Source organism: Hyalella azteca, unplaced genomic scaffold, assembly GCF_000764305.2.
Source record: "Hyalella azteca isolate HAZT.00-mixed unplaced genomic scaffold, Hazt_2.0.2 contig16248, whole genome shotgun sequence".
Classification (NCBI taxonomy): domain Eukaryota; kingdom Metazoa; phylum Arthropoda; class Malacostraca; order Amphipoda; family Hyalellidae; genus Hyalella; species Hyalella azteca.
In genome coordinates, this window is record NW_025946074.1 from 525,554 (window position 1) to 597,642 (window position 72,089).

At 37.1% G+C, this 72,089-nt stretch overlaps 1 protein-coding gene across 1 annotated transcript; it reads left to right on the forward strand.

Moving 5' to 3' along the window:
- The first annotated feature begins 19,861 nt into the window (after positions 1-19,861).
- On the forward strand, positions 19,862-44,937 carry LOC108677752. The gene is made up of 12 exons (XM_018166023.2): positions 19,862-20,501; positions 27,467-27,641; positions 30,652-30,719; positions 31,080-31,255; positions 32,047-32,125; positions 32,606-32,845; positions 33,541-33,692; positions 34,722-35,059; positions 35,573-35,691; positions 36,047-36,283; positions 38,877-39,116; positions 39,804-44,937. Exons 1-12 carry the CDS (start codon positions 20,273-20,275, stop codon positions 40,088-40,090), a joined length of 2,340 nt encoding a protein of 779 aa, XP_018021512.1. The 5' UTR covers positions 19,862-20,272; the 3' UTR covers positions 40,091-44,937.
- Positions 44,938-72,089: the final 27,152 nt, after the last annotated feature.

Sequence of the window (72,089 nt, forward strand, 5' to 3'; positions counted from 1 at the left end):
GGAGTAAACAAATAAATTTTACTGTAATTAATTTAAATATTACACATGCCAGCGGTTCGTTGACGTCGTTATTGAAATTGCCCATTATCCAATTTATTTGTCTTGCGATGCTCGTAAAGCGTTTTTACTAGCTTAACTATAATTTTGTTTGTGATACTGCTGAATAAGTCGATTAATATCATAAAGTCGATAATAGAATCTTTTACCATGCTCCTCTCAATCACAGAGCCTCACTGCTTCAGCTTTTGCAGATTTTGAGCCAAGTTTTATAAAAAAAATTTTGGTTTTCTAGGAAAGGAATTTTTGTGAGTCGACTGAGTTTCCATACAAAATTTTTGGTTTCGAGTGATAAATCTGTGAGGAATTTGATGTTTGCAATACTGGCTTGCAGGCTCCGGCTTCTTTCAACTCGAGAACTGCTCCAAAGGCCCCGATAACACAAACGCTGAATTTCCATCACTGCCGAACCAGAGAATTTTCGCTATCAGCTTTTTGGGTGGGCACAGCTGTTGTTAAGCTTCGCCGGTCAGTTCTGAACTGCCGCAAAACCCTTGCTGGCTGCCGAGCCAAAATATTTTTGCATCGAAATTTCCGATATCTCAAGTCGAAGTTTCTTCTTCGCACTAGAATGGCTGCGCTCAAACCGCTTCTCAATTTAGGAAAGCTGTCTGCCGGCGAGAGTTGTTGTCAAAGAATATCTTTCAAGCATTGGCTGTCGCATAAGTCTAACTTTATATAGCTAGCTTTGAATGGCACAAATAAAATATCCTGTCATGTATGAGCTGTGTTGATCCGTAGACGCAAACGATTCAGATAATAAGATCTTAAGATAATTTTTAAGATTTATCTCTAATTTACATTTTCGGGATTTTTTGTTTGATAATTACTTAAATTAAACTTCTCCTGAATTGCTAGTTAAGGTTACTTCAAGCTTTAGATCTATTTTATATCAATAATTTAATTTGCGTATCTATTTACGAGAAATAAGGGTATTCCAAATAAAATATAATCGAACAATTGTTGGTTGTTGTTCACGTTTGTAGATTTAAGGATTGTTAACTTGCCTGGGCCGTTCCGTTTTTAATGCATTTCATTATACGAGAACAGGTTCAACGTTGAGAAGGAAAAAAAACTTGATTGATACTTGTATAAATACCATTACTTGGTATAAATACCATGAATTTTCCTCGGCCTAATTCACCAACTGAAAGTAAATAGATGATGTGAAAGGATAATCATTAGTCAAATCAGTGAATGATCTGTATTATATATATTTCAATGACTGAAAAATTGTTTATTATTCACATTCTATCACTGCTATTCATTCATGAATAAAGTTTACCATGAGAAGACGCATGGTTCCTACATTATATTAATGGACACGCCGCATCTTCGGCTAACTATCGTAATTCCGGTCGCTTTGTCTTGAGCTAACTTGTCTGGGGTGCTATATATATGACGTGCTGGTCAAATGGAGCTTTCATGTGGCTAATTTCATCTGTACATGTGTAGTGTCTCATATTCATCTTTATTCATCATCATATTCATCTTAACATGCGTGGTGTCTCTTATTCATCTTTATTCGTGATCATATTTATCTTATCACGTGTGGTGTCTCTATTCATCTTTATTCATGATCATATTCATCTTGACATGCGTGGTGTCCCATATTGAATGCCTGCGTTGTTTGTCTTAAGCAAGGCAAGGCTGCATGATGTCATGGCGTCCACTTAATGCTTAACAAAGTGCAATTGTCACACCATGGCTGCTTGCTCTGCTGGACTCTGCATGCTGCTTTTTGCTTTCTTGCGTGAATTTGTGTGCTTGTTTTGACGCTGTTCATACTCAAATTACAAGATAATTTTGAACTAGCTTATTTGGAAGCAGACAGCAAGCTTTTATGTTGAATTGTAGCATTTAAAATTATTAATTTAATGAATGAATGAATTTTTAATTAAATAATTATTATGTTAAATTGTAGCATTTTTATAAAATTGAGAGCATTTCATGTTTCCGGGATTATATCGGTACTTGGGAGTCACTATAATTACATCGAAATTTTCTTGATTCTCTTCAAGAATTAAATTGATTTGTTTCAGTAAGCTTTAAAAATCCACACCTGAGACACATGGTTCGATATTTCAAAGCAATTCATTATTTGCCATCAATGATGTTAATTTAAAGAAGCCTCTGACGAGGCTGTATCTGCAAGAGAATGTGATTTTTTATACCGGTTATTGTTCAATTAGTAATAATAAATTCCTTTTTGTGTCAACAAGAAACTGTTTTTCTTAACATTTCATTGATTTCTAATATTATTAAAATTAGTATACATCACTTGTGAGAGTTCTACTCTGTCGAAATGCGCAGTTTACTTTCAGTGAGCTAATCGGTTATCTGATATTAGTTTAATGTGCTAACCCCGAAAGCTAATTTTAAATAATGCATTCACGTCGAGGCCTGCTTGGCTACAGAAGCCGGCGTGTAGTGTGAGCTATGGACGACGTAGAGCGCATTGGGTTGCTTGATATGCATATTGATGAGCTTAATGCAAATGAGCGATCTTGTTTCCGGCGTGCTCTACCGTAGACTTTTGCGTGCGCTCGAAATTTAAAAATGAGCGGTCACTTACGTTCACGTGATGTGTCGTAATATCCCAGTCGTAAGTAGAATACAGCTGTGGAGTACGTGTGCTTGTCATTAATGATAAGCTCTTCTTACATGCACATAATTGGTCGTAAGATCCCAATTGAAAGTCGTAAGCAGAATACCGCTGGATTGTCGTGCTATTGTCATTAATGATAAGATTTTCTTACATGCACGTGCTTTGTCATAATATTCCAATTTAAATTTGCCGTCAGAATATCGTGGAATTCGCGTGCTTGTCATGAGTGATGAGCTTGAACTGTGCGTTGTATGTCGTAATATTCCAGTTAGTTTGCAGAATATAGCTGAACGTGCGAGTTCTTGTCATATGTGATTTGATTAGCAGCAATTTCTAAATGTGTCATGAAATGCAATTTCTGATTTGTAAATCATCGACTCAATCCCGATTCCGGCTCAATCCCGACAAATCGAGTGAAACCTTCGGCAGGACATTTTTGTCTTGATGATAATCATGTCATACGCGGTTATATTTTTGTACTAAGCTACGCCGTGTGTTCTCTTTCATCTCATTGGTCTTTGATATGCCATTGCAATTATAGTGGTGAGATGCCACTTGCGTGCCTTCAGTGTGTCTTTACACTAGTCCGACTATTTAGTCAGCACTAACAAGCAGATTCTCCAAGAATTCAAAAGCAAAATATCGCCAAGCAAGTTCATCATATCTCTAATGAAGCGTTTCGGAGACCAGCTTCATTATCAGCTGAAAAACTTGATAGAATACAAGTACAAAAACAAATTCTGTCTTTTTGTGCGGTAAAATTCGAAAGTTTGCCTTGCATCAAATGATAGAATACAAGTACAAAAACAAATTCAGTCTTTTTGTGCGGTAAAAGTCGAAATTTTGTCTTGTATATAATTAAAAAAAGCGTCTTTCCCTCGCGGATGTGAAATTTCTTTCTATAACGCAGCACTTGTGATTTAAGTGCCTCGGTTGTGTGGTGAGGGCATCAGTGCGACGCGGCTGAGCGCGCTGTGCTTGCCAGCCTTGGAATGCGATGGAACATTTATTTTAGTTAAGAATAATATAATTTTGATTTTCAAAAAATTAATTTAAAAATTGTGAATATTTTAATTTAAAAAAATTTACATGATATTTAAAAACAGGTTAAAATGTCCTGACTTTATGGCTGAAGTCTATCTTTGATATAGTTAAATGTGTGTATTTTCGATCATATAATATTTTATAAATAATGTATAAAATTTCTTAAAATCAAGCAGTTGAATTTATGTTATTTTATTCGAAGGAGTTCACGTCTCGTAAGATACTTTTTGATTGTGAAGGTTTCTTCTGAACAATTGAAATTCTCAAAGTATCACCGAATATAACATATATATCAGCTTCATCACCAAATTTTCCCTTCGCATCAATTTTGATATGTTTAGTCTCCCTTTTTAAATGCTGCAATCTATTAGAAGATATGGCTTGTTCCAATAAATTCTGTTCAATTAAGGATCACATATTCTGTCACTCGAATTTTCGTGTAAGAAAATAACTTGTAGCATTTGAATAATGAAATTATTTATATTACCGGTATTCTCATCTATTTCGCAAATATTCTAATTTCATTTTCAGTGCAAACCTGGTTCATTCCTATTTTCAGTGTCGATAAACTTGTGTACGGTATCCTTAATTAACATGATTTTTTTAGCTTCACATCTTGAATAGATACAAACTTTTGACAAGTTCTCGGATCATTTCCACATCAAACGGCTACTATGGTAAAAATATTATCACCATAAAAAAATTTCAACATTTTTAAAAAATTAGATTTTTGAAATTCTGTTTTTTTTTTCATGAAGTCGACTGCCGCTGCATCGCGCGCTTCATATTCATCGTTGTTGATGGACTGGCAAACGTGCCTAATTTTCTTCACAAAAATGTTGTCGCCGGAAACTTCTCCAGATTCACTGGTTTAATTTTCTTTAAGAAACCGTCGGATGTGATCTCATCAGGTCGAGGACATCGTTTCCGCTCCAGAGACTCGAGCTGGTTCGCACTCAGCTTCTTCAAGAGGAAATTCTCTTAGCGTTGAATTTAAACCTATAATGATTGATATCAACAGAAAAGCAAGGAATTTTAGTTGATTTTATGAACTTGTATGGTAAAAATATTCTATGAACGAAAAAGTTAATTTTCTTAGGTCATTAATTATATGTGGAAGATTCAATCAAGCACTGAAAATAAATGAGAAAAGTTACACATTAAACACACGAATAAAGTAAATATTCCGTTGTATGCGGGATAATGGGGTAAACCTCAAATATTATATGATTTTCGTGTGAGAACTGCAAGATATTCTAAAGTTTCCCGTCCCGAGACCCCGCATGTAAAGGTAAGCGTGTCATTCTGGTCGCGTATGGGGCCGCTCAAATGAGAGTCAGTCGAGCGTGTGATGAGCTAACACCCTAAGCATGGCCTCCATGTTATGCTCCAATACTTCCACTCAATAACACCCTCCGTGCTCACAGACCATCTTTCCCTCTTCAAACTGGGTTTATAGGCGTAGACCCTTGCCGTCGTTTGATGAAATTCGTCGGACAAATGCTCCGAGGTCTGTTTTTATCTCTTTTGAACCGCCTTCTTTTCCCGAAATTCTCTGATCAAATGCGTCCGGATATGATTTTATCACTGCCATTTTCTCATGAAACTGTGTGAACGAATGCTTCGTGATCTTATTTTATAGATTTACGATGACAAATTTTTAGGTGTATTCGGTGAAAACTCACGCCTTTACGAAGGGCTAAAGATTTTTTTATGTAGTATTGTCGCGGCCGCAAACACGACATTGGCCCATCGAGGTTCAGTTCATAGCGCACGCTCCAGCGGCCGCTTTGATGTCCATGCGCCAAGAAAACCAGGCTCTGTAATCCTCTTCGTAGAGTGTAAAATGGCTACACGCGAGACTCGAGTGTTCTACATTGAGTGTGAAATGGCTACACGCGAGACTCGAGTGTACTACATTGAGTGTGAAATGGCTACACGCGAGACTCGAGTGTTCTACATTGAGTGTAAAATGGCTACACGCGAGACTCGAGTGTTCACATTGAGTGTAAAATGGCTACACGCGAGACTCGAGTGTTCTACATTGAGTGTAAAATGACTACACGCGAGACTCGAGTGTTCTACATTGAGTATAAAATGGCTACACGCGAGACTCGAGTGTTCTACATTGAGTGTAAAATGGCTACACGGGAAATTTTTTTTTTCATGTGCTATAGTAATCCGAAAAATCCTGTTTTCCGCTGACAGATATCGTTCTCTTCAAGTGGGTGTAGAACGACTCGTTATCTGTAGGCAGATGTAGATGTAAAATAACTTAATTCGAGATAAGCGACCCACAAAGTGAAAAAATACGTTTAAAAAAATGCATTTCCTCTGTCCCGTTACTTCTACAGAGATTTCGAGTGGAACTTTTTTCATTTCATGTATGTACAACAAATGTTTTCGAAGGGCCTGATCAGCCGGAATCCCTTAACAATCGGGTAAACTTTATGGCTTTTAGAATTTGTTTGTTTCCTTTCGTGATGTCTTTATTTCGTTTGTTTACACTTTACTACCTAATTGGTAACCTTCTTCTGTCTCCTACGTTCCGCATTTTTACGCTCACATTCATTTGAATTAAATGCAAACAACAGTGAAAGCAGTCCGTTCCGTTGCCAGCCCTAACGGCGTTTCCATCCGCTCTGTTGTCGCGTTCGCCTATTCATGAATATTAATTTTCTTAGATTTGCTTCTCTGGGCTTTAATTAAATTTTGATCTTGCAATTTTTAAGTGACGCTTGAATTTTGGTAATCTCTACAGAATTCGCTCAACTAGTTGCTATAATTGAGTTTGTGTTCAGTATTTCTTTCATGACTGCAGTGAAACTTTTTGGAAAGCTCGTTACAAACTAATGAACATCTCGTGCAAAATTTATGTTATTATAGTCCCAAGCGAAAACGTCCACACGAAAGATCATTCATTTGTCTTGATTTCATGCGTTGTATTTTTTGTTCAATTGATAGATACTAAATAGATTTTTTTCTTGATTAGTTTAAAAAGTTATTTCTCAATGATAAAGGTTTAAATAAAAAATTCTGCTGTAATACAATCAGTACGGTTTAATGGAGTGGAAATTCACAATAAATAATGTAAAAGAAATATTAGAAGTAAATCCCCCAAATCTTCATTTCCCATGCCTTTTCTCGGCTTTTAAATTATCGTTTATTTACGACTCAATTACAAATTATATTAGTTACTGCCTAATGAGTACGAAAATAAAGTATTGAAGTACGGTAATTCGTGTTATAGCTTGTCGGTTAATATTTAACGAATTGCATAATTAAACCATTATTGTTCCCACCAGGCATGATTTTAATATATATAGGTACTATATATTATATTATAACCAGCACACTATAGGGTATATATTATTTCATATTGTAATACCCACGCACATTTCGCATATGTATGAATCGTTTCACAGCCCCGTTCCGAAATGAATTATAGGTCGAGATGTGACCCCGTTGATTTAGTAGCAGATTAATGTACATTTATTACCAGACAAATTGCCTATAATGTGTCCATTTTGGAGCGATTGTTTATCCAGAATGAAGATATGCGTCAAAATTAGCGGACCAAACTATTACAGGGTGCGGCGCGGGAACTTACTTATTTGAATTGCGCGCCACGTGGCGGCCATTAGTCCTAGGAAGGTGGCGCCATGCGCAATATGGTGCGCGGGCTAAGTCCAGCCAATACTACGTTCAAAAAAAAAAATTATTTCATAAAATTCGGGTTCCGTCACACATGTCATCTTGGCCGTGAGTCTGGCTGTCACTGCTTCAATATTGTGGCATGAATTATTTCTTGTCGCAACATCCGTGCAGAATATTATGCTTTCATGCCCGCTGGCGGCTCGTGGAGGAGTTTAAATGCGTTTGTACACGGCGGAAATTGCTTCGTCGATTTCCGGACTCGGTTTGTGTGCGAGCGACTCTACCTTGTGTGTGTGTTGGGGCTTTTGTTGGTGTCTTTAATGGCGCTGTGTTTGTGCAGGAGCAAATCTTGCAGTCAATTTTATGATGGACGCCTGCAATAGGCGCAATAGGCGTGCGTGCCGCGCTCATATTTCCACATTTGTTTGTTTTGAGAAACTGCGCGCCGCAGTCGCGTGGTGCCTTCCATTGAATTGCGATGCATGTCTCGCTTCAAAATCAAAGTCCGACTATCAGTGGCCGGTAAATGATTGCACATCAATGTCTCGTTGGTTAAAGTTAATTAAATGATAGTAGTTCTCCTTCTCTCTCTTCAACTGCGGCAGATATTTCTGAAAGTCGTGCGTTCTACGAAAATGTAAAAATATTTTATTAATTAACGTTTAGTTATTTTTGCATTAGAATATGTCGATTGATGTTGGATGTGTAATTATTTTAATCTTAATTGTTCACGATAATCCATATTTTAAGTGTTACCATGAAATTATATACAAAGTTATTCAGTTTCAAACTTTTTGCAGTAAAAGTATGTTAAGAAGAATGAATTTAATGAATGTAATCTACATTACGCGAAAATTCAACGCATATTTGCTTCACTACGCGCGTTGACCGCTTATTTATTGGCACGGTTAGTGTATGTTTTTGAAGAAAAAATAATAACGTTATTGAAAAAAATAAACATATGATTTCTAGACGTATTTCTGGCCTCAACACGGTTAAGCTATACGGCCACTATTCTGTAACAATAGAAACTTCCTTGCTAACTCAGAATTTTTCGTTCTGTCGCTCGGTGTCAAGCGTCAAGATCCCATTTTTTGTCTCCCTTTACCGTCAATCAATGCTTCGCAAATAACATGACTGTCATTTCCTTGTCTAAAGTTCTTGCATTAGTTCCTAAAGGTAGGCACTAAATTTCCAGTTTCGTTCTTCACTTCGCAATCTTGACACGAAAGCGCGAGCGCGACAAGCGCGACAAGCGCTTTTGTTTGCGAAAGTGACAGCTTCGGTCGACGGGCATATTGCGTTTCGGGCGCTTCTGAATTGGATTATGTGTAAACTTTTAGGTGGCATCTACAGCACTGCTGCTACGCCTGTCAGTTCACCTCACTCGGTAGGAACATAAATTTTTTCGCATCTGGTGACGGAAGATTTTTTTTTCCAAATGTGGGTAGTTTCGTTAAATTATATTATCAGTTGTACTTATTGTTTAAATTTTTTTCCACAGCATTAGCCTCTAAGACCTATAGAATTCAGCTAATTCATGTATATAAACGAATTACAGTGAGAAATAATTTTCAACTTTAGATAACGTGCAGGCCCAGAACCTATTTTTAAACATATTTAAAAATATACATATATTGAGTGAGTGATTTGTAAAATTAAATTTTGCGGTGCCTTTAGCACTTTTGACGACCTTGTATGCTACTCAGAGAAATTTGTGAGTGCAATGCACTTTTGAGAACTGCAATGCACTTTTTGTCCTTGGTGGGCCATTCTGACAAACTCTCGCAAGTCATAAGCCCGTGTCCGCGTTACGTGCAGAAAGTGTCACTATTTGCACAATATATCCCATTAATTTTTCTGAGTGATGGAAACAAGAGCCCCGAGCATTTGGAAGTGTCACCGCGGCTCTGCCAGAAGCCTGTCAAGATGCCACCAAAATGCCGGCAGCTTCTCGCAAGATTTCCGTTGAATGTGCATGCGTGGTGACGTTTTTATTGCTTCGCATAGCAAGGCAATTTACTGCTCGATTGTCGTGTGTGTTGTGGGGATACAGACGTGTTTTGTTCCAATACAATATTGGTTATAGATATTGAATATAGTTCGATAGAATATTTGTAACATTGCTGTGATTATGTAAAAAGTTTGCCGTTGCTTACTATGCTAATATTTTCGATTATGAACTTATGATTATTGAATTCGTGTATATCACTTGAACTGGAAAATTTGTAGTGGATTGGAAGTTGGGAGCTTGCGAAAGTGTGACAAATTTAGAACGAATATATGTTATTTATAATCTCAAACGTATTTAACTAAAGCCGATAACTAACTGCACTTAATTTCTGGATAATTCACTTGACAGAAACTCGAAACAAATCGTTTGACAATTTGAAGAGAAAATTTGTAATTTATTTTTTTTTTCTGCGATCGAATTCGGAAATTCCAATTAAATTTAAGTATGGAGACGCTTTCTAATTTTTAACGGTAGCTTCTGCCTTGCTTCCAGTCTAACTTAGAATTCAGAACATATTATCCTCACGATCAAGATATACTCAGAAAAGGTGGATGGGTTGTACTGTTCAAATTGTAACAAATTTTCTTTTTAGAGCACTGATGCGTCATTTTGCCGGAAAAACTTTGTCAGGATAACCCATACATGGACAAGAAGTGCATCGAAATTTGCACAAAGTCTCAATTTTTCCGAGTCTACCTTTAAACTCATCCCCACCCGGCCATGGGGTCTGGAGCGTCCCATTGTTCACCAAGTCCTTGTAATGAGAAATAGACCGAAAATTCAATTTTTTCACTATTCAAGTATTTATTTGGGTACCTTAATTTCAAATTAGACATTTCATTGTTATATGTTTATTTACTTCAGCTCTTTAGCATTAATATTGCGAAAGAAAAAATATCGAAAGTGCCGTAGAAAATGGTTTTCTTGATAGTTTATAACAAAGAAATAACAAGTGCTGCCGGAAATGTGTTATTCGAATCCAGCGTCCTCTCCCCCAGTGGGCACTTTATTCTTGACGTCTACACGCATCCCATGTAGCAGAAACACACAAAGAAATGAGTTGAACTTTGTCCAAATAGCGATGTACTTTTTGCCCTTGTGTCCGGTCCGCGGTCTCTTGTGAGTGTCCCGCGATATTAAGAATCGGCGACAGGCCTACGGCCTAATAAACGCCGTAACCGCTATTATTATTATTTTGATCATGAAATATTTTGTATATAAAAATTATCACTTTGCATATTTCGCCCTATTATTTTATTTATTTATCATTTATTTATTTAGTGTACATGCACTCTATGGAGTACAGCCCCCCATTACGGCTGGGCGTGCTCGCTCCCTGAGCTGTTATTGCGGGAGTTCCGGACTTATAAATAAATATTATTATCAAGTATTATTAATATTAATTAAGGAAAATTAGTTCCTTCAATTTCGCTTCTTGTCTCCAGACATTTAGTGAAAACGTCAATGCCTAAACTGGAAAATGAATCGTAAACTGAATGTTTTTAAATCTAAAAAAATGAACATTGCAAAGGTGTCAAAGGCTCGTTGTCTATTAAGTCTGCTGGTCTTCCCGAGACTAGTATTGTAAGTTTCTGTACTTGCAGTGACCGAAACTGTCTTTTCCCTGTTGATTAGCACACGTATTTGCGTTTAGGATATTGAATACTAACAAGTTTTTAACTTATGTTGGACAGGCTCAAAGACTCGAGTGCAGGATATTGTCATGCCCTGTCGTAAGCAGGATTCTTGAAAAGTATTTTTCCCACTCGTGATTCAATTCCAAGTAAAATAACCTTGAGTCGATCGTCCGAATAATTAATTGTCCTCTGCTCGGCTGCCAGTTTTTCTAATTTTAAGAAACATGCGAGAATTACGAATAATAAAATGCATAATTTTTTACAAAATTATGCAAAATGCATAATTTTTTACAAAATTATGCAAAATGCATAATTTTTTACGAAAGAATTAAGATGTTATTTGAATTTTTGCCCCCGATCCAGTATTTAAACAAAATGGCTGGAAGAAGGCTTCCTGTACTTTTTTTCTCTCTGGCATTTCAGTCAGGAATTATCTGCGGAAGTAAATATTGGAAACGCATTCGTTTTGAGTGCACGTAATATATAATATATTTTTTTGCAAGTTTTTTATATACGTCGAGCAATGGGTGCCCCGCTCTTGTGACTTTCCTGGATGTAATTTCCTTTTTCCTGTGTAGGCCGTTCATTTGTATTGTTCGAGTTTTTGGGGTTGAGCTTTTCAAATTCAAGTTTTTCATGACTTTTGTTTCTTAGTAAAAGAAGTCAATTGCTGGAGTTTATTTGAGGAAAGAATCGTGGCCGCTTTGCTCACTCAACCCGAATTTTTTTTGACCAGCGGCGCTATAATGCTACATTCGCTTTAACCTTCGCGTCTGGTGCTCGCTAATTGCTTGGTGCCGACTGGACTTCTGATGACTTTTGATTTGCCGCCTTTCAAAACTAACGAGAATTACTGTCTGCTTCAGCATGCGTGACGGGCTATAATTTGTCATCCGAAAAGTTCGTTTTTGTTCTCTCCTTTAGGAAACGGCCTCCCTTTCTCCAAATTCCTCTCCCGCGTTCACCCTTTTAATTTCCCGCCAGAATTGCTGGCGTTGTGAAGGTTTCCCCGCTATTTTTACTCACAACAACAAATTATCGAAAGGAGCAAGAAGGGTGACTGAGGACGACGAAAGTTTGTTCCTTCTTCCCTCGCCACCACTGTGAGGAACGCTCCTTAAATGCTTTAATTTAGAGATTTTTTTATTTAGAGATTTTTAATTTGAAAATTCTTTGATTTAGAGATTTTTCAATTTAAAAAATTTTTAATTTAGAGATTATTTAATCTGGGGATTTTTTAATATAGATATCTTAAATTTAAAGTTTTTTAACTTGGAGATTTTTCAATTTAGAGACTTGCGTGTGATCAGTGCAATGTCTTCAAATTTTCCAAGTTCTTTCACTTTTTTGTCTGATCTCGTTGTCAGACCCTTTAATTGGTAGGAGTAAAATTAACGACAGTTAACGTATCGGTAGCTAAAATAATAAACTATGATCTTCATGAAGTTTGTACGATTTTAATTAAAATAAGAACTGATTACATGAAGTAACGTTAGCGAAGTAGTTACAGAAACTTCTTTCTGTAAATGTATCAGGTTCCACGCGTGTAAAAGTTCATACATTTGCATCCAGAAGATTCACATTCATAATTAAATAAAATAAATTTGAACAAAAATTACTGGAGACCTTTCTCGGCAGTTTTATTTCGATTGCTTAATTTATTCCGGCATTCTGGGATTGAATTAATGTTTCTTTCATAATGAGTACGAATCGGAAGGTCTTCATTTAATTGGGAGAGTTTGCTCAGGGAGATTATCGTACAGAAACATCGTATCGCATTAATTGAATCCTGATTAGTGTTCGGTTATTTATGTGCTCTTCTTGATCTGATCATTTGTTGCCATCAGCGTTATTTCTTAATGATACATGTATTTATGTCTCTGATTTTTCATGTTAAGTTGATGCTCCAAACGAGTAATTTGGTGTCCAAAATTCTTAGCAATCAAGAGATGCAAGTATGTAAATTGCACTGTTTATTTTACACTGTATTCGCTTCATTGCTAGAAATCAGTTGGAGATTTTCATGATGCTTGAGGCCATCAAATGCAATCATAAACAATATTCACGGATGAATTGTATGAATGAAAGACTGAATTACGTTCAATAAGATATTGATAGCTAGTTTCCAATGTTAATTATTAAAAGTGTTGCGCCGAACTATTTCGTAACTCGTAGCGGCAATATTCTTCTGTTCATTTTTCCGTACGTTGTAACGTCAATACTTGTCAGTACGTTGTTCCGTGCGTTGTAGCGTCAATATTTGTCTTACATTGTTCCGTATGTTGTAGCGTCAATATTTGTCTTACATTGTTCCGTACGTTGTAGCGTCAATATTTGTCTTACATTGTTCCGTGCGTTGTAGCGTCAATATTTGTCTTACACTGTTCCGTACGTTGTAGCGTCAATACTTGTCAGTACATTGTTAAGTAATTTACACAGCTCTACAATTCTCATGAACTGCGACTTTCCTGTCTGATCTTCTAAATGTGTGAACTCTATTTCTGGGCATCACGAAGGACGATTTAGCTTTTCAAACATTTTGACGTCCAAAACTTCAGAAGCAACTGTATATAGTAGCTCAATGTGGTCTTCTGATGCTAACGTTCATTTTCTAATAATCACAATTTTATTCGCTAATTAAGTTCACAAACTTTGAACATTATACTTTATACTGCGTAGTACCGAAATTACTTTACATTCAGATTAAATTATTCAGTAATTTAATTAAGATATCCGCAGCTTTTTACAGCTGCGCAGGTAATCTTATTTAGTGAGAGCTATTTCAGTGTCGTGAAATAGAATAGATGATCGAGCTTTATATGCGGCGCCGTCATACTTTTCAAGAGCTCTCATTGTTCTCGTAGGTCGCTGGCCCTTATTTTGGACGCTCAAGTCGTGTTTTTGAAAAGCTTTCTTCATCATCGCTGCAAGCTTCTAATTACATTGACCCCGCGTCAGGGGAGTGAAATGTTGCCTCGTACGACCAAGCTGAGACGAGGAGACCGTGTTGTTAGATGCTCTCCATTTTTAAATTAATAAATTTAAAATTGTAAACTCTGTTTTACAATTATTTTAGGATTATTTTGGTGAGATCCCGTTCAACTCTAATTATAAATTTTGTCGTTTTTTATGTCTCACTCTATAGTTTAATGTGGACTGGGGAAAATAAAATTTAATAGATTTGTATTAATGTAATAATGCTATAGTTATTATGTATGTTCATTTGGATAAGTTTTTTTGAAGACCGAAAACTGGGTTTTATTTATAATTTTATTGATATAGTAAAGTATTTACCGAATTAACAAATATTTTATACGCACACCGAATATGAGAGTTTTACCAAGTATCTTTCCCATTTTAAAATTCTCATGAAATTTACCTTTCCCTTCCCTAGGAAAGTTAAAAGTTAGATTTTCTAATTTTAGGTTAGGTTATGCAGTTCGACTTAGTTAAAGAGAAATAGTTAAAAGTTAGAGAAATTTTAACATTATAACAACCTATTCATTTTTTTCATATCGGTTACACAGATTGCCTAAACGCTTCTTCTTAGCTTACCTTATTTGTATGGCACGTCACACGTCAAGTTCTCCCTTTTGGTTACTATATTTCGCTAAATATCTCCATTATCCTGTTTTATTGACGCGTTCAGAGCCGAGCATGTGTAGCACTCTTCACCTTAATTATCATCTTTTTGTTGTCTCTCCATTTTTGCTCCATCAATACTTTTTTATCTGAGCTTTCTCTCTACTCATTTACTCATTTAAACCCCGTTCCCTCATATTTCCATGTTCTTTGGCTTTCATCTCGTTTATACTCTCCCTATCTCAAATCCTTTTATTCGTTACTCTCATATCCCCATTTCCTACTCTTTGTTATTTCTCCATACCCTGCTCTTTTGCATTCCTCCTGCTCCGTTTTCTTGTAAACACTCTCCCTACATCTGCATTTTCTCGCACTCCTCTCTAGCATCCAGGCCCTGCGCACTCCCCCTCCCCAGTCTCCGCCACACAATGCAATTGTCGGTTCGATTATCGCCACAACAGAGTCTGGTTGAGTTGTTAAATTCTGAGCTGAGTTTTATTTCCTTGCTGGCCGACAAATTGAGCCGCCGCCGAAGTCATAATTTGGTCGGCCGACGTTATTTGATTGGCTGACTATTAGGTCATTTTCCTAATTGTGCTCCCGTTCGGTTGATATTTTCAATTGCTTTCTTGATTGGCGCATCCTAATGCCTTGCCCAAATATTGTGTTTAATGTTAGCAGTGTAATGAAGAGCGGTGTTTTACTGACAGGTCGAATTATATATAATGTTGTGAATATTGAGATTTGAGATTACATTGTGCAATCAGAGTCCTGTCATTATTGGTCGTATTGAAGCGTTTTAGATTATTCATGATACGGTAATTTGTCTAAATGTCGTAGCTTGGGCTAAGATTTGAATATATAATGCTAACGAGTCCTGAATTAAGTAAGAACAGGTTTAAATTACGTAGGTAGCTAAGGCCATGACTAGAAAATGAAGGCCTAAAGTAAATATTTCGAGCTCAAATTAAACATTAAAGCCTGAGTGAAAAAACTCGATCGCTGATCAACGAGCCTCAAATAACGCAATCTGCTCTCTGTTGATTTGATGCAATTCTATTAATTGTTTGTTTATATGTCAACAGTAACAGATTTCGTGTTAATTTACCTTTGAAACTTATGGATAAATCCCGCCATGACATTTTGATGAGGGTCACATTTGTTTGATAGAATGCATATAAGACATGATGTCTTTTTTGGGTAGTCCCGTTACTTTTCTGCACAGTTAACCGGAATTGAATTACCATAGTTTCAAGTAAAAATTACAACGCTTCTGAAAGAACTCGCATCTCAGTTAACTTTCTTTATTTTTGTAAAGCTCTTTCAACGTAACTTGCTCTTATAAAAAAATGCACCTATGCTGTATATATGTTTTAGTGCACAAAGTATTAATTGCTACTCAAATTTTCTATTTTAAAAAGATAACAACGTACGAGTTAGTCTTATTTCCAGTGCAGCAGTCCAGCTTTCCTTATAGTTTTTTAACGTAATTTTCACTTATGAAAAAATGTACGATATATTTCTGTTTTATTACACAAAGTATTGCTACTCAAATTTTCTATTTTAAAAAGGTAACTACGTACGAGTTAGTCTTATTTCCAGTTCAGCAGTCCAGCTTTCCTTAGAGAGCTTTGCTTTCTCCGGCGCTCTGGTGTGTGCACCCTCGTAGAAACCACCAAGGCAAACTGAACCAGACATCGCCATCTCTGAGGAGCAAAACTTTAAGATTACTTCCTCCAAGAATACCAGTATAAATACAATTTATTTGAGAAAACACTCCTCAGCTGGGAAAATGTGTACGAAGAAATGTTTGGCTTTCGAATTGTGAGTATCATAAATACCGTATGGCATTTGAGAACGACGTTTTTACTGAATAGTAACGATTAAAGAAAGATTTAACCCGATTCGTCATTGATAAGCATCAAAGATATTGTAATTTAAGTTTCAGGGTTATTTCAGTGTCACATTTATTCACGTTTGAGTCAGGCCACCTATTTAGACACGATCAAAGGCCTTCAGTAAATTGCATGTAGCCGAATAGTTTCACGCGTCGTTACTTTTTGTTGTTGCCAGGTAGGATCAATCACGAAATTAAGGAGTCAAGTAGTAGACGAGGGTTAAATAGGACTGGCGTATCCCACGAAGTTTATTTTTTGCTTCTTGGTAAAGCGAGCTGACTTTAGTCTGTAACACTCGGGTTGACGAACACGATTCTTTGATCTAGTGAAGTGTATACAGGATCTTGTTCGGCAACGCTTTCCTCAAATTTAGAACGGCCTAAAAGCGTAAATGCAAAGTTGCAGTAAATTTCAGTACATGATGTCATGTTGTTCTAAGCCTTATGCCGAGTTATTAATATTATATTATCAGACACGAACATTTTTGGAACATTAGAACATTTTTGAACAACCTGTATAAATTGAGGGGACTTTTCGCGGACTACTAAATTTAGTGACATTATTCCGAAAATGAACAATAGACGAGCGAGCCTCATGGCAAAGCTGACGCCGGTCATAGAGGCTAACAGCGCAGTGCTCGATTCCTTATGGAAAGCTGTGACCGGTCAGAGGATAACGTGGGGGTTTGTTAGCATAGAACTCAGCGGTCAACAAGGGACAGCTTTACCATCAGCGCTGGAACGTGAGGACGCTGGAATGGGTGGCATTAGATCCATTATCCGAAGTACAGCTGGCAAGCAGCGACCCTCAGCTCTGTTAAGTAAGAGAACTCTGTACCGTTGTCGCAGTGAGATCGGAGTGCTCTCTCGAACTGATCCCACCTCTGCAGTCACAGCTAATGCACGCGGCAAACACCCCATGTCGGCAACCATATCTCTCTCCCTTTTCATTGTTTTTTCGACATTTCACACCCCTCACTCGCTTTTAAAAACCGGCTTAAGAATAACCTTTCGATTTGTAACTCGACCTGCAATCTGCGTCGATGTTAGCAAGGGCTATTCCAAACTGTGGATGGTCATGGATCTTGAAATAATAGTTTGAAGTTCAACGAGGAGTGAGGTATCGTATTTACCTTTTCATGCCTGAAACAATCACCTGAAGAAACGCTAGCACGAAATTGAGAAGTTAGCAACTCGCTCGACAGCTGTCGGGACTTGTTGTTGTGATGGTTATAATGCTTTTACGTATTTCTTTATCCCAATATTGCGCGCTAGTTATTTCTAGTTACTGTTACTGTAAGAAAACGTTTCCTGTAGCGCGTGACCTGAGACTAAATGTTAATTTTTCTGGGGGACGAATTTTTCCTTTAAGCTTGGAATGTTTTATTTCTTAACGCACAGGAAAACGGATCTTTGTTTTTGACTTGCATCCCCTAAAAAAATATCACTTCTCTCAATTTATTCTCGAATGCCAGGAATGTCGTGCCGTTATCGTGTTATCGCACACGAGAACAAATTAAATCTCGGAGCGGAATGTCATTTCGATGCGCAAAAAATTCCAATCCAATTGAGATTCTAAGCAATGCCGTCGCTTTCCCGAGCTTCCTAGTCATCAGGCAGTGGGAGCAGCAGTAATGTTTAGTTATTTTATTTAAGGGATTATTTAATGACGGAATAGACATGAGTTTTCCTAAACTTAGCGAGAAAATGTCAAAATGAAATAATTAGAAATTAATTTTAATTGTTGTTCGCTGGATTTTTTGTGCGCAAGTCAAATTTTCGTACGCCGTGTGAAAATACTGGACGGCCGATTATCATTTCAAGTCCATTGTGCTTTCGAGTGTTTTGTCGTTAATTATTTCAGTTCTAAATAAAAGTAAATTTCAGATTGAATTGAAACTAAACCTCGTAGGGTATTAATTTGGTTTATTCTTAAATTGAATTCGATTTTGAGGGTTTGATCGCTGCATTACAGTGAAGCATTTGTTAATAGCGTTCTAGCTTCATGGTCGAATTCCCAAATTGTTAGGGAGAACTCCGACTGCCTTACGACGCACCGAAGCTTATCTCCTGACAGTTCGGTCTTAGCATAGCCTGTGCTGTAGCCTCCTGTCTACGCTAATTAATCCAGAGGCAAGTTCGTGTAGCCGCTGCTCCAGTTGGCTATTCTTCTTTATACAAAACCTGTACTGTTTTTTTTTTCGATTAACCGAGTGGCCGACGATCGGCCTCTGATAATCCATTCTAAATTTGACTTAAAATCTTCCCTTGCAGTGTCTGTGAAGCTGCAAGTTTACGACATTTTGTTTCCGTCACGCTTCCGAAAAATTCCTTCGTGGAAAACAAATAATGAAGTTGGAGGGCCGTTGGAACCTAGCAAAAATGAGCGAAGCCTCTTATGTTGATTAGATGACCGTCCGGCTACGGAGGCTCTTTTAATTCCACCCTTATTCCACGCGGCTGTATATATATAACTTGCCTCTGCTGGTGTACGGTGCGCTTATTTATCAAGATACTTATTCTTTCTCGTTCATTCGTCCCCTCTTCTCATTCTGTTTTTCGGTCTGTTCACCTGCTCCTACTTCTTGTCTCTGGCCACAATCTTTTCACTTCGGCTACCAGTCCACTCACCTTAGCTCGGACAGAGCTTCGTTACGAAAGAATCCTTCCTAAGAAGTTCTTTTGAAAAAAATTCATTCTTCAGGCAACCTATTGGCTTACGAGCTTTGCCTGGTTAGCTTCTACTTGTCCTTACTGACATTTTTAAGTTACTCGACTATGAAATGAGCTTAACTATTTAAAAATAATTTCGTGCTTTAATTTCGGCTGTGATACACATAAACTTTATACTATTCATATTTATTTTCCTGAGATTGGTAGTGTTCACTATTTTTCACGGTTCTTTTTTAATGAGATTCGGCCGTTTTTCGAGTGAAATCTATTCGAGGTTAAATGTTTTACTTTTACTTCTTTACTTTACCCTACTTGCAAATTGTTATCTTGAAAAACTTCTTAAACTTATGTTAAAAATCTGAGCGCTCAAATTTTCACTATCTTTCATATAATTCGTAAGTGAATTCAACATTATTCGTTCCAATTTCTCTACACCTTTTGAATTTCCAATTATTTCCTCTTAATTAGAAACTTCCGGGTGAGTACATTATTCTTCGCTATAAATTTGCAGTTACCCACCCACAGGCAGAGTTCCTGCAACGCCCGTATTGATTTTCCTTTGTTTATGTGTCCAGCCCTCAGACTCATTAGTTCCGGCATGCAACAGCCAAAAATCCGTGTACCGTTCAGGCATTTCTTGTTACCTTCTTTTATTCCTGACTTTGACGTTCGCTTTCATTTCGTTTCAGAAAATGAATGGGGCATTGTGTCTCCAGCTGAAGAGGTGATGGACGTCGCCAAACCGAAGTTTTTCGTCAACTAAATAAGCTACGAGAAGATCCGACCAAAGTTATCTACACCCTGTACCTCCATACCAGAAGAACAACTGGCCCCCTCTTCCCATCCTTACGATGCCACTAATCTCGTTGTGTATCCAATAATCAAACTAGTGTTGTACTTTGTGAGGAGAAAAAAGCGCTCACGCAATGACTGGTCTCAAGTTTAGCGTTGGGAACGTTACTGAATTTTACTCAAACTGTTGCTGTTGAGCTGGACGCTGTGCCATGTACGATAGCTATACGGTGGGCATTTCGGAAATTCAAATAATTTGTTGCCCCGTTCACTTCCTATTCGCTATTGCATTGCCCACAATTGCCTTGTAAATGACCTGTAAAATGGAAAAATCGATCACCAACTCAGCATTGGAAACAACACATTATTTCTGGCAGCGAAGTTTTTCTCTCAAGAATGGAGGGAATAAATCTTCTTCAGCCCACAGAAGATCCTGGACCTCTTCAGCCTCCTCTTCCGGCCTCGCCTCGTTTACGTGGCTCAACGCCTGTCTCTCTGTCTTCATTTTGCAGCTCCTAGTTTCAACTGGCCTCAGTCAAGGTGGGTGACGTTTTTATGACCAAACATTACTGTGATGCGTCTTCGCTATTGCTGCAAGGTTTAAGGTTTGAGGACGTCTTATTATAAATCACAATTAACTGGTACTATCCCAATGAATCACCCATTTGTGCAGAACTACTGCACGCCGTGAAACAACCTTGAAGATTCGGCAGGAATTCAAAGTAATAAGGAACTAGAGTCAATGTTTCTTACAAATTTCTTTATTAATTATCAATACCGGTGATGATCAATTTTCACAGTAATTATGAACTTAGTACTTCATCTATTTTTTTACATTTTGACCCCACTTTTTGGCCGGGCCCCGAAAAGTACATTTGACCCCATTTTTTGGCCCTGCTCTAAAAAGTATATTTTAGCCCCAAAAACAATCTTTGTCCATACGAGTTCAAGGTTAAAAACCTTATATATTTGGTTTTCAAGTTGGAAATTGATTCTTGATTTTCGATATCTAAATTGATTTGCAGCTCAATATTAATCATTGTCATGTATCTCTAACATATTTCGTATTGTTTATTATTTCCGTGCTTGTGTATCTGTGTTGCCGGCAAGTGTTCCGTTTTGGTCGACGCGATGCCCGAGTTATAGAGCCATTTGTGTCCAACTCGAGCTGATTTATATTCCTGAACCAGGCCAAGGCCTTCTTCTCGCCTCCCTCGCAACGCCTGCCGTCCGCTTACTTCGTTTCCAAAATTTACCCCAGCCTCAAGGTTGCATAAAAGTGAATATTTCCGGTCTGTGTCACTTGTGGTTCTCTGGGAATTTCCCTCAGCTTTGCGTTGCCTAAACACGAGTTGTCATGAGCAGGGTGGAATTCTGGAGCTGATAGTGTGAACCAGGGCACTTTATACTAGTACACATGGTACCAGGATACATAATTAAAGTACACATACAAGTACACATGAGATCAGTTGAGGTGGTACCGGTACACATAGTATCTGTAGACATGATAATACGAGATATTTGGTATCGATTATTTTTCTGTTTGTATGCAAGGCCGTTAAATCAATTGGAACTGCGGTGATAAATGAACTTCTGTTTATCTGTAGAATATTACCCTCGTTCGGAGCCATGAAAATTACATTGCAAGAATCCTGTGCACTAGTAATCTAAAGTACGAGTATGAGCTTAACATATTTTAAGTTTGATAGTTACGAGGATGAAGACGTTTCAGCGGCAATATATATTGTTTAAATTCAACAACAGCGGCTTCAGCGAACTGTTACTCACTAAATTCATATTTACTCAACTTACTGATGTACGATAACTTATTCGAGACTCGGAAAAGTTTTCATGGATCTTCACAGTCGCTATAAATCTCGCTTGAAGTGTGTAGAGCTTCATATCTCGCTCACCTTGTCCCTCGGAATCTTTACTCAGCACATCTCTATTGCTAGTTGCTGGCTCATAAAATGCTGGAGCTCCGTAAAAGCTGCCCTAAGCGCTCCTGGACCGCTGCCTGCGTTCACACCCAACGCTTACCAATCCTCCCTCAGCGTAACTGCGTCGCAATGCGTTCATTCGTATTAAATCACTCGTAAATGTATTGATTAATCTTTCTTCCGACGCCATCCCTGTTTTTGTTTAGTTTTGTTTACTTATGCATTATTTTTCTACGGCTGGGACTCATTTTACCAATAAAAACGAAGTTTGGGTCAGGTTAAAGTGAACGTGCTAGACGCCCCTGGCTTTCCCTTGAGCTGTGCTAACGACCCGAAATGTTTGATGCCGATAAGCCGCTTCTGCTCTTCATCTTCTCTCTCGAACTCCTCTTAAGTTCGGGTGTGATGTTCACACGTCATATTGTGGTATTATTCTGAACTCCTGAACTCAAGTTCGGATGTGATGTTCATACGTCATATTGTGGTATTATTATGAACTCCTGAACTCAAGTTCGGATGTGATGTTCATACGTCATATTGTGGTATTATTATGAACTCTCGAACTCCTTGAAAGTTCAGGTGTGATGTTCATACGTCATACTAAGGCATTATTCTTAAAATGTTTAACGATCAGCGTATGTCTGTGATTCTAAGTCATAAAATGCTAATGCTCAAGTATGAAATTAAAACATTTGCATGAACATAAGTGATGTTTCTTAATTTTACAAATTCATCTTTTCAGACGTAAATAATAGTTTAAATATTATTCATGCGTTCTTATAAGATTTTTATTTGGTTTTGTGTGTGAAGTAGAGAACATTTGACTCCCAGCAGGCAGGTTAAGCGCTTTGCGATAGGATTATAGCAACTTTATTCTGGCATTTTTATTTAATTTAAATCGAAGTAAAGTTAATTCATTGCGCGAAATAAACGAGTACATTCATTCCATGTTTTCATGACTTATTCAGTGTATTAGATTCATTGTTTTTTCAGCACGACAATATAATATTGCACTTAAGGTAAACAAGTACAATATTATATATTATATTTCAAAAAATTCTTGAACACTCGCTGTATTTAAGAATTTATTGAAATACTTGCTGGATTCAACACTTGCAAGTTTCTTAAAACTTGCTCCGTGCCTCGGCGCGAAGATACCCAGAATATACTTGCCCCCTGCCTCACCGTGGGCGAGTAGATTCCTACGACCCTGAATCGGCCAGCTGCGTTCTACGATGCTGAGTTACCCTAAATATATGTGCACACTGCTACCCTGAGATGTTGCTCTAATCCATTCTGCTGTGCCAAGTTACCCTAAACCTACTTGCTCCATGCTGCGTTGCAGAGTTACCCTAAACCTACTTGCTCCATGCTACGTTTCAGAGTTACCCTACACCTACTTGCTCCATGCTACGTGTCAGAGTTACCCTAAACCTACTTGCTCCATGCTACGTGTCAGAGTTATCCTAAACCTCCTGCTACCCTGTCACCGAGAGCACAACAGCCCGCATAGCTCAGAGGCAAGACAAATAGGCATAACATTCGCTCTGTTTTAGGCCTTCGTTGCAATCCTCTAGTTTCAAACTTCCTCTTCAAAACTCAATTTTAAACTTCGCAAGTTTAGTATCAAAGCTCGATTTTGAACCTCCTCACGAACCTGTGTGTCAAAATTCTGTTTAAACATGCATTTTTAACCATCATTTCTAACCTCCGCTTCAAACATCTGTTTAAACCTCCGTTTCAGAGTTCATTTTTCATATTTTTCTATCTAATTTATTCCAAGCCCGAATTGAAGGATATTCATGGTGCACAAATTCTGCTTAATTATCATCCCCTTATATAATTATATAAAGTATGAAACTGTTATTAATTATACAATATACGTGTTTATCTCGTTTTGTTAATATATTAGCACGTTCTTAATAAATGGCAAGGCTATTACGAGTTCAAGTTGAAATTTGTGTTCGCTTGATCTTTTCGTCATTACTCCACTTTCACTATCTCATCATCTAATTTTTCAACTAGATATAAGCCGCTTTCAAAAATTTCAAAACTTGAGAGCATGTTTAGTCTAATTTTTCTTTTGTTGATGCATATAGATTATATTGATACATCCCGCAACGAGTTCATCCCAGGCTATTTCCCATGTGGAGTTATTTGTCGCTGCCGTAACATTCTCACTGTCGTCGGGATGTCTCAATTTAGCACCTTAGGTGTCCCATTACGACCCCTTGCTAATTTAGTGCTCAGCTTTCCCTGATGCCGTGCCTCCTATATTGGTCTTGTTTGGCTCCTGAACTGCCAGCTCTAGCCATGTAGGCTACCAAGCTGTTGTTATCGTTTCTTCTTCCGTTAATAAACTTAGAATTTAGTGAGTAATCCGTGGAGCATAAACGAAAATAAGCGCGTTTTAATTTATTGAAGGATTAATGGGCATCAATGAGTAATATAATGTTTACATCTGAATGTGAAACATAATTAAATACGTGGAGTAAACCCCGTAGAGTTTTATTGTCAAAATAATTAAATCTGTGGACTCAATTCCGTAGACTTGTGATTGCGGTTACATTTTTTTCATAGGACTAAATGAATAAATTCACATAATTACAATGCCAGTTGATGGCTCATTGGTGTTAATGTTCAATCTTCCCGATAATATAATGTGTAAAAGATGAATCTGTGAATAGACGAAATAAATTCTGCCTAATTTCCACACCATATTTTGCTGTGTGCCATATTTATCCTCGAAATTAGATTGGTGTGTTCTAATATGGACAAACAATTTTGGGCAAGTTTATATACTGTTTCTATTCATTTTGAAAGTGTAATATCTACAAAAGCTCCTACCTTAAAGCAACTGTGAAGCTTTACTGAGCTCAAGACTATAGCGCTAACAGCTACAGCCGGAGTGAACGGTTCGCTTTACTTAATGCACTTAGTACGCGTTATAAAACAGAGTGTGTGCCGGGAAGACTTAAGGCTTTGCGGTATATCCTCTTCATCCTCGCCTGGATCAAAGTATTTGGTCCGCACTGCGCGACGGTCTCACCTAATTGCGGCTTGAATTATTCGCTCGTGGTTCCAGAGCCTCAACCTACTTCCAGCATCGTCCAGCGCCTTCTACATAATTCTAATGACATCCAGCGCCTCAACCTACTTCGAATATCATTCAGCGCCTTAACATAATTTTAATATCATTCAGCGCCTCAACCTACTTCCAGCATCGTCCAGCGCCTTCTACCTAATTCTAATATCATCCAGTGCCTCAACCTACTTCCAGCATCGTCCAGCGCCTTCTACATAATTCTAATGACATCCAGCGCCTCAACCTACTTCGAATATCATTCAGCGCCTCAACCTACTTCCAGCATCGTCCTGCGCCTCAATCTACTTTCAGCATCGTCCAGCGCCTCAACCTACTTCAAATATCATCCAGTGCCTCGACCTATTTCCAGTAACAGTTTGATACCCTCGCCCTAATATTTTATTCGTTCATCCTCTGATTTTTTTTTCATTTATTATGCATTCAAAAAATTCTCTGCACGCACCTTGAATTTTGTTTGTACTCAACATTTTCATCTATTCTTTGTAGATTTTTTCTTTCTAAATTTCATATAAAAAGCACTGAATTTTTAGTGCTTGTACAAAGCACTTTCTATATAGTTAATTATTAGTGAAAGACTTTCGAGTTTTCCGTAAATAAATGAACGCTGAAAAGATTTTTCTCCAAACCTGTAATTGACGACACTAGTTCGACATGAACTGGCATGTGTCGTTCTCATTAAACTTGCAAAACCTTAGTAATTGCCAAAGCCGATTCGAAACACTATCGAAATTCAGAGGAATAAATTCTAAATGAAAGAGTTTGACTTTTCTGCTAAATACTTTTCGTCGTGTAACATCTGTGAACAATCTGGTACTGTAAATTAAAAAAAATAATTGAAGTTAATCGCAAATGAAAATTCCTTGGCGTACGTAGTAAAGGGAAAATTCATAGTGTCTTATTCCAAATTTTTTATTTCATGCTTCATTACAAGGAAACAATTTCGGCTGTACAGTTGGTACACTCAGAAAAATCAATGGGTCGAGTTGCCCTAATAGCTAATAACTTTCTGCACGTAGCACTGATACGCCTTTTCCCGAGCAAAACTGAGTCAAGATGACCCACACAAGAGCAAAATGAAATCTTTCCTTTATCCTAGTGTATAGCTGAGAAGCTTGGTTCATTTCGTGCGAGAAATTCCGTTATTGTGTGAACGCATGCGGGGCTACAGCGCCTGCCTTAAGGGGCTCATCTCGAGACGCTGGCCCGTCTTCAGTATCGGTCCCGAATATTCGTCAGGTCGCTGGCTCACTTTAAGGGCTCAAGCATGAGCCGTTTATGATTGCCTCGCCCGTTTCCTGGCCTTAGTGAAATTTTGGAAATTCGCTACAAGAAGATAATTTAACCCTCCGTGTCCAGTTCCCATATAGAGCAATAGACGCGTTTATTTTGTGCCTATTTACCAGTATAATAATAATTCTAATTATTCGTATGTAACTATACGAAAAAAACTTTTTTTGTCAAGTTTAACCGTCTGTTTCCAGTGTGTATATTACCCACTTACTCCTGCACATGTTTGTATTATTTCAAATAACAGGGATTACCTCTGACCATAAACTTAAAACTATTCGTTTTAATTTGTATAATAATTTTAGAGATGATCAACTAATTCTGCTTATAACCTCGCTGTATGTTCCCGAGTTTGCGTGCTTCAAAGAGGGAATTTTGAGAGGTTCTAATGCGGATGCAATTGAAAGTAAGGATGATTGCTCATCTACTAGGGGAATTAAAGGACTTTCTAAAACCCGCTGCGTGGTTGGTCTTCAAATTAGTCGCAGCACAAAAGCCGCTCTTACGCGAGCACAAGACGTGTATTCAGTGAACAAATTACGTGGGTTTTTCACGGCTCACATCCCTCGTTACGATTTAAAGAACGACTCCACTTCGTCGAGACCTAATGAAATTCTACTCGATTCAATGTGCTGAATGCTTCCTAGAAACGAGCTCTTTCTAACTAGATGTTTCTAGGTTTTCCCCTCAATTTAATTTTGTTTAGCTTTGCTTGATCTGTGCCGAAATTGAGGAGAAATGTCGTACTGAGTATTGGATTGGTAAGATTTGAAAAGTTTTTTTTTACTTTATCGAACATTCCTTTCGTTACTAATTTTTCGTACTGAAATTTTTCGGGCTCGAAAATTTTTCCGTGTGAAATAATTTTATGTTTCGATGTTCAAGGCGTTATATGTAAGGACCATTAATAACAATTACTTTCGAAAATTGTCCTTATCTCCATGATATTACCGTGACCTGTAAGTGTAGCTGTTATATAATAAATAATCGTTTGCTCCATTATTAATGATATGTTTTACACTTGAATGCTATTGCCACATCAAAAAACACGTATTAACCACTTAATGTAATAAGTTGCAAATATTCATATAATTCAACGACAGTTTCTCTTTGAAAGACGTTTTTAATATACGTATTAACGTCTTAATAAAATGTACGATTTTTCTGCCCAGATTTTGACGGGTGTGAGCTGCCGTCAGAATGGCAAGGCGAATGGTTCCAGTCAGACAGAGCCCATCTCGGCCCAGTGATCATATCGCGGCACAACTTCTCCAACATCGGCCGCTGCATTGAGAAAGGCCACAACAACAGATACCTCGTACAGGAAGAGTCCTACTCTAATGACGAGTATGTTTCTTGGGTAATCCTATTAGTTTAATTATCAGAAGGATTCTTACTCCAATAACGAGTAAGTATCCGGGGTAATCCTATTACTTTATTATCAGGAGGAGTCTTACTCCAATGACGAGTAAGTATCTTGGGTAGTCCTCTAATGTCGGGTATATGACAGGTACCATATTATTAGTATCAGGGAGAACCGACGCCCTAGAAGTACCGTGCTCGTGATTTCAAATTTGCTAGCGTACATTTAACGTACAATGTCGTTCACGGGGCGAATGATGACGTTCATAGGGCCAATGATAACCTGCCTTTTAAGATGGTCATTAAATTCAATCGCTCCTTTAATTAATATTCACAGACAACATTTGCCTGAATTACGAGCTAGAAAATAAAATATACAACCATCTGTTGTCATGAAAGAATTCGCACTGTTGCAAAACTGCAAAATCTGGTCAAAACAAGGAAAATATTCGATCACAACAAAATATTCACTCACTCTTACTGGATCATTCGTCACCGCCTCGCGTCCTGTCGCTGCGGACATTAGATCGTTGGAGTCGCAAGCATTGCTAGGCATGACTTAGCATCTTATTTCTTTCCATTTCCAATACTTCATTATTTTAGCATCGTTCTATTGCACGTTAAATCTCGAATGAATGTCACCCATTCAGATAAATGAATTGGTCACGGTGATAAATGAATAGGTAATGGTGACAAGATACCGATGCACATACCCCTAGCCTTTGCAGAGAGGAAACGTAGCACTTTTACGCCTTTTGCCGGGCCAAACTGGGTCAGGATGACCCACAAAAAGATAGAAAGTGCATCGCTATTTGAACAGCCTCTTTCATCTCTCTTTGTGTAACGAACGGCTGTTAAAGATTAAAATAAAGGTGTTCCATTGCTGCCCTTTATACTGAAATATGTACACGAGACCATTCCAATTTCATTAAATGCCCCTGTACTCACCTTACCTCTAGACTGATCAAGTCGATTCGAGTACGAAAAAAAAAATTTGTGTACATAATTTTGATGAAGTTTATGGGGCCTATTTCGGTCGCGTATATCCACGATATTTTTCGTATCGTGAAATGACCTGGGAAGAAATTTCATACTTAAGCGTGAGGTTGAGGCAGTTTTATTCAAACAATTATAAATGAGTTTTACTCTTTTAAATGACAATTTAATTTTTGTATTGTGTGAGAAACGGTTTCGTTCTTATTTAGAACTCTGATTTGAACGGAAGTTTCATTCTGAATATGGGTTCTAACAGGCACCGCATCAATTTATCTACTACTGTGTCAAGAATGTTCACTGCATTCGAGATTACATGACTTGGAACAATGGGATTCAGGATGACGAGCAGGATGGATGGATTCAAGATAGGTGCAGTGGAATAACGGGATTTACGTGTTGCAAACATGAAGTATCTCGAGCTTTGCCGGGTTAACCTGCTGGTGTAAAATGTTTGTGATAACAATGAGATGAGTGCTATTATGCCGGAAATAAATTCTGGTCGTGACGTGTGTGTTACTAATACAATACAATCCTGTATTATAATAGTTCAAAATACAATCCTGTGTGATAATTAAATACTTTTCTTTTTCAGCATCGTACTATTTCACGTTATATTAGCGAAATAGTAGAAAAAGCTTCATAGTCGCTGTTCTCGGAAAATAATTTCACAGCAAGTTTGTTGCTATAGAATCCCGCTCATTTTACTGCCGTACTCTGGAAAGTGTTGAGTGTATCGCAACCCTCCATGTGCCTCATGAATGATTTTTATGAGGGAAAACTTCTCGAAATAGCTCTTAGGAATTCAAAAACTTTTTATGGCTATCTCGACGCGGCTTGCATCGTTTCTACATTTCACCGCGATTGCGTTTCAGCGGGCTTCTCAAGTCACCGTTTGCGTCAAGTCTGACGTCTAATCCAGTTCTGGCAAAATTCTAGAATCTCCATCCAATATTCATTGTTCTAAGCTCACAGTAATCCTTGAGCGCTTGCTGAAGAGATCAGCTAGTTTTTTAAAGAATGCCGCTCGCGTTTCTCGAAACCCTCTCGAGCATAATAGAATTGTTCTTCACGAGCACTTGCAATAACAAAGGTTCATTACAATGCTCACGTAAATTTTGCGTGGGAGAGAATTAATCTTGTATGACTAACCAAATTATTTCACTTTCATCTTTCTCGTAGTCTTTTTTTCTGCGCTTGGCTTTCCATTGTTACTAGACTGATGTTGTTGAAGGATATCTGGGCGTGGCGTGTATTCTTCTTAAGGATACCTGAGCATATCATATATTTTAACGCATACATATGCTATTCATGTATTTTTCTGAAGGATATTTGGGCGTGGCATGCATGCTACTGAAGTATACTTGGGCGTGGCATGTATTCTTCTGAAGGATACTTGGGCGTGGCATGTATTCTTCTGAAGGATACTTGGGCGTGGCATGTATTCTTTTGAAGGATATCTGGCGTGGCATGTATTCTTATGAAGGATATCTGGCGTGGCATGTATTCTTTTGAAGGATATCTGGCGTGGCATGTATTCTTTTGAAGGATATCTGGGCGTGGCATGTATTCTTTTGAAGGATAGTACTTTGTCAAATCGTCACAGTACAATAAAGATTATCTTACGTTCCATTAAGATAACCCATAAATTTATCAATTATTCTCGCATTAGTACGTATGAAAGTTTCGTCTCATGGTCATATCCTATAATTGTACCGCTTGCTCCTCATCTTGTACCTCGGATCCCGATCAATTGATCTCAAAATCTATCCAATACCACAAATCATTCCAACTTCATGACTTTCAGTCCATTTAAAATACGAAAGTGATATATTATGATATCCTATTGAGTAAATGCCCGTAATGAATTATTTTGCGACTTGGCGGTGAATTTTGATCATTTTTCAAAACAAAAATGCATTTGCTATAAGTTATATGGAAAACGTCGTACATGGTGAGTGATATTTTGACATTTTTCATGTATAAAATTCTTATTTTGCAGGAAATACTCGTGCTACAAGTGCATGGTGATCAACATGAAGCATCGAAATGTCATCCAATACAAGGAATGTGAGTATTGATCGCAGTAATCTATCGTATTTTAAAGCCAGACTGTATCAACGTTATAGAATTAATTTAATCGGATTATTAAGGCTTTAAGTTTCCAGGTTTTATGCTCTCGTATTCCTTTGGAAATGAATAACATTTTGTTTCTCGCCAGAAACCATCCTATTATAATCAATCAATTTTATATGATAAATCAGCCCACAGGTAAAGATCTATTTCAGTTCTTCCATAACTCTTAATAACAAGAAACCCTCGACAAACCATTCCCTCAGCGTACTGTGATCCTCAAACTAACCCGTGACAAACCATTCCCTCAGCGTACTGTGACCCACAAAACTAACCCCTGACAAACCATTCCCTCAGCGTACTGTGATCCACAAAACCAAGACCTGCAGTCGCTGTGTCACGGCATCACCGGCGACGCGATGCTCTTCTCCATGTTCCGCCTGTCGGCCTCCCCCGTCTCCTGTCCCTTCAGGGGGCCGCTCACCTTCACCTACTCGCGCAACCTGCAGGAGTGCGCCTACCCCGTGTCCCAGGTAATGGGGATACCATGGCTTATTGTGTCCCAGGTAATGGTGATACCGCGGCTTATTGTGTCCCAGGTAATGGTGATACCGTGGCTTAATGATACCGCGGCTTATTGTGTCCCAGGTAATGGTGATACCGCGGCTTATTGTGTCACAGGTAATGGTGATACCATGACTCATTAGGTCCCTGGTAATGTTAAAACAGTGGTTAACACATTAACTCAGAAGTGGTACATATGCTTATCGCGATTTGTATTTCTCCAGGACGTAGTGGTACATAATTCAGGGTTGCCAGATGGCCTAAAAAACGGCCAAGTCCGCGAACAAAAAAGGCCAAAAAAGCCTATAACTTAATATATACTAGTAAATTTATAGGTTACGGTGTTAGAAATTCCATTTATTTTTTTTAATTTAATTTAGAAGTAACCCTTTTGCAATTCATAAATTGTGTCAGTCATCAACGGTCATCAATGCTATAGCCTGATAACGAGAATTGTCGTCAGTGGACAAATAATTAAATGACAAGTTCAGTCGTTGAGTTACAGTATTGCAATTTATTCGTTTATAGATGTTTCCGTTCAGCTGCGTTTTTACAATTAATTAAGTGATTATTTGTGTCAATTGATTAAATCGTTATTACATCGTCAAGTCGTTATATCCGTGGCCAAGTTATATAATAATTATCATTATATTATATTAAAAATTCTATAATATATTAATGTATATTACATTAATAATAATGATATAATAAGAATTATAATTGATAGTGTAAATAATCAAGAAATTATACCCGCCATCAGGTTGACTCGTGCGCAGACGACTCTCGCCTGCTGCTTCGCTTCCAGGCCTGCGCTGATGTCCCGGGGTCTGAGAGCTTCGGTGGGTCATAACTCGCATTTTTATGACATTTTAAAAATCTTTTGTAATAAATAAGCTGAAAAATAAAATATTGTAATAAAACTAAATATATTAATGTATATTCTTGGTATTTATTTTTATCGTTCGTAAAACAATTGATGTCTTTATGTACATCAAATCAGATAGTATCGGCTCTTTGAGTAGAAAGCTCGCGAATTTACCGCGTCGTCAAGATTTAGGGGACACATTTTTAGCCATGAACTTCTTCCTAAAGCAGGATACTGATTTGCAATAATTTAAAGATTTTCTGGAATTTGAGTTGAAAGTAATTTTATGTAATCAAGCTTCTATATGAAAAATCATTAGATTGAGAACAAAACTCCAATACTTTATGTTGCTCCTTTTAATCACCTGTAGTAACGGCCGAATGGTTATGATCTCTGGAGATGATTGCTCTTGTACAACAACGTTGTTTCATCATTTGTCCGCTATTACCTGCAGAAAGAGAGCTCGTTTGCTTGGGCTCATGGAAAGAAGGCGTCAACCATTATTTGGTGGGCAAAATTAACCACACCCACGCGAACTCCGACAACGACCGCTATCGCTGCTTCATCTACGAGCGCGCCCCGCATCCTGACATCCCCGACGCGACGATGATGTACCTCGCACAGTCTGCTGACGCGACGTGTCAGGGACTCATCTCCGCCTATGAGGGCGGCGAGACCATGAAACTGACGAGGGGTCAGTCTTTTTAGGGGCAGCCTAGCAGATCAAAGTTTAGGAGCGGCTTAGGGGCAGCCTAGTCAATCACAATTTAGGAGCCGCTAAGGAGCACTCTAATCAATCAAAATTTAGGAGCCGCTTAGGGGCAGCCTAGCCGATCAAAATTTAGGAGCCGCTTAAGGGCAACCTAGCAGGTCAAAATTTAGGAGCCGCTTAGGGGCAGCCTAGCAGGTCAAAAACACATGTGATGCAATATGTTCTTAGCCCATAATGCCCAACGTGACATTCGGCGCGAGATAGCTTAGCAGCTGAAGCGCTAGTAATCATAGGGTCACTAAACTAACTAACTAACTAGCAGGCCAAAATTTAGGAGCCGCTCAAGGGCAGCCTAGTCAATCAAAATTTAGGAGCCGCTTTAGCTTCTGATTGCCAGAATCAGATGCTGCCACGCCTCAGAATTTTGTTTGGGTATTCAAGTCCCGATATTTGTAATGGCCAGTTTTTTGGCTTGCTAATGTGTCCAGTTGTCATTGCTAGTAATATTACGTTTACAGGTTCCATATCTATGCTGTATGAAAGTAAACTATATTAATATTTTGTCATTGCTTATTACCGCAGTCAGTGCTTTAAAAGATGCGCTTACAAATGTTCTATAAGATCATATTTTGATCTTAATGTGTAATTTTAATCGGGTTTGTACTACATTGCTGCAGCCAACCAAGGGAGCAAGAAATGCAAGTTTCCCTCGTGGTTGACCGCTCACCCTCACTGGCACACGCTAGACTTCGGTCAGAGTTACTTTGTTCTGCACCACAACACGTCGCTTAGGATCAGCAACGGCACGGCCGCTCCTTCAGACCCCGAGGTGGGTTGTGTGGGGGTCCTTCAGACCCCGAGGTGGGTTGTGTGGGGGGTCCTTCAGACCCCGAGGTGGGTTGTGTGGGGGTCCTTCAGACCCCGAGGTGGGCTGTGTGGTGGTCCCTCAGACCCCGAGGTGGGCTGTGTGGGGATCCTTCAGACCCCGAGGTGGGCTGTGTGGGGGTCCTTCAGACCCCGAGGTTGGCTGTGTGGGGGTCCTTCAGACCCCGAGGTCGGCTGTGTGGGGGTCCTTCAGACCCCGAGGTGGGCTGTGTGAAGGTCCCTCAGACCCCGAGGTGGGCTGTGTGAAGATCCTTCAGACCAATGCTCATAAAAATATGAAAATTTCTGAAAACTTCGAAACCCATACTTATATTCTTCCACTATTAATACTTGGCAACCGAGACTCCCACGAGTTGTTTTCATTAATTTCATTTAAATTATGGGTCTCGTTTCTATGTATAATGAATATATTAATATACATAAAAATATAAATATAGGTAATTATAAAACACTGAGCAGTTTTAATAACTCGCTCAAACGCGTACGGCTCATCACTTGGGCTGCCTTTTATAGCCAGCCATTCGTTGTGCTTAGCTTTTAGCAACAACATGGCTTTTAGTTCCATTAAACGAGCTGGAGATGTTCTGTACTTGACAGATATGTAAAAGGAGCGGCTTTTGATGCAGCTTAAACACTCTTTATTCTCTAATTAATTGACAGACATTCAAAACACAATCGTTAGTTTCTCTCTTGATGTGTTATTCCTTATGGAAGAAAATTGAATTATATAAGTGGTTTCCATTCATTTGATCCGAATACTTGAACGCTTCTGGGCATACAAGAAATCAGTACACAAAATGACACTTATAAACGATGAAAATTACCGTTTTGTGAGCGTTGATTTTGAATAGTAGTAATAGTTGCAATATGTTTTGAAGAAAAACGCATGGCCAAAGGTCCGCGGAGCCTCAGCGTCATGGTTAGTTTTTTAACATTTTTTGTATTTAATTTATGTAAACTTTATTTTCTATAGGTACGAAGTCATACAGACCTGCGACTTGTATGTCACGAGTACCAAGACGAGCACCGCAACCGCGACGTCCATCGCCGTGAGCATCTGACCAACCGCCTCGAGAACACCGACGGCAAGACGGCTCCTGAGACCCGAAGTATTTCCGGGGACTGGGGCCCGGTTACAGAGAGTGGGGGGCAGTGGTCCCCTTATGAGGGTAATTCGGTCTCAACCGACGGGGAAGGTCCAACTACTGAAGATCAACCAGAGGCCAGGGAAGCTGAAGCTCTTCACCATAAGAAGAGCGGGCGACGCAATAAACGAAGCGCTACTCTTGTTGTCCACGTCACAGTGGGATGGTGAGGAGTTCACTTCAATTTAATGTGACATGTTTGTTTAATTATTATTTTATGCATTATGTAATGTTATGTATTATTATTATGTATTTTTTACCCAATTTTTAAATGTGTTGCACAATCAGTGGAACTAACTTGCATGATTTATCATTATATTTGGTCTTTCTCGATTATATTTAATTCGATTCAATTGTGATAGAATGCGGATCAATGAAACTGTGTCTAAAATTTTGTATACAATGTGCGCGTAAATAAATTACAGAACACATTTGGACTTTAATAGAATAATAATATTCTTATCATATAATGCAAAAGAACAAGATGGATAGTGAACAAGATACTCAAAGGCGAAGCTCTTCTAGTCAAAATTAAATACCGTCGACAGTTTGCGTGTTGTTATTCAGCCGCGTACCAAATTTCACTCCGGGTAATATAACCTACAGAAAATTATAAGTAGTACTACTAAAAAACACTTAAATTTGCGAGGAGTATAAAGATTTTTTTGTTTTACCATAGCCGATCTGGCTACTGGTGCATGAGGCTGCACCGGCGCGTGGATCACGTGGTGCAGGTGGAGACGGGGGAGCTAGCGTACAGGGCGGAGGAAGCCTGCACCCATCACTACTGGAACCCTGGTGGGTGTAGAGAATATTTTATATGCAATAGTTATCGTAATGAATAATGTCATGATAAGTTAGGATGATTTGAAAATATGTAATTAATGAGTGTTGTATGCAAAATTTTTAGCACCATTGATCACTGCCAGTTGTCTATTCATCCCACAGTATTTTAATAAAGATGGAATTGAATTTGTCTATAGCAACATCGATAAATTTTATTTAAAGCCATGTTGTATCACATAGGTACATACATAGAATCTTAACTCAGTTCGATCATAACGTTGTAACATTTTTCTGTCATAAAGCGGTTAATTAATTTGCGGACTAATGAAATAACTCCTAATATTATAATTGGTCCACATTCTTTAAGGCTCAACAAGTCTAACAACTCTCGTGGCCCGCGGAGACCAAAGTATATCGTGTGGGCCCGTGGGACGTTACGTAGTCTCGCAAGACCCGACCCGTCAGGGTTACGGGTCTTACCCGTACGGGCACGACCGCGACTGCACCGCGAACAACATGCCTGAGTACTCCCGCCTCAACGTCGGCTGCACTGCGGATGATACGCTCGAGCTGGAGACCAGCTGCCCCATCAATGATGTCACACGTGAGTAACAGGAGTTGTGTAAAACAGTTTCAATGGCTGTTTGAAAATTCAAACAGTTACTATAATTAATTACTATATATATTACTATATAATTAATTATCATCCACGCCTCGATAATTAACAATCAGCCTCGTGTACGGGCTGTCGGGGGACCGGTTATCTTTCGAAAGGTGTATCTGTCAGTGTTGGTATCTTCCAGTAGTTCAGTCAATCACTTTGTCTGGTCATCCAATGGTAGGACAGCCAGACTATTATTTTCGTCATCCTGTGGAGACGAAATTGACTGAGCATCGGACGGAATGATTGGTATAATTCTGACTGACCCTCCAGGGACCAGACTGATGTGGGCTGTGTTGGGGTCCATAACCCCTTCAGACATGAGTCACACTAAATGTCCAGAGTTGAGAGAGACCGATTGACCGTCCAGAGAAGAGACGAGACGAGACAAATAAACTCTCTGGAAACGAGACTAAAGCGAATGACTATCCAGAGACGAGGTTGACTAATTGATTATTCACAGTCGAAGGCTATTTAAAATGTCATCTTTGAGGCTGTCCTTTTACCTGGAAGGTCAATTTTTCGGGATTGTCAGTCAGTTTCACTCCAGAACATCAGTCTGTCGCTCCCGTCCACGGTGAGTTATTATGTCAATCTCGTCCTCAAAGAATCACAATTTCGGTCTTGTCAATCAGTATCGTCTCTGAATGGTCAGTCTGTCTTATTTCCGGAGTGTGTATCTTTTCTCCGGAGGGTCATAAGTCAGTCATGTTTCAGATAGTCAGTTCCGGAGTGTCTCCGGAAGGTCACTCAGTCTTTCTCGTCTCCGGAAGGGCACTCGGTCTGTCTCGTCTCCGGAAAGTTAGTCAGCCTGTCTCATCTCCGGAGGGTCGGTTAATCTGTCTCGTCACCGGATCGTCACTTAGTCAGTCTATCTCGTCTCCGGCAGGCCACTCGCCTCCGGAGCGTCAATCAGTCAGTCTGTCTCGTCCTCCGGAAGGTCACTCAGTCTGTCGCGTTTCCGGTAGGTCACTCAGTCAATATACGGAAGGTCCAGCCGTCTGTCTCGTCTCCGGATAGTCGCTCAGTCTGTTTCTTCTCCGGAAAGTCAGTCAGTCTGTTTCTTCTCCGGAGAGTCAGTCAGTGTTTCTTCTCCGGAAAGTCAGTCAGTCTGTTTCTTCTCCGGAGAGTCAGTCAGTGTTTCTTCTCCGGAGGGTCAGTGGGTCTGTCTCGTTGGGTTACTCAGTCTGTCATATGTACACTCAGTCTGTCTGTCTGTCTCGTACACTCTGTGTACATACATATGTACACTCAGTCTGTCTGTCTCGTCTTCAGTGAGTCATTTAGCTTGTCTGTCTCGTCTCCGGAGGATCACTCAGTCTTTCTTACTCATCTGCGGAAGGTCACTTAATCTGTCTCTTCTCCTGAGGATTAGTCAGTCTGTCACGTCTTCGGAGGACCAGTCTGTCTCGTAACCGGAGAGGCAGTCTATTTAGTCATCGGAGGATAATACAATCTCACATCTTCGGGCTTTCTAGTGACCGGACAGCCATGTCTCATCTCCGGAGTGGCAGTCAGTCTCATTTTCCCAGATTTAGTCAGTCAATCTGTCTGTCACATATCCGGAGGATATGTGACCGGAGAAACGGATTCTCCGTGACCGGAGAAACAATCAGTCACGTCTTCCCACGGTTAGTCAGTCAATCTCGTTTTCGGACAGTCAGTCTGTCTGTCTGTCTGTCACGTTTCTTGAGGACCAGTCTGTATCGTCAAGGGAGGATTAGTCGGTCTTTCTCGTCAGCCAATTCCGTCTCACGATTGTCACTTTTTAATATGAAGGTAGCAATAATAAACAATACGTACAATTAGTTTAGATCAGTTATTAGTTTGAAGTACAAAAGTGTCCTTAGCTGATGGATGTACTTTTGAATTGAACATATGTGCACTTTCGCTGCCACTTTATCATAATCATATAAATGTATTAAAATCACTTGTTTGCTTGAATCGCAAGTTAACCAGGAAATTAAAAGCAAAGAAAATACCACAAAAATTCACCATATCTTTATAAGAGAAAACGTTTCGGAGTCCAGCTCCATCGTCAGTTCATAACACAAAATTCTGTTCAGAAAAAGTTTAGTCCTAGAAACACAAATACAATCAATTAGTAAAGTAAAATGCACTGGCAGGTTTCAAAACTGAAAATAAATAAATAAGACATGAAATTAACGCTAGTAAACGGCCTATCTATTTACGATTTCCTTTCCTCTTGAAATAGTAAATAGATAGGCCGTTTACTAGCGTTAATTTCATGTCTTATTTATTTATTTTCCGTTTTGAAACCTGACAGTGCATTTTACTTTACTAATTGATTTATTTCTGTTTCGAGGGCTGAACTTTTTCTGAACAAAATTTTGTGTTATGAACTGACGATGGAGCTGGACTCCGAAACGTTTTCTCTTATAAAGATATGGTGAATTTTTGTGGTATTTTCTTTGCTTTTAAATACCTGGTCATATAAACGTGGGATATATATTTTTAAATAATCCATGCAATTATTCTCTCATCAAACTCAAGAATCGCTGGTTCTTACCTCCAGGCTACCAATGTCACGGGCGTTGGGACAGTGACGGGGTGACGTACGTGGTAGCGTCGCCCTCGTCTCGTCCGTCCGGTGCCCCGCGGCGAGTGTGTTTCGCCTACAGCGTCCTGGGCCGCGACCCCAGCGAGGGGGCGACAGGGGGGCGGCCCCCACCCCGGGCCACGCTCACCGCCAGACACGACACCTGCAGCCCTGATACCAGCAACGCACATATTACCCTCAATGCCACCCTCACCGGTCAGTGTAATAGTTGATGCTCAGGGGCATAATGAATAGATAAATAAATATGTGGCCATTTTAGCGCATTTTCTTTCTCATTCATGGAAAAAATGCGCTATTGTGCTCGCCATGTCCGTCCGTCCGTCTGTCTGTCTTCTGCGTCCGTGACTTCACGTTTTCATCGACGAGAAAATGCGCTCTCTGTCACTCACTGCTGTGAGTACTGAGTTATATTTTTTTATCGAACGACCACATCACGTTGTTTTTCGCTCATTAGTGAAGTGAAATTAATTCATATTAATACTTGCAAAGTCTTCAGATGTACAGGCTTGCAACGTATATTCCACGCTACATTCAACTTGTAGTAAAAAGATTTAGTATATTTGTTTACAAATATTTTTGATAGTCAAGAATCTAGTTGTAAAAGTTGCAGCGTTTATTCACTATTCAATTACATTATCGTTATTATAACTTTTAACATTTGTTAATTAGTTCTCACAATATATGGCATAATGATATATTTCGATTAGAACGAGTAATGCCTTTGGAAGTATGGTTTGATCACAATTATTGTGGCAAAATCGCATTTAATATCATCCTCATTGATTCTATGGCTAAAGTAAACAAGCAAAGGTCACTTAAATTATTGATTATATATTATATTATTATTATATTATAATAATTGTCCCATTATATTTTGCCCAGGCCCGTGCAGAGAAGCATCGAGCATCGCGTCTGCGGGCAAAAGTGCCCTCTCCCCCATGACCGGAAACTTCGCTTGGATCTACAGCATTGCCATGCTGCTCATGCTGCACATGTACTCTACGACGTGCTGTACGTGTGATATTAGCACTCAAAGTCAGCTCAATAATTACTCGCGTAATTCACCTACGGTTGGGTACGCAAGAACATGCATTACGCTCATTCCAAAACATGAAATATTCCCAACGCAATCGTCCACGCAAGGCAGAACAATGCAACGAGCAAGTTAGGACAGGTGCTCATTGGCAACAATAAATTGTCATATATAAGTTATCATAAATTGTCAACAAGGATAAATTGTGATAAATAAACTTGTTCATCTTAGTTGTTTAAAGTGGTCTAGTTTCCTCAATATTATTGCTGTAAAGTTGTCCTCCGTGGAAATTAATTCTGTGTTCTAGAAAAATTATTAATAATAGAGGTTTTGCATATATTTTTGTACTTTAAAGTGTTTTGAGAAATGTGGATGCAGAAAAATTGGTTTCGTATAGAAATTTCAGGAATCGATTTATCGTAGTCCAGTGTCTCACAAGTCCCAAAGCCAGAATTTTTATTAACATATGCATAGCCATGTCGTTTGGTCATACGTGATGCCATATGTAAAAACATGTTATTTTTATGGTGTTCTCAGTCTCTTCGTGAACTCTCGCAGCCTAGAAGTTCTGTTCACTCGTTCACTCTGAAGGCAATGGACAAATAATGTAAAACCCTTTCGATGAATCAAAACCAAAAGTTCACCACCACTTTATTTTCATTAAGGTTCATTCATGTGAACTGTACATTTTCCAAACAAACTTCGCTCGAAATTTTGTTTTTGTCGGAAAATTGATCAATATCAATGAAAATTCTTACCCTGAGGCATGACGTTAACGCGGATACGTTAAGTGCTTTCTATATTGTATTCTTCTCCATACTCATATTTGCTGAAACTATAACGTCTTTTACAAAACTAACTTATAATTTCAATTTATTTATTTCTCAAGTTGTTCATCCTCACCATTATAGATATCCGCTATTCAAAAACTAGTGCCATGTTTTGTTTCGTATTCTAGGTTATAAGCGAGAAGATGTTTTTCACAACATGCTAATTTTACTCAATACGATCAATATTATGACGGATTAGGAATTTCGTAAATCAAATTATTATGTTATACGTTTATAATCAACAGCGAAATAGAGATAAATTTCATATTAGATTAAAAATTTCCAGTAACCAGGCCTTGCTCGCTACAAAAAACTCCAACAATGAATCGAAATTTGTCACCTAAAAAATTGCAATGCTAGAAGTACGTCATTGGCTCAAGCGTACGGTGATTTGGCGGTCTCTTGTTGTCGCTCTTTATGTGTAAAGTGTAAATAGTTACTTTATAATATGGATGTTTCTTGGCTCCTTTTACAAAGGAGCGAGAATAACAGTGTTGTGATATTTGTCTTAGTTTGTTGTAATTAAGAGGCGGTTCCTCGTTGATCGAAAGATTAGAAATCTCAACTCGCTTTGATACTGCAGATTAGGACGGCAGATAGACGCCACGTTCTGTACCATAATTGATGTTGCGTTCATATAAGGAATGTTACGGTTCTAATATTGCTCAAGTTGTACGTGTATATATTTTGCCGCGCATGTGCTGCGTTGTTAATTAACATTTTATTGGCAATGTAAATTCTTTCAATGATTTATCTTGTAATTTTATGTCTGAAATAATTTATATACAGCTATGTATCACAAGTTTTTCTTTTCAATGTAACTGAAGGGAAACAATGGGGTATATGAATTTGTTGTTAGATTCACGTACATTTTAGCAACCCGAAAATTCGACAAAAAATATAATTTTAAAACTGCAGGCCTGCTATGGTAGAAGTCTTCAGCTTAATTTTCTAAAACTGAAAATTTATTAGTGCATACATATTTTTTGGGGGTTACGATAAACATACGATTCCCAGCAACGAATTATATTTTGTCAAATTAAGAATTTAAAACTGAATGCATAATAATCTATGCAGACTGATAATTTCGAACGTTTCATTCGTTGCTTACAAATTTTATCTTGCCTGATTTCTAAATGGACGGCAGTTTCGGAAGGCTCTTGTATTTGAGTATAATTATCCAGCAGTTACAAGACGATGCGTTCCTCACCAACGCCAATGACGATGAAGCTTTTTGTCAGTCTATCTCATATAAACATTTACTTTGTATATCTTTTTGGTTGAACGTTCCGAAATTACATAATTTAATTGGTTTCCGTCTCGACATGGGATGCCGAGACGGAATCCCATGTCCCCATCCTCCTAATTTTTTTCCTTTTTCGATGTAGTCTCCCACATTTTTAATACGTCTACTAAAACTTTGTTCGCACCGATTTTCCCAAAATAAGATACAATTCACCCCAATTTCTGGGATTTATTGCAGCTAATTGTTAGTAGCAACATAGGTCATTTTCAAAAATAGATTTATTAAGTAGCCTCAGTGTTCGATGCTGTATAACTAATAAATGTACATTGTTTTACTCATAGGTAATGTACTTGTACATACGAGGCACCGTAACACCATAATATGTTTGCTTAACGTACTACCCTCTAAATCTACTCATAGCGGAGTAGATGTGCCATGGCATGAACAAAGAACATGTAACTGTAACAGACCTAATGTTAATAACTACAATCAGTCAGTTTCTTAATTATTACAAATAAAATAATTGCAATCAAAATTAAGAGTTAAGTAAAGGGACTGAAGCCATCTTTGCTGATCCGGTGTGCTAAGTGTGTTGAGTTTTACAATTCCCGTGGAACTCGGGTAATTTAATTTTCTAATATTGAATCCTTGTTCGGAATTTCTTCAAAATTATACATGAAAGTCAATAATATTATAATAAACTTTTGAAATAACAGTTTGAATTCGTGTTCACATCTATTCGCTTTATTGAGAACGTCTGTGATCTCATACTTTCCTGGGAGCGAGAAATTTTTTCTCACATTATGGATCTTCAGTAGGAAGTTATTTAATACAAAAATAATGAAGAAAAACATAATGACCATTCTTGAAATGATCAAGTCAACTTTGGACGTAACTTTTCGTTTCCATTGTCCGTCCTATCGAGTGTAATTTTTGTGAAATGATCTAAAGTTAGAACTACACGTCCTCACCGAGCCATCTGTAACCTTTATATCGAACCCATCCTACGAAATATACCCTCTGCCCCAGCTCGTCACTCCCCTCTTTTGACCTTAAATATCACATGGAACAGCCATTTGCAACCCTTATTAAAATGGCAACTGCGAACTGCAATTTTGGTCTCTTTTCGTTGTCGTTTGTTTTGCCATGCGCAGTTAAACAGCAAAATACTTTACAAATCGTTTTGAAGAATTTAAATTCCGCATATTTCTTCTCCCATTTCTATTGTCTATCTTTTATGCTACGTCGGAATTCGGGATCTCCGCTTGTTTATTGCAATTATATATGCGTATATATAATTACGCTACTATATATACGTGATATCAAAGAAAAAATAATTTACTCACTGTAATATTAACATAGTAGATTATTAATGCAAGTACACAGAAAATAAACTCATAAGTGGGATCATTATATATGATTTATGGATCTAACGTTTTATTATTCAGCAAATAAGCGAATTATGAATACCTGCATTTCATATACGCATGAATCGCTACCACAATTTCCCTCTGCAAGTTTATTTTTTCAGCCGAAATCGCAACGACAGATTCAATGATATCTTTCAAATTCTGTACCTACTGAGTTTTTGCCAGCCCAATGTCTGTGTTATCAGGAATATCATGTATCTACATGATCTTTCGTGTAAACATTTTCGGTGCCTCGTATATGATTTCACTAAGAATATAGCACATCTTTCAATAAAAATTTAGTCGGTTATCACATAAATAGTAATCTTCACATCGATGATCATAGTATGTAACATGTGAATAATAATTATAATAATAACACTATTTTCGCTAGATGGTTCTGCATCACGTGTATATTTGTGTACCATTTACCCCCATCAGTATCGAAAACGATACTTAAATAACGTTTATCGTTATAAATCGACGTTAATGAATAAAATAACGTTTATCGCATACAACGACCGATCGTGAAGTTAAGCGTTAGTCTGCAGGGATAAGCTGAAACTGATCTCTTACTTTACCGTTCATTCTTTATCTAGTTTCTTGCTTCGATCATTCGGAATTTTTATATAACGGAAAATCAAGATTTTTCTTACAAAAATTTAACCACATCACTTTTACTAGAATGACTTTTAGCTTTTTAAATTTGGTATTTTGTATTGATAACTTGTTTACTTATTTTAGATGTATACAAGTTGCTTGGTTTGGCTTTCGCTTGATGAAAAATATTCAGGACATTAAATTTAACATGTTAGAGAGTTCAGCGTGAGTTAGAGTTCAGCTTCAGCGTCCCAGCGCCCGCCCTGCAGGCTCTATGGTTCATACGTTTACCGCGATCAAGCTCCTCATGTCGAACGCGTAAGCGATTTTATGAAGCGAAATACGCCGATGAAAAAAAGTTTCATGATAATGAGCGATATTTTTTGTTACAAAAGTCGACAGTAATTACATAAATGTTTTTTTTCGTCATAATGTTCGTAAGGAACGCTGTTGTCTGGCCTTTTATACAAGGATACTCTAACCTCGTCAATTTTAAAGTCCTAGTAACGACAACAAACATACGTCAGTAGTAAAGTAAAAATTGATCCATGATTTCATCAGAATATTTTTTCGCTGTAATTTGTCCGTCATGATCGCTTACTGCCAATAAATAATGAAACTGAAATTGGCGAATATGTATGGACTCTTTCCTAACGGTAACGTGTGAAAATCGTAAATTTATAATGTTATTATTTCTATGGAATTTGAGCGCGATCCTCGTGTGAACCCAGCCTGCTGACGGTGACTGCGCGACTCCATTGCTGTAAAAATATATTTAAATGACGCATTTTACTTGTGATGTGTAAAAGACACCTATTTCTATCTAGCATAGTTAAAATAAATCTATATAGTACATCTATATTGCTGGTGGCTTCTTGGAATAAATAATTAATTATTATGCTATTTGTGTCAATACCTTGGGAAATAACTCGAACATTTCAAGTTTAAAATTATGACCGTGGCCAGCCAGTTGCGGAGCTTGGCTTGAGATCAGGAAAAAAAATCTTCAAGAATAATAAATTAATTGACTTTTCTAGAATTGACTGCTATTAAATAATTGCCTTAACTCTGAAAACTAAATTGTATAAAAATTGTGTACAAATTATCCATTTTTATTTAGCCTCGATTGACACGCTAACTAAGCAATGTACGCAACCATGTAAGCATTAAAGTGAAAGTGCACACGAATTCGATGAATCACAAAAGTATCGAGAAAATGTCGGCCGGACAATTGATGATCCACAGAAAGAAGCATAAACTCAAGAGAAATATAAATTAAAAGACTCAAGTTGATATCTCAAAATCTGAATAAAGAAATTCAATTAACCTAAATATACTGATTCTAATGCCTAATTAATTGCGAGGCTACGCTCGACGTTGTTTCTAACGCTAATGTCCGAACTTAAATAAATCAGATTAAATCCGATTATTTTAAAATCCATTACATCCATTATTTTTTGTTTCTGAATTTCAGTTCAGTGTGCATCAGCTGAAATATTTTCAGGTGATAACGTAGAAAATAAAATATGATGAAATCTATAGAATAGTACGTAGAGAATACACGAATGATAATTCTTATTGCAATCTTTACATAGATTTGTGCATTCTAGATACGCATCGGTCGAATTCGTACGGCGAATTTTAAAATGAACGGAAATTTCTAAGAACATTAAATTTTAAAATGGAAATAATCACAATTTTTTCAGAGGAGCTTCATGATACATAAATAATGATGAAATTGTAGTCAAAGACTTTAATAATGTTAATAAAATTGCCACATGGATAGTAGGAAAATCAAATAGAAATAGAAGCCCGGACCTCCGGCAAAGATGAGCCAGATTTCAGGTCCGCGTGAGACATAAACTGAAAAATTTACTTGGTAAAAATAAGGACGTGGTTTGCATCAAATAGGGCTAGCAATTTCAATTATTTCAAATAAAAAAAAATAAAAAAGTTGAAACGGCCTGATTGAGCTGAAAATTAAAATATCAACCCCATTATGTGTGAAAACAGACTTAAATATTAGCGCGATTGGCATGAACACATTCTATTTCATTAATTTTATTAATTGCCTAAATCGCGAGTTAATCGCGAATTGCAGGTATAGTTAAATTTTCTAATTTTTTAAAATCTTAAATGTATTAAAAATCCAATGTCTGTAAAGATGATCTGGTGCCTGAAAATAATATCAAGTGCCTGAAAACGCAAACGAGTGTCCAAAAAAACGATCTAGGGTTAGAAAACACGATGGCTTTTTGTCTCAATATTTCGTTCACTATAGTTCCTCATCGGTGGGCTTGCATGTCAGTTGAGCGTGCAAGAGAACGGAACAATGACACGTCGTGACACTGCAGTGCGTCTGGCTTCCGGACGGTAACTCGGAGGCCATCGTTTGCTTGTAACTTCCATGAAGTGACATGCGACGTTTCTCAATAGTTCAATGGTTATCACGACCGGTCAGTTGTATTTAATATAATGTTCGGTGATTGCATCCTGTACATTGAAGATGGAAAGCTTGAAAAGACTTGAAAAGATCTCCGACTGAAAATAATCATATTTATCTAAGTCGTTTCGTTTAACCACTTGTGCAAGTCTCCTTCAATTATTTGGCCTAGAAAATCCCTCCAGGCTTAATTCTCGTATAATGCACTTGTCCCGCGGCCAACAAGCAAAACAGCGACCAGTTTTCTCCAGTACAAATCAAACGGATTGGAAGAATTTAGAGATATTCTAGTTAACTAATTTGAAGAAATTTACTTATAAGGCGGTGTGGTCAACTGAAACGTTCGTCTTATAGACTATGTCTGGTCAAGTCCAACAATTGTCATCACATAAATATTGATTGATGAGAATTTTGGAATATTTCGAAATTTATCAATAATCTTACCTTCGCCAAATTGATATAGGTTGAGGCAAGTTTACTCAATTTAAATACACACAATTTTAAAGATTAGATTCTAATGATATTCGATCAGTTGAAATGGATTCAATTAAAAATGTTTTTGGTGCTTTATGGGCATTTTTGGTACCAATCACGAAATGACAATTGAATGAATTATCGATATGGATAACGATAAGTAATTGCTCTACCTGTTATTTCATCAATACGACAATAATAACAATCCCGCTAAAATATGTCTTTGCAACTCAGCTAATCAAGTATAGCTAATACTTTTACATGATTTTCTGAAATAATTATTTTTCCCTATTATTATCAGAAAAAATCATCCCTATTGTAAATAATTATTAAGTATCAAGAGAGATAATCGGAACTTTATGATTTAAGAAAAAAAACGAAAACTTGTAGCCTCAACTCAACGAAAAATATTTATATTTATTGCATACCTTTCGCCTCAACTCATTTTTGCGGGAGGGAAAAACTGGAAAATTTAGAGAGTTGCTGCGATGCTCTCACCTTGCATAAGAGATTTAGGGATAAATCCTAATTTATATTCATGTGAAAACATCCCTCATCGTCGGGCATAAATTTGTCGCTTGGCTAAATAACTTGGCCGACAAATTCGGTGATCAAAGTCTAATTAGTTTTTTAATCAAGACTGCCGGAGGAAGAAAGGTTGATGAACGCTCCGTCCTATACGCATGAGAGAAAAGAAGGGCTGTTTGAAGATGTTAAGTCAGATCCTCGCAAGTTCAAATTATGGATTGAAGCCGATCTATTGGTGGTCACTCAGCCAACCACAATCAACTGGATCGAAAGCTATGCAATGATTGCTCTGAACTTATTGTCACAGTATGATTGCCTTGAAATGATTGCCATAGAATGATTGACTAGAATGCAGTCTATCATTAGGATGCAAACATTGTGCAGTATCGATTGGTGCTGTAGGGATTGCACAGAACGATTGCAAAGCATTGATTGCACTGTTTTGATTTAATTCCTCAGATTTAGATTCAAGTACATTAACGCCGCTGCAATAATTGTACAGCAATTATTGCACTTCAGTCCTTTTTCTGCACTGATTGCGCTGCTTAGATTGCCCTGCATAGATTGCGCAGCAGTTATTGCGCTGCATTGGTCGCGATAAATTGATTTCGATGCCTTGATTGCGATGCATAGATTGCGGAGCAACGAATGCGATGCATAGATCGCGGAGCATCGATTGCTCAGCATTGGGTTACCTGCATTGATTTTCAGGCAATGATTGCCGTGCAATGATTGTTCTACAATGATTGCCTTGTAATGATTACTCTGCAAAGATTGTCCTGCCATGCATAGGCTCGACGCGCAGGTCGTCGGAGGGAATGTCGTTTTTAGTAACAGTTTCAACTGCAGGTCACCTCGTCATGTCAAGAATACTTATCGAAAGGATTTAATAGCATAGCATGATTCAATTACAATAAATAATGAATAGTAGGCCTTGGTTTTGAGGAATTAAGAAACATAGCCAACTAACAAAATGCGGCCTACATAGTACGTTTATTCAAGAGAAAAAAAAACTTCAAGCGACTGTTTAATACATGCAAAGATTCGTATACCATCTATTCACTGTACTCAATATTTTAACTCACTCTTAAATCCTGATTTATATTGAAGACACTGTAAGTGTGCTTCAGAATATTGTACTAAAGCTGTGAAACCATATTTAAATTCACATTATTTACATTATTTTTACAGTAATAAATGCCAAGAAAATTTAATTTCTTCATGGTGAGCTTTTTTCGTTCTACTTGTACAATACAGGCCTCAGGACATAGTACAGTAATTCTGTACTGACCTAGCCTCTAAAACGAGTGATATTATTCAAGAATTAACCTTAATCAAAGAAATGTAACGGATTTAGACGATGTTTCTTGGTCGAATTTAGAAAAAATTTTGTATTAAAATAAGTTTGAATTTGCAAAAAAAATTATCCAAATTGAAAATATGTAATTTAACATACAGATATTTTGTGTCTAGATTGACTAGGAAAATATAGAAATCGTAAGTGCGTGTATAATTGAAAATAACATATCTAAAGTTGCCACCTGAAGTCCCGAGAGATAAAGAACTCTTAAAAAAGTAAAAAAAAAACTAAAAATATGAAGAACAAATTTTTTAGACATGATAAAAATGTGCTGGGGTGGAAAGCAGAGCTGCTGCAAAAACTTGCTTATGGCTCGAATGGGCAGAAGTTGAGAGCCGTCTTCCCTGAGGATCATTTCCTTGAAAAAAGTCGCCATCAGCCCCACTGCAGAAATGATATTTTTTCTGAAGCCTTGGGCGAGGTAAAATATGACACCAAGAGAGAAGCTCTAGCATAAATTTTGTAGTCCGGGGGTGTAGGCATGTCGAATTTCTATATTTCACAATCCATGCATTTTTCGGCCTAGTTCACCATGCATAGTCAGTTCTGTCTAGAAGCTACTCAAGTCAGTAACCACCAGACAGAAAAACCGTTGTTAAATTAAAAAAAAATAATCGTCAAATACATTTTGACCCATATTGTTGCAGGCATAATATGTATATTATATAATATTATATATTATATACTATATGTTTGTTAATACTATATAATATTAACAAACATTCTCAGTGACTGATATGAAAGTTCGAAACGAAATCTTCATGCTGGATATGAATTCTACGCGAATAATAGACAAGAAACTTTTTTGCCCTTAATACTGTCCTCATGTCACTTTTTTACAAGTCAATACTTATTTAAAATAGGCCAGGAGTATACGCATTCCCAAGTCGCAAATTAATTGCTGCTAAATTGAAACGAACAAAGTCAATGAACAATACATTCATAAATATTTGCTCGATGTGTTGCACCAGTGAAATTGGAATATGTGAAAGAAAATAAGAACAAATTTATATTGGATCTTGACTATTCGAAGCTCTATGCAATTCTTAACAAAAAATGACGTTACGTCTATCAATCAATCCGGATCTGTATCGAACATCTGCCGATTTTTACTGGGCGATTCAGTTAGAGTTTAGTTTTTTCACGTGTCAAGCATCTGCACTGCAACTGACAACGCTTCAGAACTCGATGATCATTTCAGGAGTGAAAGATTTCACAAGCTCAACTCGTGTAAACTTTCAAGAAAATGAAGATCGGCAGACTTGACGTACAAGTTCTGTGGGAGTTCAAAAGCCCATGCTTTGTTAACAGATCTCGCTCGAGTCTGTCATAACATCTGCTAGAATTTAATTTATGTTATTTTTACGAATGAAATCCCTAAATTTAAAACATGGGATGAAAATCAGGACAATCAAACACGGAATAAAAAATCAGACGATGAAACATCAAACTTTAAACCAGACGATCAAAGGAAATCCGCACGATCAAACGTGAAACTGAAATCCAAGTGAAGAAACGTGAAATGGAAATCCGTATGATCAACGTGTAATGGAAATCCATACGATCAAGAGTGAAATAAAAACTCGTATCGTCAAACGTAGAATCTAAATGCTCACGCTCAAACATGAAATGGAGAATCGTAGGATCTCTGATCAAACGTGAATTAGAAATTTGTACGATCCAAAATCAAATGGAAACCATTAAGAACGATAAATAAAAATTCAAAGAATCATATACGCTAAGGAAATTTGCACTACAATAACCAGCTTTTACGTTTAAATGAATAGATAAAATTTTTCTTGAATAAACTGAAAAAATCCTTTGAAGTTGCCATGACGTATCAACATTTTAACGGAACTCAAGTATTTTACGCAAAATTGTTATATTGTTATTAGATAAAACGAGAAAATTTTCCACGAACAAAGTAGAAGCACTCGTCCTTGGAATTCATGATCGGTTTCGAGAAGCATCTTCCATTACAAGAACGACTGAAGACGTCCGATCTCCTCTTGAAGTGGAGCTAGTCGGATATTTTGAAGCTGCATTACGTTGACTTTGATTGATAGCTTTCCCGACCGGCCTTCTCGCCGGCAAGAACAGCCTTGCTTCCAAGGCTAAAATTTGTCCCTGGATAAAATAAAACTTGGAATCGTAGTTTGGCTTTTATCTCTATAAGGCAGCCAAATAACTTCGTAAATTTTATTATTTACAGAATATTTACATTAGCTGCTGAAAATATTCCGTACAAAGTTCATTGATGCCAAAAAAATTATTGCAACGTTTATGCATGATATTAATTATAGTAATAGCATCATATTCAATATTTGTGTTATTTGTCAATATTCAGTGTTGTCAGTATTAAATGATTCGTGTTGGGTGGGAATTAAAATATGTGTTGTATGGGAAAAATATGCGTCCTAGACCTAAAATGTAAATTTATATTGCATCCTGCATTAGCATAAAATCCTACTCCTCGGACGCATGATATTTCATTGTATCAAAATAATACCTCTTTTAAGGCACAGCCGTATGTAAACGTTCGCTAATAACGCACAACGAATCGTTATGAAAATATCGCAGTTGCGCCACGAGCACAACAAAAAAGTCACAAAATCGCGCCGGAAAAGCCAGGAGTCGAGGCGACAGGCCTGATATATTATTCATTGGGCCGCTGCGAGCGAGCCTTTGAAGTAGCGTTCCATTTCAATGCCAATTTGATTTTGCTACACGAATGGTTAAACTGAAGGAAGATCTGTTCTTACAATCTACGATCGGAATGATTTAAAGTGGCCGTCTGGAGCCAAACGGTTGCTGCTGGTGAGTAATGATAAATGATGAATCAGACGAGCTAAAACTTTTTAATTTTATATGAAATTTAAATGTATGGTTTGGCGCAAAATTCACGAAATTTGATTTTCTTTGGGAAAAATGAAAAATCGTCTCAATCCCATATTATTTACATTTACCTTTTAGATTCTTGACAAAAAATTATTCAGAAATTTTTGCACTTTTAAATATTCTTCCAAATTTTATTACTTAGGTAATAAAATTCTAAAAATTCAGAACATCGCATAATACAGTAGTATCATGGATTCTTATTGAGAATTAAGCAACTTTCATCACTTACCTTTAATCACCAATTGACAGATTTCATTTTATATGCACTGTTTAAACATTGATTGTAGATTTTTAAGGTGTACAAAACAACTAAAATACAAATTGCATATCAAATATTCCAGTTAAGAACAGATAAACAAAAACTAAAAACACACATCGCCATCTGACACAAGCGTCGAAAATAGACCAGAGAATTCTTGTTGATCTTGGGCACTACGCTCCTCGATACGCGCACGCATTTAATGGCCTTTAGAGATGCATTACGACCACGACGGTCATCCAGTATCGGCTTATTGACTTCGCTTTCAGTTAAAAGACACTTGAGCCCATAAAGATGCCTCAGCAAGCGCTTATCTCTTTTAAATTAACAGTGAATAACGCGCAGTTAATGGTTATTCAAGAACTATGTGCTTTACCATGAATTTATACATTTTTAACCACATTTTTTAAGAATTCGTGTAGCTTAAAATGAACAGGCTCATTGAATCGATTACAAGTAATGTACTTTTCCATGAAACCTCTTTAGAAAAAATGCAAAATTTTTTACGACACATTAATTTTCTCATCTATTCTTTCCTACGAAGATTAACTATTGCTTCAAACATTTTATTTTGGCCAATAATTTCAAGAAAAAAAAACAGAAATTTTACTATACGAAAATTTTTCTATAATTAGAGTTTCATAGTGCATTAATTCATAATAAACATCGGGCTTAACAATTCCAAAGGCGATTTCTTATCATGAATGATTGCTCCGGACTTCTTTCACCAACGTCGGACGTGGCATGCGCTGAAATTTGTAGATGAAAGCCTGGCGGCATTCATCATGGCATTCAATTTTATGATAGGCCTCTGAGCCAAGACCAAGGTAGGCCTCGAACTGAAATAAGAGAAAAGCCACATTTGCATAATAATAAGCGCAATAGAGGACGCAAATAGCAGCCGGCTTAAACCTCCATTGAAAAGAATACTTTGCGTCGGTGGAGCTTGGTTGCTTCATGAATAAGAAATGTCGCGCCAGAATCTCGAACTTTTTTCTGAAACTACAAGGTGCTTAAATTCGCATCCATTCCGCAGGCAGTATTTGGCTCTCCTAGTTTAAAAAAATATGTGATTGGCGCAATAACTAGGCAGTACAGCTGCTTGTGATAATTAATGTTCACTCTATATAATTAGAATGGAGAATAAGAAATTATCGTTATAAATAATATTTATTTGAGACGTTGTAAAACTTCATTGAAGCGAAGTGCCTTAAATAACAACGAATTAAATTTCACTAGGAATTCATCCACACGATTGAAATATCTTAGCCCATTAATGCCGAGAATTAGTTTTGAATTATTTTCTAATTTCCTGTGAGAATATTATCACTTGTGACGGTGTGACTAAAAAATATGTTTAAATGTTTATTTTTCGCTGTAGATGAAAAATTATAGCTTGGTCCCATTTGGAGCCGGGCTACATATTTCATGATCCGAATAACTTTAGAAACATTGTATCACGTAATACCATATACAGCATTAAAATTACTCACTTTATAGCAAAAATTCTGCATTTAACTCAAAAATAATATATTTTTAGAACAAATTACTTACTTTTCTCTGCTATGATATCAAACCGTCTTGTCTGACACCTGGTTATAGTAATCTTTGAATGTTAACTGAAAAGAGAGTGGTCGGCGCAGCATAACCAAAATTTGCCAGAACATGTACAAGATGTGTATCAGACCTACGCATCCACTTGTATATTTATTTGATCTTACAATTTTATTTTGAATCCGTTTTTCTCCGCGGTTCCAAATGGCACCGCTCGGCATTAATGGGTTAAGCATCACGTGGATCATAGACGAGGATTAAATAACAATAAATCGAATTAATAAACAACAATAATCACCTGAAATTTGTAAAATTATCTTCGTAACATGAAGTCCTCAACTCCGAATAGAAAACCGAATAAAATAAATAAATAAATAAATAAAAATTTAATCAACTGTTTGGAATGGATGTTTATAAGTAGATTAGCAAGAATTCTATCTAAAAACGTAATGAGTTTCCAGTATTTTTATTTGTACCTAATTAGCAATCGAATAGACGGTATAAAAAATCTTTCTCACCGATCGAGTGATGAAAATTTTTCAATTTTTCTTGAACATTAAAAAAATACATTTAACATTTTCTTGAACATTAAAAAAAATGCTTCAGTAAAAAAATGAAAGAACTGGCATTCAGAATAATGCAGAACGATAGTTTTTCATACTAGTTTTAGTATAAATATTAAAAATTCATAAGGTCTGATTTGACCTAAATTCTACTAAATTTGCACAGACATTGGTTCAAGCTCTTGTCACTCTTAGGATTTCAATGTACGTTTTCTAAAGGAGTAGGTAACAATAAAAAACACTCATGAAAGACAATATTCTTAAAGTGATGTCAAACAAACTTTAACTTCTGTGCTGCATTAATCTCAATCAATTCTTCTATTAAAATATTTGCTTTTAATCATGTATTGTACATAGGTCTAAGCGATTTTCTATAATGTCTCCCACCTACAATATACAGTGGGGGGAAATAAATATTCGTACACTTGAAAAATCGTATTTTAATGTATGTAAGTACACAAGCTTAACAGGAAAAGTGATTTAAATTATGTATAGAGACGCATAGTATTCAAAAATACTATCAAAAGAAATTAAATCTCAATGCAACAAAATACAATGCAACATGTTCACTTTTCGGGTGAAAAAAGTATTCGTACAAAACAATAAATCCGCATTATTTTAATTTAATACTTGGTTGAATACCAATGCGTCTCTATACATAATTTAAATCACTTTTCCTGTTAAGTTTGTGTACTTACATACATTAAAATACGATTTTTCAAGTGTACGAATATTTATTTCCCCCCACTGTATTTCAGGACGTGAGTTCTTCAGTTCGTGATGTTGTGCCTCACTTTGAGATCATTTATATCATCGTCGCATATGTCTGCTTTTCCATTAAATAAATACAACACTCGTTATTAATTTGTAGTTCATGAATTAGAATGGTGGACAGGCTATGATGTTTTTGTACTAGAAACCTATAAATATCCGTTCATTCCTCCAATATAAGCTGGGTCAGCCTACAGCGACGAATTAACTTGCCACTTTGGGTTGCCCTGCCACGCCAGGTTAACCTTGTTCGCCTCTTTGAGAATCGCGCAGTTTCCGATCAACGTCAGGTCACCCTTATATTAATATCTAATGCCGTCAACGATAATTAAGCAAGACGCCAAATCTTATATTTTCAATTATGTCCAATTATTGATGCCAACGATGCCAGTTTACATCAATGAGCGCTTGTGATATTTCGATTTTTGAACGCATACCTCCTATACGAATCATCGTTCCTCCGAATTTTCCTTCAATACCGAGGATCGCAACCACGTCTCGTAACTCCAAGCTCTACAGTCAACGCATGTACGTTACGCAAGTGTCGCCTATATATATAGAACGCTGCAGATCAAGGCGAATGAATCCTTAACAAAGCGCTGGATGGCAAGAGGGGACGACTGTGTTCAGAGGAAGCTCGTCAGAAGTTAGTAGCTTGTTTGGATCACTTGTCCGACTATTGTTTGTGTGGTGTGGGTGAGGAATAGCGGCTCCCTGTGAGAACTTTCCGTGGATTATCGAAGGCCGCCTTGAGAAAAAATTCAGACCGAACAACTTGCACCACTAATAGTGATCAAAATTGAACTAGGTAAGTTCCATAAAAAACAAGTCCCATAGAAGAAAAATTCGAAAAACTATTGGTGCTCAACTATTTCCAAATAAGAATATAAATACTTTTTTTTGCAAATTTATCAAATTCTAGTTATCGTTATTATCGACTGATTTTATCAATAATGAATGATTCGGCTTAAGTATTTGTTTCAATCTTTTAATCGGTACTAAGCAACTACTGGCAGAGATTAGACATAATAATGTGGCATAGTCTACGGCGGTCTAGTTGAAGATTTAAATAACTTCTATTTTATTGGTTTCGATTATAATTATTAACCGAGCAAATTTAGGTGAATTTTCTGATCTAAGAGCAAGAAAAAGCTTGCAGATAAAAAATAATCAGAGCTTAGTTAATCTAAAGGCTAAATATTATTTTTTGATTTGGATATGTAATTTCATTAGTTTACATTTAAATGTTTGCAACAGTACACCAAAATCATTGAGTCAAGTACAGTACACCGCTATGAAACAGTACACCAGTATTTTTAGAAATTAAATTCTTATAAAATAAATTTCTCATTGAACTGCCCTTTTAATGACGAAAAAAAAGAGAGATGAAAAACGTCCGAAAGTTATAACGTGTTTTCCTCCAAATTCCCAAAAATTACAACGTCATAAATTAATAGGAAGTTTCACCAGATTGTCAGCGACTCAAAGCGATTAAGGAACTTTAATATTAAGACGGCAAAATCTGCTCAGGGTCTTCTACTCAACTAAATCTTCAATTTTGCTTAAGAAGCAAGGCCGTTCGTAATCAAATTCATCCTAACTCCAAATACTTAGAATTGTCGGTCGGTCATTGTCGGTCGGTCACGAAGACGTACTTTTATAACGTAGAAATCGTGGTTCCCATGGGTCACAAGTCAAGTAAACTGCATTAAGATTGTGAGTTTATTATTTATTTATAAGCAAGAAGGGGGAAACTGAAGTCTGCAATGGTAACGGTGAGGGTGGAAATGCAATTCTTCTCTCTATGGGGAAATATTCAAGAGGCAAAAGTTGAAAGTGCATCCAGGACATAAAGCTTTGAACTTCCTTATAGCAAAGCTGCATTACATAATAAAGTTTAGCACGTGACAAAGAAAAATGTAACATCCGATCAAAAATGTAACATCCGATCAATGTGTTATTATTATAAAAAAAATCTGCATGTATGCCTGAAATTAATTTTAATTAACTGATTAATTAAGGATGATTTAGGAAATGAATTCCATAGTAGAAAGCATATGTAAGTGCCAGAAGTTCTAAAAATCAGAATACATATTAAATTTGTTTATTCGTTTCAAAGAATATCGATGTTTCATGGGGAACAGATTGAGCTGCATATAAATGACGGCATGTAAAGAAATACCGTATCACATATTTGTACGCCTAATAACAGCGTTTCTCAAAATTCTTACGTTAAAAAACAAAAATACAGTGCCTCGATAAAATAGAAAATAATATTGAGTTCCCACTGAAGATTCCACAAAAGAAGGTAGCTAAGTTGCACAAGATTGCAACACAAACTCTCTCCTCATGTGGAACGTACTCGTAAAGTTAGGTGCAATAGCGCTACAGCTTTGGCTGCCGTCATCATGAAGCCACTGAGTCACATTCTCGGGATGGAAGTGCATGAACTTCACTGAAATGTCACCGAAACAAAACCAAGATCGCAGCCTTCGTCGTCGGTCTTGGAAACTTTCATAGAACTTTGGCCGTTTTGAGAGGCTAATAAATCGTATATATACGAAAGAAAGATGCATGGAAGTACTTACTTCGGCTGCGGACCACAGTTTTACTTATGAAAGTTAAATTGCATCCAGGAATTCAAAACAATTTTTAAAGTCATCCCTTAGTCGACTTTTTTGATTTGGTAATCTACTCAGTCTCTGATGACTCTGATGGTCATTTGGAAAAATTTAAATGCGTCGACTACTCTAATCGCATCACATTATAAGAATTACGAAAAAACACCATTTAGACATCTAAGATGATTTTATTCATATATCAAGACAAGAAGGCAGTTATAAATGAAACTAGTTTCGAAGCTTCGTATTGCACAATTATTTAGCGAGGAGACTGAAAACCTACTCTCACAAGGACAGAAAGATTCCCATTTCCGATGACCCTAAGATTCCCATCCACGCTGACCACACGAGAAATTCCCGCCGAAGAACCCTTGAGATTCAGGTAAGGGCAGATCCCGTAATCCCGGCCGGAATAGTCGTTGAGGTCAGCCAAAGAAAAGACCAGGCCGTTTCGGCCGCCGGCTGCGCGATTCGCAAGCAGGCACAAATCTGACGATCATTTCCTGGGCAAGGTTCCCAACACGTATAAGTCTGGTCATAATTCTCGAGGCGCTCTGGAAACTCTTCACAAAGTTTGCAGGTAATCCGAACACTGCCTGGGGCAACAAAGCCATACTGTGTAGGCTGAGAGCCTCTAATCGTACATAATTGCTCTATTATTTTGCCAGGCTGGCAGTATTGACGTCTTCCTTTGGTTCGATGAAAAAGAGGGCAATAACTTGGACGCGCGAGGCGGTCGCATCGTAAACCCGCTGGCTGACAGAGATACGGGTCTTGTTAGGGCCGCCTGCCCGGCACACTCGCTGGCCTCGCACGCCACATTACGGGTAGAAACGCACGTTCTTGTGGTTGCTTTCCCTAAATCAGGAGTCGGAATGTTTTTACGGCCTGTCGACTCCTTTATTTACGTGCTTATACTGCTTCTATACACACATACACACACATATATATAAATAGGTAAAAATATATCATGACCGCGGTCACTGAGTTGAAAGCTATTGTTCAAGATTATTTGGTTAAATAATATATTTATGTTGAGGTTTTTACTTTGTACTTTGTACAATAAACGTTGATCGAATTTTCAAATTCTCTATCTAAAAGAAAAAAGCCTAATGACATTCTTCTAAATCCATGAATTTATCTAACCCTTCAGTTCTGTCGTCAACCCCTAAGGCTGACCCCTAGTCTAACATGACATGCTTTTGTTGAATCAAAACAAATTCTATATACATTTGACGACGAGTTTTTCAACGTGTACGGAAAGAATCAAATACGAAAGACGAATTTATGCGTAGAAGAATTTACAGTCATTAACATTGGCGAATTTTCAAGTAAGGTTCCAGCTATTAGCCAAGACGATATTCAAATTAACAATTATCACAAAAACCTCAATTCTTTAGACATCAAAAATCTAATTTATTGGCTTTTTTATGCTTCTGGAAATAGATAGCATTGCCTAATTCTGATATTTTACTGGGGATTAGAAATTAAAACTGTTTAACCAGATAAAAGATTGGCAATGATAGTAATCAGAGAGCTCTGCAAGTTGATAAATGAATAGGGAAGGTAGGATTCTTCGATACCGTGAATCAGATAATTTATTTGGAATGGTTGAAAATTGTGACGATTTTCTGAGACATGCATTTATCTTAAGCCAGTTATGATAATTTAATTTAATCGCTACTCGATTCGGTCGTAATCGATGATAATTAGCAGTGAGAGATTTTCAAATTAACCAGATTTAATTATTCAAATAGATCATCTCCCGGTAAATCTAGTGCACAAACCTGGCACTCAAATTTATTTTGCACTTAAAGAAAATATATTTCGGCATGCTTCAAGTTTTATTCCTTAACAAATATTCTGGCTTAGATGAGCGGGCAGATGCAAGCAACTCCATCACAACATTTGTTGAATTTCTTTGATCTTTCAAGGCAAATAAAACTCATGCCGATATCTGTTTAGTAATAATCACTTGGAGTAACTCCAGAGAGTTCATGCAAATTGGTTGAACGCTCGCTCGTTAAAGTTTAGAATTTTTATCAAAACTTTATCAAATCTCCTGGATTTACATCCGAAACTTAGAGCGCAAAATGTCGTTACTATAGCCTATGAAATGAAGCGTCTGGGGCCTTAACTTTCAGTTGTTCTTCCTGGCGAGGGAAATGATAAGATATTCTGGACTACTGTTTATAATACTATTTAGACCAAGACTGCTATTATTAACTCTGAGTGGAGAAAAATGCCAACACTCTTTTCATTTACTAATTCATTACATGAAATTTATAAACTATATTCGCTGTACGCGAATATGGGCTAGACTATATTCTAGTTCTAATTTCGTCTAGTATATAGACTATATTCGCTGTTCGCGCTATATTCGCTGACGTCGTTTACTAAATGTCATGTACTGAATGTCGAACGAATGAAGCGCTTGTATAATTTAATTACTGGCGTGACATCAAAGCGAAAATGACGCCCTCAAAGTTCATTTTTTAATTTCATAAATATAATACAGTACATCGGGAATGCCCCTTTATCATTTAACATATTAGAAGTCACGTGCATAACGATATATTTTTTAAATTTCTTTACTGTTAGTTTGTTTCAACTCAAAATGTTCAACAGAAACAATATAACATCGAACTGAAAGTGATGGATGGATCATAATCCAGCGCTCGCATGCGAAAAATGACAACTTTAATAAAATTTTGCGTAGCGACCCATCCAGGTGGCCTAAGCCCAGCCGTAATACCACACAATGTGAGTAATACCGGCCGAAGGTGCGACCTGACCCATCATTTGAGTACATCTATCTTGTGCTAACTACATACATGTACTCAGCTCACCGGTCACTACCGTCATCACGGCAAAGCTGCTGTGTACTCTTCGTAATTCACGCTCTGCGCTGCTACTACATCCGTCATGAAGCACGTAATGAATGGACCTAATATCACTCCCGCTACAACTGATGACACTTTCAGTCCGGTAATGGATTTCAGGCGGCACGAAGCTCTAAAACTCTACAAATTATAAAGGGGCTCTGATCATGCCAGTTAGCAAATAGCGTTAATTCAAGTCCAAAATATCACCTCACCCAAAGTTTGGGATGGTTTTTACTCGGTAAAAACTAAACCAGAGACATGGAAACCTAGTGAACTTTTAGTCTTCACTAAAGACCTGCAGGAGAGGTGGGATGGTTTTGAAAACCGCTCAAAAATTAATCTAATTAATTAATAAAGATCATTTCAATTAATTAATCTAAGATCATTTCTCCATACATTATTTTAAATTTTTATGGTATTGAAAACTGTTCAAAAAAAGTATCTTATTCAAAATTATTTCTCCATACATAATTGTAATTTTTTACGGTTTTCAAAACTGTTGAAAAAGTTTAATTTTATTCATGATCATTTTCCCATACATAGTTTACCATACATAATTAATCGCAATAATGCAACCCTAAACATCATCGACTAGTAGTCTCTCTCTGCGACGTTAAATCATTACGCTTGTTCGAAAGTTCGTAGTGAATATTTAACGTTCCAACCGTCCGACGTGTCCCTGCAGGCGACGCCATGCATGACTGAGTAATTGCATTAACAATTAAATAAATAGCACGTGAACACATCTCTACAGCCAATTACTGGCTTGACAATATATAGTTATAGTCAAGAAACTAAGTCTTCAACACATCACACTACAGCCGGCAACTTCTATAAATTTCTCTCTGAAAAAAAAAATGAAAAAATCTAGCGTGGTAATCATGGTCAACATTCGAATGGAGATATATTAAACCTAAATAGAAAGTCAGTCAGGAACTAAAATTTAATATCCATGACCAATTTGTCAACTTTAAATAAATATAATTTCAAGACATAAATTTGGCGAGGCCTCTTCATTAATTTACTGCCGCGCAAAAGTTATAGATCAGTAATGTTTAATGGACAAAATACAAGTTTGTCCCATACTAATGTCCGCTGGACACGAACGACCCTACAATCAATATGGCTGGCTGTCATAATCAACGACATGGCTTATGCCGCGATCAGCTCAGGAAAAAGACCAGCCACGAACACAATTGTCCTGAATTGTCAACAAAATTAGGGTGAAGAATGAATAAAATACGAGAAAAGCTTTCTTAAATATGTTATCGATAAGGAACAAAATATGCACTGGAAAAAAAAATAAAATTCAGAATAGCGGACGAAGGATCTGGGATTTGTAAGAAAATTTTTAGCAAGCCGACCGCGAAACTTACAATTGCAAATAATTAAAACACAATTTATATAAATAGAAAAAATATTAAAGTAGAATTGCAATCGTGATCACCGAGCTGAGAAGCCAACCGTATTAAAATAGAAAAAATAATAAACATCGTTGGATTTTCCAACATTTTTTCGATATGTATATATTTGTCAGGTATTTTCAAAGATTTAACCTCAAACATCAGTCATCAACCCATTAGATGTTTTTATAAGTATTGTCAATCACATAATCTGAGATCATAATCTAATTCCAAATGTCATTTATCAAATAAAACAAATTTTAAATGTTTGCATAGACGAGGAAACAAAAAATCAAGCATGCAATTCAGCGGAGGTTTTTATCCTGTCTATGGGGAAAAAAGGATCTCTGTGCCAAAGGAAACCTAGGAAGTCTCTGCAATCTCGTCCAGCTTCAAGACTCTTTTTAATTATACGGTAATCGAAGCACATCTTTACGTTTGGAGATTTTTGTCATAAAGTATGAAGCGTTTGCCACTGAAATCTGCATTTTTCTTGTGGTGTAACTTTTTTATCGCGTATGAATAGCATAATCAGAAGGTTTCGCATCGCCGTACCTACCTTCAATGAGGGACGAACAATGGAGCCTATGGAGCAAACCACCTTTGTTGAATCAGAGTCTTTTGTGTGGCCGTTAATTCAGACCCCACTGACAACCTCCCTTATTGCGGCAGCAGAAACAAATTATGTTCACGAGCCATTAAACTGCTCACAAATTTCATCGGAATTTCGGCGTACACAACTATTACGGTGTCAATAATCGTTATGAATCAAAGAATGCTATCGATAAAAAATTCGCGTGAAGAATTGCAGATTATAGTTCAAAATTAAAATTAACTTTTTATTTAGAGCATTAAGTAGCATAATTTATTTCTTATATTGAACGAATAAGCAATTTATATAAGTTTCTGATGCTTTGTTAAAGGCCAAATTAAATACACTCATGCCATACGATTATTAGAAAATATAAGCAGCAAACTTTACTTGCTCTTCGTCAAAATTCTAGAACAATTTCCTATTGCTCTAGCATTCCTCCTTTCAAAGTCACATGAAATAATTTCAGATGCAGGTGCACTGATTTCTGATACCGCCAGCATGATTATAAAATGGGCACACTTGCTGCAATCCATTGATTCCTCTACTTTTCGGAAACCAATTCTTCGAATCAAATATGAAAATATATTATTCGAAGAATCTCGGGGGAAAAACCGGGGAATTGTTTTATTAAAGTGACCCGCCGTTTTACTTCTGATCTTCTTTGCTAAAGTTCCTTGAAATTTTTGGCTGCAATATCTAGAGCTTTCAGCGATTTAGACACGACAAACTTTAAATGAAAAATCGAACTGCCTTGAGGATGTCAGCAGGTTTGTGCTCTGCTGCAAGAAACTTTCGTTGCCTGTTGCCCGGAGCAGCTAACCTGTTCCAGTGCAAGGATTATAATCAATTATTACAACACTTCTCTTTAACTTCACTTCTTGTTTGTTTGTTTGTTTGTTTGTCTGTCTGTCTGTCTGTCTGCTAAAAATCTTGTAATCGAAATTTAATACACTTCTACTTATCCTATCGATCTGAAATTTTGCCCACTTGTATAAAGTTGGAGACAATGCATGAATCAAATGTCAAAATAAATTATTTTGGAAATACAATTTTTTTTCAATAGTAAAAAATAAAAAAAATAATTTTTTCAACTACAAATCTTATAACTGATATTTGACACGTTTCTACCTGTCTAATTGATCTGAAATTTTGCACACTTGTGTGAAGTCAGAGGCAATGCACGAATCAATAAACAGAATAAATAATTTGAAAAATATATATATATATATATTAAAAAAAATATATATTAAAAAAATTGAAAAGGTAATTTTTTTAATTTTCGAAAATTAGATGAGGAATTCATTGTACATCTGTAAGATTGTAGATACTGGATTCTTTGGAAGTGTTGTCTTTAAAAAGTAGTTTTTAAACGTATATTATTTTACTCTTTAACTCCGTGAAAGGATTATAATCAATATTTTACTCTTTAACGTTAATTTAACGTTAATTTACAGTGGCTGAAAGTATAGACTGCATTGGTGAATTGCGAAAATTTTAATCAATTATTTTAATTTTTACAGTCTGATTTATTTACCGTGGCTGAAAGTATAGACTGCATTGGTGAATTGTGAAAAATGTATTCAATTATTTTAATTTTTTACAGTCTGGTTTATTTAAAGTAGCTGAAAGTAAAGACTGCATTTGCGAATTGAGTAAAGTATTTAATATTTGAGAATGAATAGTTACAACTTATGTTTTAGATTAGTGAGATTTTGGTGTGATTAAATAGCAATAAAATGTATGGATAATTTTCAAGCATGAATTGTTATGGTCTGCGAGTTTTATGTATACTATTCATATTTCGATCTTACTTTAACCACGACATATCTCAAAATAATCTTGCTTTTGCAAAATAAACAAAGATTTAAGTGCTACGACAGCGGATCCTAATTTCGTGAAATATTTTATTTTGAAAGTAGTTCATAATTCTTAGAAATAAACAGTGAAATATTGAAACTTTCAGCTTCTAAAATACCTTCTGCGTATTCACACAATTTAAATTTTTTGCTGTGCATTCAAACAGAATAATAAACTTCGGTCTCTCGATCTCAATTTTCCGGCACGTAAGCTTTCCGTTCAAAATTCCTGTTCAGTTTTGACAGATTGGAGCAGACGCGTTCGCTAAAATAAACACTGAACTCATTAAGGAGTTCAAAACAATATTCGAGGAGAGCTTGCTTTTGAGTAAATTCTTGCTTCCATGAAAAAGTTCGTTGAACTTTTAAAGGCGAACTCGACTTAGTCAAATGGCAAGTCGCAGAGAATGGCAAGTGGCTTCGAATGATTAGTCTTGCAAAAAGTTTGAGCACATGTTCGAGATTTTACTGAACACTCGAATGCGCATTGGAGAAAGTTGAATTTAAATAAATCATTAGAGAAGTTATGAGGAATAAACGAGTCGCGAAAACCAAGTGGGAATTCTCCTATATAAAACTTTATATCACTGCAATGCTAGTTATTACAATTTACTGAATTGTAATAACTGGCATTCAACGTGGCAAGTGTACAATATATTCGTTCATATTACTGCAGAATGAATTAACTGTCACTGAAGCCCAAGAATCATGCCGTTTCATTAAGAACTCTTTAAGAATTAACGAGACATTTAGTTTAAACATACATGGCTAAAAATTACTGTTGTTCTGAAATATTTTATAGAATTATTTTAGGTATAAATCCTATGAAATTCTAGCGAAGATATTTTGCACGACACCAATCCATTTTAATTTGAACATACTAATCATTCAATTTTCACATGTCAATCATTTAATTTGCACATGCCAATCTATTCATTTTTACCTGATAATCATTTATTTTCACATGTCAATCATTTAATTTGCACATGCCAGTCTTTTCATTTTCACATGCCAATTTTTTAATTTTCATATGCCATTTTACCAGCTTTCCAACAATCACCTTTTAAAGATACCAATACCCTGCACACCTTGTCCGAGAATGCCGGCTAAAATGCCTGTTATTCTTGTCTTTTCAGATTATAATAAGCCAGAAATGCTAGTTTCGCTTTTACGACTGCCATAAAACGGTATAGAATTCTTTATTTACGATGGAAGCCCTTTAATTAGATGGTGCTAAAAAGGGCTACAAATTTGAGAACATAGGACAAAGTTCGCTTGGTTTCGTCAACACTATGTTGCATTTGTCTATACTCAGACAAATGAAATAAAGACATTCTTTACTCGCAGGCTGCAAGAAATATATTCAAATCATTATGATATCGCATTTTTCTTCGAGATCCAAATTAGCCGGCAAATTTATTTCCAAGATTTACCGCCCGAAAACATGGAATTTCAAATTTATTCTTCATCCATTTATTAGACTTATGAAGAACTATGAACTGTGAAAACAATTTCCGGCTAATAACAGTTACAGTTCAGAAGTTATATTGTATAATTTCATGTTCTATATATGTCATAATTGTGAGTGCTCATGACATGACAAAGTTACTATAAAATGTCATATAAATAGTTGACTTAATTCATTAGAACACTAATGTATACTACGCACAACACATGAAATCAAGATCAAATAACAACGTTGGTTAAAATTCAAATAAATCACGTCTAAATCACAAGGTTTTAGCTCCATAAAACTGTACACTACACTTAACTCTCTTTTGATGCTCAGGAAGCACTAGTTGAACATGTCCAATTCATATACAGTTTCACTCTCCTGGTATAAAAAAGAGTAATGAATAAATGAAAGCATTCTCCTGCACGAGCAGCGAGGAGCTCAAGTTTTACAGCTGAGCTCTATAAACTCGCCAGTAATGAGTGGCAATCAAGTCTCATAACTCAAGGTTTGATTTAATCCACATTCCTGTTGGAGCTTTTCTCTTGCTTATATTTTTGATGGCTAAGCAAATCACTATAGGCTGGAGATTGATTGCTGATTGGCCGGCTCGCTCGGCATGCGCACTATTGAAACTTTAGCGTGAATTACGGCGGTAAGTCGATGGTAAAGAGAAAATATGCCTCGCATTGTCCCATTATTTTTCTTAAAATTGTGATTCGCTGGAGTCCGAGGCCCAGTAACGCATCGTCCAACAATCGGGGATTTCATGGCCATATTGGAATTGAATATTTGATTTGAATATTTGAAGAACCACTTTTCTACACAGATATGAAAGTTGATCAAATACGTAACTTTAAAAAGGTCTCACATGCAGGTTTAACATTACAATGATTACAATTTGAAAATGCTTATGCCTTTCATTATTTTTTTGGCGTCATAAATTACATGGATTTTCTGGAAGCTGTGATAAAAAGATCGTAGACCGAATTAAAAATTTTAAGCATTAATGTTTAGGATTCATATAATGATAATATTCTCGATATATCAAACATTTGAAGTTAAAAATGTTAGATGTTACTATAACAACGGATGGTACCTACTGAATTAAAATTAAGGCTGATATAAGTAAGCCATGAATTTTTCGTTTAAAATTTACCACTGCTTGGAATGCAACAATGACCGTTAATTGTGATATTTCTTGTGCGTGACCGACACTAGTTATTTGAACACATGTATAACTTCACAAAAATAGCAAATTTTGATCGCAAATTTTGCACAAATAGTTATATTGACACAAAAAATATAATATAATAAAAAATTAAGACCGATTCCAAGTCATTGAATCCATTCCAAGTCATCCGCCAGTTGTCCGGTTCATCGTAGGCAAGATGTAAAATAAATCATTCCAAAGCATCAAGAGCCAACTAAAAAACATGAAAAATGCGCAAATGATCGCAAAAGTAAAGAATATCGCTCAGTGACGTCTCTTATGAAAATGAAAGCCTCTTTAAAGTTTAGTTATGAGTCGTTCGCTTTCGGTTGAATTTCATGACAATCATTTGAGCCTGAACGGGTTTAGCCACTTTTTGAATTTAATTAAAAGCGAGTTACACGGAGTCTAATTAGCTGATCAACTGGCGTATCAGGAATAGTTTTCTAAAAAGGCACTTTAAGCGGCCAATATCCGGCCGATGAAAGGTTGCCGAAAAGAATTTTTAATTTTCATTTAAACCCTCCAAAAAATGATTCACAAATTGAGGTAGATAACCAAGCTAATTGTTTGGATGGCATTTCGATACTCCCCATGTGACGTCGAAACAACATCGATAAAACGCTATTTCAACGAAATTTACTCTTCAACGTCATTTGCCTGCTGAATCATCGTCTTGAAACGTGAGCCAAATATGGCACACGTAAATCAGGGTCTGAGTGCCGCTGATGTACATACGATGCCCAACTCATAGCAGAACCTTCGTCACGCGAGCTTCAGATATTGCATGCCACTATACATTTGCAGAAGAAATTGCACAATAAAGAACACTTAAGGAAGACTATATCGAGTAAGATACTTGCGTGAACTAACCTCATTCCCGTGCGCGGCTTACACCTCTTCGCTTCGTACAACGGAATAAATCATGACTCTGAAACTAGAGTCGCCTGCAGGCCCAGCCTATTAAAGATCGTTAAATTAATCGACGAATCATTTTTTAAGTATTTTAGTTTTAAGGCAATGAGCTTTTACTGTGGGACTTCATACCAATGAAAATAACACGACTCAGTTATATTACAACTAGACTGAATCTTGATGGCTAGTTGAACACGGAATCACTAATCTCAAGGCGTTCCTAAAATAAGTAACATCAATACATCACGGTCATCAATTCTTCACTAACATCAATACATCACCAGCATCGCTGCATCAGTAAAATTAGGAACGCCACTAACATCATTTCATCACGAACATCACTACGAAACTAACATCATCACAAAACTAGATCACTATATAATTACGATATCATTATCATTACTACATCGCATCATCACTACATTACCTGCATCGCAACCATGGATCACTACATCACTTCTTTGGTAAGCAAGGAAAGAACATGTATTTTCTGAACTATGCATTAAATATGCAAAAAAGAAAACCCTTTACCAACACTTGTATTTCAACTACTACTATATAATGTAACAATTTCCAGTGAAACAACCTAATGCGGGCTGGCGATACGAATGAAAGATCGTCAATTTAATTATCGTCAATTTAAATTTCGTCGATTTAAGTCAATTTTTTTGCAATGCCGGCGTCTGAATCGGATTCTAAGGGTGGGGGCTTTGCAGCCCTGCATGGCATTTAACCCACCTCGCCTGAATCAATTTGTGACTCTAATAGCAGAGCGAGTGTTGCAATTACCCAGACTCTGGCGCTTTTTTGCGTGCTGCGACACCCAAATGAATGTCAATCACTCTGTCTCCCTGACACCCGCCTATTACCCAAAGACATACATTGAACTTAGGCAAAGAGAAAATGAACTCTTGCATGCACTATGCCGTGCAATGTACGATATAGACTAGAGGTATAGTTTACAAATTCAATGTTTTAATTATAAATTCAGGAGAAAAAGAAACTTCACACGCGGGTCATGAAATGGCTTAGCCACATTTTCTCTGTTCCATGCTAGAAGAATTGTTAGTTTGCAAATGCACAGGTCGGCTCTAGCAAAGTTCCTAGCGCATTCTAGGAATTGAATCGTTGTTGTTTGCAATCATTATGCACATAACCATGCACAGCTAAAGTAACTGCATATTTCAGATACAATTATGTCGAGAATTGAAAGGGTAAAATTTGTAACAAAGTTTTTTTAGATACGAATACACAATTTCTGTCTACATGCTCTTAAATGATAGGCTTGAAGCGCTTGAAAACTTGAAATTTTGATGATTGCTAATTAACGTTAATTTTAACTGGCTCAAGAAATCTTTACCTCTGGTATGCGATGCATCTTAAAGAAGCGTCGACAAATCTATAAAAATAATAAATTCATGAGACCGCTGCAGTACATTGAGCTTCGTCACGCCATGCCTCCATCTGTCCATGAATGACTGACTTGCTACCGTCGCTCCTGGTCATTAGAACCATTCAAACCATTAGCTCAGGTGATGAATGCGCCTAGTAACTACCATGAATGCATCCTATACTGATCCAGCCTTCACGTGGCTCCAGCACGCCTGTACCTAGCAGCTACCATGACCGTTTCCAACAATAATCCAGTATCAACGATCACCGCTATCTGCCCTTTTTTGGCAGGAAAACGTCAAATAATGAAGAACATATACATAAAAATAAGTAAAAAGCATTCTAATGCGATGTTTGTGATCACAAGCCACTGTTTAGAATTTATAAAGAGTTAAGGCAGCCAACAAGAAGCAGCGTGTCACTATCATCAACGCATAGTGAAGAGCATCAACAGAAAACTTTCCAAACTATATCAGAAATGTGGATGCATCAACAAACAATTACATTCATTAACGCATCAATATAAACGATTGGTTAATTGCTGCATTGATAAACTATTGTATACATTGGCGCCTCAATATATTATTTCCTTTTATGCATCAGTAAAATATCATTTCCATCGATGCAGTAGCTAATAAAAAAATTGCATCAATATTATAATGAACGAATAAAGCATTTTTGTTCAATATATGCATTAAAAAAACCAATGCATACCTTGATATATTATTAAATTATTGGATCCAACGGTCGTCAGTAAATTATTGTAATCATTGATGTATATATAAACTATGATTTATATTGATGCATCAATAAACTATTTTATACATTATTGCATTAATCATGCCGTAGATATTTACTTCAGACTCCTTGGGCAAATAATATTACTGTAAAATCTTTTCTTACTTACGATTTTGCAAGAGTTACCGAATTATTCTAATAATTTCCATCCATTTAGGAGCCATCGCTGGAAATTGTTAAAAGTCTTAGAGCCGCAAGCGAATCCTTTACGAAACTCGCAAAATATGGAACAGGAGAGAACATAAATCACCGTCCGCACTCAAGCATTCCGTAAAATTTATGTTATTTTGTGATCAAACTTAGGCCTGAAATCGAAGGGAATACTTTTCCGCAAAGTCACTTGATGAAGAGGCCCATTAATCCCCCCCGAGTCTCAGGAGGAGCAAATAAGTCCAAAGTCACAGAAAATAATGGAAAAGCAGAATATATTTTGGCCGATCTATCCCAAGGCAATTCATAAGAAAGGGAACAATACTAATTTCTAGAGAGCGAGCGATTAAAATTCCGGGTCATCCGGACTGAGCTTGAGTTATTCGTGCGCTTGAATTTAAGTTTCCAGAAGCCATTTTTCTATCAAGACTATAATAGATGCCCAAGACGAACTTTTCTTTAGATACAGTAAGAGTTAGAGCCTAAATTTATCGCAGGGATGGCCGACCATTGGACTATTGTATGGCCTACGGTAATCGCGTGATAATTTCTAACACGCTAAAAGAAAGGAAAACCATTAAAAGAAAACAAATTCAAAATAAATCATTTTGGGGAAATTTGGGATGGGGTGCTAAGTGACAGCAGGATTTCTACGGAGTTCTTTGGTAGCTTCTCTTTGCTACGGAACCAAACGCACTGCTTGCCTGTCTTGCAAGGGTGAAATTTCTGAAATAATCAATTGCGTATTAAAACCAATAATTTTTAAAGAATTAATCGAAATTAATGGGACTCGGATGTTGATGCAGTAAACTATTTGTGGGTAAATGCAAGTTTCGAGCAAAAAATATCTGCTGGCAAATGAGGATATTTAGCAGGAAAGAATACGTAATTAAATGTATAACAAATCTTTCAAGCGACGTATTACTAGAAAGGATTGGAAATCACAGAACTTCTGTCTGCTTCTGAACGCTTTCGTTATAGATAAATCTATTAATTAGTGTTCATGTTACATCATCGAACTCGGTGAACAATAATTTGTTCTCTCGAGCTCTAAAACTTCCGTTCGTAACTTCGAAAATATTTAGCTCGGAAAAAATGTTCTAATCCAAAAAAATATGTAAACAATGTATTCCGCGGATATTCGAGGGAATAACTTTGTTTTACTAATTTCACAAACTCTGCGAGGAAATTTTCCTTCAGCTTTCAGAACTATCAGCCTCTATCAATTGGGGGCAGATAGAAAGCTTGTATATGCGTTGAATAAAAGCACGAAGCAAAGGTCACGATTTAAGCGATCGCTTTAACGAAGACAAAAGCTGTCATCAAAGCATCAATAACAAACAAAACATCGTCAATGAATCTCATGTACACATGGCAACTTTAAATCCCAAAAACGTTTTCTCCGTGACTAAAGCATTGACCAACAACAAAATAGTGTAATTTTCTCCGCGACGAGGTACAAATGAGAGTTCGTTCGATGTTGTCGGGTCATTTGATACGCATTTACGGCGGTCGATTCTTTTACGGAGTTCACCTCAAGTCTTCACTGAGACCTCAAGTCCTTACTGAGACCTCAAGTCTTTACTGAGACCTCAAGTCAACCTCAAGTCTTCACTGAGACCTCAAGTCTTTACTTAGACCTCAAGTCTTTACTTAGACCTTAAGTCTTTACTGAGACCTCAAGTCTTCACTGAGGTCTCACTTAGGTCCGGAAAAGAGTGCGTATTAGTATTACGTACTCTTTCTGCTTGTGCTATGGATAGAAAAGTGTGTCATTATGTGGACAATATGCCGCATTTATCGCCTTGAGTGATCACGTGTTGAACAGCCCTGCAGTAAGAGTTGCTGTCGTCTCTCCTATAGTTGCAAGATACTGGCAAAAATATTATCATCTTTGCAACGGTTATCTGCTCAACACG

Excerpts from the sequence above, each read along its gene's own strand:
- LOC108677752 (XM_018166023.2), top strand. The coding sequence starts at position 20,273 with ATGACCTGTAAAATGGAAAAATCGATCACCAACTCAGCATTGGAAACA. Across the intron at positions 30,720-31,079 it reads TGTCATCCAATACAAGGAAT|CGTACTGTGATCCACAAAAC; the intron begins GTGAGTATTGAT and ends CCATTCCCTCAG. Across the intron at positions 32,846-33,540 it reads GACCATGAAACTGACGAGGG|CCAACCAAGGGAGCAAGAAA; the intron begins GTCAGTCTTTTT and ends ACATTGCTGCAG.